The sequence below is a fragment of the Motacilla alba genome, chromosome 1A, assembly GCF_015832195.1.
Source record: "Motacilla alba alba isolate MOTALB_02 chromosome 1A, Motacilla_alba_V1.0_pri, whole genome shotgun sequence".
In the NCBI taxonomy this organism is placed as follows: Eukaryota; Metazoa; Chordata; class Aves; order Passeriformes; family Motacillidae; genus Motacilla; species Motacilla alba.
The window spans coordinates 30,493,239-30,565,327 of NC_052031.1; the positions used below are offsets into that span (position 1 = coordinate 30,493,239).

General features: G+C 38.3%; 2 protein-coding genes across 4 annotated transcripts; one reads left to right on the forward strand and one right to left on the reverse strand.

The window, feature by feature from the left end:
* Positions 1-18,116: 18,116 nt before the first annotated feature.
* RPAP3 (RNA polymerase II associated protein 3) lies at positions 18,117-36,807 on the reverse strand. 2 transcript variants are annotated; one of them, XM_038154357.1, is made up of 18 exons: positions 36,675-36,738; positions 35,741-35,826; positions 34,645-34,803; positions 33,917-34,057; positions 33,377-33,499; positions 32,082-32,209; positions 31,409-31,530; positions 31,001-31,071; positions 29,891-30,022; positions 28,773-28,900; positions 27,050-27,171; positions 25,542-25,612; positions 25,263-25,379; positions 23,248-23,456; positions 21,909-22,104; positions 21,199-21,296; positions 19,693-19,793; positions 18,117-18,606 (listed from the first exon to the last, which is right to left on the reverse strand). In XM_038154357.1, exons 3-18 carry the CDS (start codon positions 34,798-34,800, stop codon positions 18,515-18,517), a joined length of 2,007 nt encoding a protein of 668 aa, XP_038010285.1. In that variant the 5' UTR covers positions 34,801-34,803; positions 35,741-35,826; positions 36,675-36,738; the 3' UTR covers positions 18,117-18,514. The 2 variants fall into 2 exon arrangements, with proteins under 2 accessions (XP_038010285.1, XP_038010286.1); XM_038154358.1 differs by lacking the exon at positions 35,741-35,826 and having other exon boundaries at positions 36,675-36,807.
* A 19-nt stretch (positions 36,808-36,826) lies between these two features.
* ATP23 (ATP23 metallopeptidase and ATP synthase assembly factor homolog) lies at positions 36,827-44,452 on the forward strand. Of its 2 annotated transcripts, none has more exons than XM_038154359.1 (6): positions 36,827-37,032; positions 38,349-38,394; positions 38,498-38,579; positions 38,860-38,997; positions 41,355-41,438; positions 42,368-44,452. In XM_038154359.1, the coding sequence occupies exons 1-6, from the start codon at positions 36,849-36,851 to the stop codon at positions 42,569-42,571; spliced, it is 738 nt and encodes a 245-aa protein (XP_038010287.1). In that variant the 5' UTR covers positions 36,827-36,848; the 3' UTR covers positions 42,572-44,452. The 2 variants fall into 2 exon arrangements, with proteins under 2 accessions (XP_038010287.1, XP_038010288.1); XM_038154360.1 differs by having other exon boundaries at positions 36,850-37,032; positions 38,296-38,394.
* Positions 44,453-72,089: the final 27,637 nt, after the last annotated feature.

The window sequence follows — 72,089 nt, forward strand, 5'->3', positions numbered from 1 at the left end:
TTTAAAAGTTTGTCAGGTCTGGTGATCTGACTGGAAGAAGTTTGGTAGCACATATAAGTTTTCTGACATCATTGCTCACATTTTACAAAATTGACATACAAATATATTTTGTGTTGGCACAGCAATACATTACTTGAGAGCAAACCTGCTCCCACTGAGACCACTAAAAATTGTGAGTTGTGGGGAATAACTCAGGAATGACATTTACTCCTTCAATAGTATGCTAAAGAAATTGCAATATGAGGACTGAAAATAACTTTCAAAAAGTCAAGGAAATGGCTGTGGAGTTGCTTAGGGTTTTTGGTCAATGTTGCAGATTCTCTATCTAGAAAAAATACTAATCTTGCAGATAGTTTAAAGGAATAAGGTTTCAGTTTTAACAGCATAATATTTAAGAATAATTTCTGTAAGGCTCCCTTCACAATTTATTTTTGCAAGAATTTTGACATTAAAATAATATACAGAGAAGGTGTCTTGATATGTTTTGGGAGCTGTTTATTTTACTCTGTTATGTGAAAATTGCTCATGAAGTGATCTGATAGCATCATATATAGCAGAAATGCAAAAACACTTCAAATGGGTAAACTATGTGTTGGTGAAGGGTAAGAGGTAAAAATCAGATCTGGTGACAAATATGAGCCTACTCTCTTGTTTTGTGCTCTGGTTTATTTTTATATCTTTTATCTGTGTCTGTCCTTCCAAATTATGTTACTTTAATTAAGCAGAACTGTTCTGTCAGAAAGCAGAGGGTTCTTAGCCTGTCTCAAAGTCCTCAGACCCAAAATAATTGAGGATACCATGAGGACAGCAGGATGCTCGTCTATAAATACTCTTATGAATGACTTTTCTTTAGTGAGATTTTTCAATAATTACTATATTACAGCACTAAGCATATGGAGATGTCTTAGTGAGAAATTTACTCTTGTGAAGAAGACTTGAACAAATATATTCAGTTTCAGGTCTGGTCGACAGGTAATGAATCATCTGACTGGAGAAAAGCTCCGGCCAGGGTGGGAAGTATGCAAAGATGACCTTATCTTCTTCTTTTTTTTTTTAAATATGAAATCTCTAGACTACTCCCTGTTGCCTCTGAGGAAATTCAGTTTCCATATCTCATGTGATCACTGAGCTATGAACCACCCTGACGAACAGGGCAGACAAGGAGGTTCCTCATCTCTTCTCTTAACTGCATCTCATTTCAAACAGAGTAATTGAAGTTTTAATAAATGAAAGGAGGAGATAACAGGTAGACAACAGTACAATATTGAGCTGGAAATTATGAGCAATTATTTTCAATCCCTACCTTCTAGGCCAGAGGAAAGAGTCTAACTTCTTCTCTACACTATCCGTAGAAGACTGTGTGCTTGTCTTTGGCATGTGGGAAAACTGCTGTAGGCATCCAAGTCTGAATGAGGAAACCAAACCTTCAACTGGGAGGAGGAGTGAGGACAAAAAAGTTTTCTTGGTCTTTGCTGTGGTTCCTGAGGATCTCTACCAACCCTTTGCAAGGCACTGAACAACAAACCCTGACTGGAAAAAAACTCTAGTTTTTCTGATGCTAGCAGAGAACCCCAGTAAAGTACTGTCTTTTTCTGGTTGATTGTCATTCAATTGAAAAAAAAAATGTGTGTGTCTTTCTAGTACTATTTTTCAAAAAGAGAGACTGAAAACAAAACTTTTTGTTATATTGCTTTTTTATGGATAGGCAGAGTTAGGGTTACTAGACCTTTGCCTGCAGTGTGTCATTTTTGTGCCACACTTAGTTTCCAAAAGATTAAGGAGACTGCCAAGGAGGAACACAGCTATGTAAACACAACTTTGGCTTTTGCAGTGCCCCTAAGAAAGATACAGAAAGGAGCCAAACAAGTCAAGGGTGATAATGGATTTCTTGTAACTTCTGCTTGCCAAGAGCACTCCAAACTGAGCTCTTGCCTGAGCTTAGCTGCTGCTATGGACCATCTCCTGAATCCAGGAGCAGCTGTTCAGAAACAGCCCAGCCAGCCCCAGCCCAGCTCAACACAAACACACCCACATCCACACTCACATCTACACCAACACCCGCACCTGTGTGGCACTGTGCAGTCAGATAGATTTGAGTCAGAGGACTGTGCCCATGCCAGCTGGCTGTTCTTGCCAGTGAAGATGATGGTCTGGGATGCAGAGCCAGTGCTACACATTTTTGGTGTTTGCCTGGTCTCTGCTAACACCCAGTCTGCTGTCCTGCCCTACATCTTGGTGTGGGCAAGGACACCAGGAGGTGGTGCTGGGAGCTAACTCCACCTGAAGAGACACAGCGATGGCTCTTTATGTGGAGACAAGTTCAACACAATTTAGATTAAAGGCATACTGTCCCATGATATATGGCAGCTGTGCATGTTGGGAACTAAGAGAGGTGTTTAAAAGATAGGTATCATACTAATCCTGAGGCTTTTAAGATTGAATGCAATCAAATATGCTTTAAACTTTATACCTTACTTAATTTCTCATCTTATATTCTTGTACAATAAACTCAATTATCTCAATGGTCTTTTTCAACATAAATGATTCTATGCTCCCTGACAAGTAAATCCATATGTTAAATATCAAAATATTTGGTGAAAAAAGCGTTGAATGGAAACACTGTAGAGTGCTGTGAAGCCCTCCAAACTTGCCAAGATAGTTTAAAAATCACCAACAAACACTTTGGGAAGATGAAAATAACAGGCACTTTGGAGTTCATGAATGTACCCTAATAAAAACTAGTATCTGGAAGTTAAGCTGTACTCCAGCTAGAGCTTAAGTACTGCTAGAACTTAGGAAATCATTTTAGTAATAAGCTGGAATTTAGAAACCACAACCAAAGAGCAGGCAGTTCTCCCTCTCCTGCCATCTCCAGATCACATCCAGATGCTGTCATCTGCTCTGTCTGAATGTAATTATTGCTCTTGATACAGAGACAGGAAAGATAAATCAAGTTTCCTGTATATGGGATGTCTCATGGGGTGATAGGAAAAACAAGAGCAGTTCTGAGGCACACAGCTGCAGCCTCAGTGGCTGAGATTTACTGGAATGAGGTGGAACTGTGGGAGGAAACTGAGAAGCAACTGCAGCCAGGTGTGATGATGGGCATGGTTATGTAATGGTGCACAACACAGAGATAGACACTCAAGCCTACAGTCAGACTTGCTGAGAGAAATTTGGCAGCTGCCTCTGACTCCCTGGGTCAGAGTGCTGTACTTACACAGCTTCAGGAGTCAAGGCAGCACTTTTGGAAAGTACTCATGTGCCTGTTGACTGGCTTCTTTAAAAAGGTCTTGAAATTCCCCTTATAGTGCAAAAAATTAGATAAAAGTAATCTTGAATTTATATTGTTTATCACATGTAAATAGAGATTAGAAAACCTCATTTGTGTAGCAGTAAGTGAAAGCCCTCTGCTTCTTTTTCATACTCAGCTGAAGACTAAATTTCACCCACAATCCCATATGAATTTTTAGAGGTGTGACAAGTAATGGTGGGCAAGGGGAGAAAGAGGCTGAGTGTTTTTGCTATCAGTGCTGTTTAGAACCATTCTCCTCTCTTCACAATGGATAAACATGGAGCAGAGCATGCATTTTAACTGGGATGGATGTATTCTTGCCTCAATACATTTGTATGTGATTTTTTTTTTTCCAATGCAAACTCAAGTGTATGCCTAGGAGATTAACCAAAAAGATGAAGCAATTTTAGCATCCATTCAGGAAATGCTATATTGATCAATATTTTTATTTTCATTAGAAAAAAAATTGTCTGAGACCTGACTTCAGGCAGTCAGAATTTCATATATTTGTTGCCAACAGTCTAATAAAAAGATCAAAATTGGTTCTTTTTTTTTTGCTGTTGTTCCACACCAGTTTATTTCCTCAAGGCAGTACCTGGTTCATATACTTAATACTTTGTATTTAAATCAATATTTTTGTTCCACTTACATTTGAAATCAAATATTTAAAGACTTGACCTATTCTTCTGCAAAATGACTGCTTCAGATGTCTCTATTAAAATATTAATGAAAATACATTTTCTTATAACTATGACTTTTGTCTGCACTTTTGATTCTAATTAAAAACAGTAAATCTGCTAGAAAAATCTTATTGTATAACTCTAGAATTGTCATAAATGGGAACATTTCATACCTCAATATTGTTTTCCAGAAATTCATCTTTAAAATAAGAAATAAAATAGTTTTAAAAGACATCATCATAAAGAGTTCATGTTAGTCCTGTTCTTAAGAGTTCATTAATAGTAGTTTTGTATACTAAATCACCCATGGGTTTTATTTGAAACTTTTTCCGTTAAGTTTGTCTATCCAAGAGTCCAATGAATTGAGGCAAAGTGAAAAAGCCCAATGTGTCCACAGTAGCCATACTCAGTGAGATTTTAGATAATATTTTCAATGAAACTTGTAGTAAAGCATTCACTGTGAGCAACTTCTCCTATGTATTTTGAGGGGAAAGGTGCTCGGAGGGATAGTTGATTCCCCTGCTACCTTGTTTTGTTGCTGCTATGTATTTATCAGAGAATTTTTCAAAGCCAGAGGGGTAGATGTAGAGCAATACTTTCCAGAAATTTGACATAGAATCATACAATCACAGAATTATTATGGTTGGAAAAGAACTCCAAGATGATCAAGTCCAACCTTAGACAGAACACCACCATGTAAATTAAACCATAGCACTAAGTGCCACCTCCAGTAATTTCTTGAATACTTCCAGGATGGTCACTTCACCACTTCCTTGGGCAGCCTTTTCCAATGCTTAATCACCCTTTCAGTGCAAAAAAATTGTCCTGATGAGTTCAAGTGAGTTGTATCTACTTTTGAGGCACATCCCACTTTAAAGGCACATCCACTTATTGTGGCCTTACCATTCAGACTACACCTCCTGAGTCTGGCTACAAGGAATTTTGCTTTCACCACATAAAGAAGTCTGGCTTCAAGAGGAAAAATTGAAATTAATTAATTTCAATTGATTAATTCAATTCCAATTTCCATTAATTTCTCCTGTTTCTTTTTGTCTTCAGTGCAGATCTCTTACTGTAGGTGAGTGTTGTAGCCTTGTAGCCTGATATAAAAGGTGACTGGCAACATAGGTTTTTGCTATAATTTTTGAATGAATGAGACTCTGTTTCTCTGCTGTTGCTGTAAATGCAGGGAGGTCTAAGTACACTTATGGTAGTAAAGACATCTGCTCAATGTGCTATATTTGAGCTATATTGAGGCTCTCCCACGCATTGAACATGTCTTTGATGCTGAGGTATTTTCTCTCTCTGATAGTTTATGTCTATGCATGGATTCCTACTGTGCCTACAAACATATTGGGCAGCCCATACTCTTTCTCTCCAGCATCTTTCAGTTTTTCATCAATCCTCTTCCTTCACGTTCTTCAGAGATAGATGGGGGAATCTACCCTGAGAATGTGGACTTCATGCTACAACACAAATGGTGATTTCTGTAAGAAAATTATTTAACAGGTTTTCCAGCAGAGGACCACCACACCTAGTAATTTGGGATTTGACCATCCAGATTGGAGGTCTGCCTGGAACCTATTGCATGTTCCTTTTCCCTTGAATCTGTGTTTTATTTTAACAGTAGAAAGGAGTGAGATGAAAGGGAAAGATTGTGATACACGCTTAAGTCAAAAGGCCAATAGGCACACCAAGACTGACTGCTATAAGTACAACTAATATTAAGGCAAGGGAATGTTCTGCAAATAATACCATGTTTTGTTGTCCTCAGTGTTAGCATGGAATTTTACACAAGATATGTGGCCCATCTGCTGGATATTGCTCCTGTAGCAATCAATCCAGTATTTAAGCAGTTATAAACTAGTTATAAAACTTCTTCCCAGTAGCTGAAGAGAGATCAAGTTTTGTATGTTTGTATTCTGCATTATTCTTCCATATTTTTTTCAAAGCAGACATTTATCCAGGTCATTCAAAAAGCTGAATTTTTAGAATATCCTGCCCAGGATATTCTAGGGAACCGGCTTGTGCTGCAAGGATGAGAAAGGCATTTGAACTAGGATTTTTCCATCTGATGTTTATCCACTGTGATCTCAGGGAATGTGTAGGGGCACCAAGTTTTCACTTGAGGTACGGTTAAACTAAAGGATTAAGCCCTATTGGTAGGGAAGATATACCCCAAACTGGTTTCATTGTCTGCTAGGGGTTGTGCAGCTCTATCCTCTCTGGGTTTTGGTGGCCAGCATGTACCCAACTGAGAGGAACTTCAGCTGACTGTGACTATTCGCAGTGAAATTGATGTGCTGAAGACATTTTACCTGATAGGTTAGAAGAGAAGATCTGAACTTGGGTTCCAAATCAATCCTCTTTGTGTTGTTGAACCTCCAAAAAGCCTCTCCTCCCATCATTATTTTATGTGGAAAACCCAACAAGACTGAAAACTGTTTGTATTTCTTCTGCTGCTGAGAATACACATATATCGTATCCTTCAAATCTCCAACATGCTGCTGGACTTGCTGGATGTAAATTGCAATCATTTCAATAATTAAACCACAGAATTATTAAGCAACTTGAGAGACTCCAGCAGGAATTTAATGCCTCAGGATAAAAAGCCCTCTTAAATAAGAATGTGAAATAGCAAGAGTTGTACTCATGAATGCAAGTTGTACAAGTCAAGAGTGTAGAACAGTTTGAAAAGGAAAATGCCAGACTTTATTTTTACCTTAATTTGCATTCAAAGTCTGGGCTTTTGGGCACACTGTACTGTGCTCAGCCTGTTTTATTGGTTTTATTGCTGTTTTCATTATGACAGTTTTTCTGCTGGTACTTTTTTCTCTTTTTCTTTTCAAGATCAGTTTTTGTTTGAAATTTTAATTTATTCTATTTATCTTTTTATCTATTTCTTGAAGAAGATTTTTAAAAAAAAGTTGCAAGCTACAAATGTAATTAGGAGGCTGGCAGTCAGGTTGTTCTGACTGGACATTCCTCTCTGTATGTTTATTTTCTACATCAGGTTTAATGTTGTTTTTTCCAGCACAGCATAACAACCAAATAGAAAGTCACAGAGCACTTGGGATGATTACACACACTTAATCTCATCTTCCTCTTTTAATTTGCCTTTGGTGGAAGCTTTTCTATAAAGCTATTCATTGCTTTGCTTTTCTTCCTTTAATGTTCACACATAAAAGAGCATTATGAGAAAAAATCAGTGTTGCTCTAACCTTGTTTTTCTTTGTGTCATGAATAAGACTGTAGTGTGAAGTCCAAGGAAGCACCAAAGAATCATGAAATATTCATATTTGTCATGTTTTCACATGGTGTCTTTAACTGAGAAAAAGTGATGTTGAAGCCAGAAGGAAAATATGTGTGTTGCATATGCTATTGGAAACTCTCAGCTGGTGAGGGGAATGGGTGACACAGCTCTATGCCTGAAAGCAAGGTTTTCATTCAGTGTTTCACAAACTCGCCTTTGCACAGGAAGAACTGCTATGATTTCAACAAGTTGTGTGGTGTAGAAAAGTTTGGACACTGCTCTGACTGCCAAAGAGAGGGTCCTGATCCTTTCTTTGTCCCCCACCATCCCTTGCCTTCTGTTCTCACTGCTGCATGAGACGTTCTCCATGCAGAAGAGCAAGCACAGCCTGAGAAATGCTGTTTAAGGCTTTCTTCCCAGGTCTGTTCCATGGACAATGTGCAAAGAGTGCAGAAATTTAGGAAGGGCATTTTTCAGCCCCATGCAGCTTCATTCTTGCAGCTTTCCAACAGCCTTTGCCTATTTTACATAACATTCATTCTTGTGGCACGTCTGGTCTAAATGAAGTGCATAATAGCTGAAGCCAGTTGAAGAAAACTCCTTCGTGCAATAGAACTGCATTTGTTTTATTTGCCTTGAATGAAAACAGGGACTTCTGCAAATCAAGTAGGGACTTCTGCAAATCAAACATCCTTTTCTTTTTTGTCTCTACTACACAATGACTCACAACAATAATTTCATTTGTTATTATATTCAAAGATTTTAATTTCTCCAAATGGAGGTCCACTTCTATTCCTTTTTTTTCCCATTTCTTTTATGTTAACACTGTAAAGAGTTCAACGTGGGATCTTTCACTGAAAATGCATAAAAAATAAGGAAATGGTGTGAATTAGATTATTTTTTTTCACAGTGCTTTCTTTTGCCCATTATGGTGCAGAACATAAAAGCACTGAAGAGCTATTTTGTTTTTGTATCTCCCTGAAAAAGAAGGGATGGATATACAGATGCATCTCATTTTCTGTTATTTTAGAAGCATCAGATCAATCCATTTCTCCCATTTTGCCTTTTTCCAGAAAGGACTGATCCTTCCTCTCCATTTTCAGTACCTTTCCTGGGAAGCTGCATGAACCTTCCATGCACCTCCAATTACACTAGCTCCACATCTTCCTGCTGAGCTGGCTCTTCGCTGGAGCATTTTATTTAAGAAAAACCAAAATTATCTGTTTTTTTAAATGTGGTGAATTTTTAGGGGACTTTGGAGGGCCATGTCACAAATCAGAGTAGGCACAGCCTCAGGAGGCCCCCAGGAAGCCCCTCTCCTCCTGGCACAGTCTCCCCTGTGCTTCTCCTAGCAGTACTCACACGTGGCTGCAGTGTCTGAGCACTGCTGCTCTGGCTGCTTCCAGGCTTGATTTTAATTGCACAGCTCCAGCAACTCTCCAAAGGGCTACTCAATAGAGCTGCTCTCAACCTGACTGACACAAGGAGATGTGCTGCATTTGGCCCAGCTGGAAGTGGCTTTTTTTTCCATGTCTTTTAGGGTGTTTTCACAAAGCTCATGGCTTGTTCATTAGAAAAGCGTTATGGCTCATAGGCACAGTTAATTAGTACTTATGAATAAAAGAAAAGTAAGAAGGAAAATTAGACCAGTAAGAACAACAAAAATTAAATTAAAAACCCAAAAAACAATGAAGATCTATTGGAGCAAGGCACCCAAAAATTAATTTAAAAAATATATTGATGTTGTAGATTTTACAATGATTTTTCATTTCCAGTCTAACATAAAGCAAATACACATTGGCATGTGGTTCAGCTGAGCTGGCACACACACATAACTATGTACATGTCTGTCTGTCAGACAGGTGATTCCCTGGCGCCAAACAGCCAGGAAACTGAGGAGTACTTAAATAGGGAGAACAAGGCAACTGTGCATGGCTGTCACTGACGTTATCAAGAAACTTGTAAAACCCAGCTGAGGAAGGACAACTCGTTTCATTTTACTTTGCTCCCTGTGGCTGCAACTCAGCTAGATGTTTTTGAACAACTGTACTATGAAACGCTTAAAAGCATGAACTGTGCTGCAGAGAGGCTGACCTCTTGATGGTTAAATTCAGGCACCAAAAAATCTTCCTGGAAAAAAGCCTGTGTTTCAAACAAACCATCCATGTTTGTAAGATAAATACATTCTAAGTGTGGCTGCTAGAAGGTAAGAAATTTGGTGAAGCATGTAATTAAAGATTATACCATCATACGAAAAACACACAAATGTTATAAAGCTAAGTATCACTTTGGGCAATTTGAGCCTTTTGAGTGCTTGACTTTGCCATTTTACTTCTATTCTTTTAAGAAGAAGCATTGTTTCCATGACTGTGTTCAAACATGATCAGTAGGCTCAGTACAGCCAACACATTCTATTTATCCAGAAATCAACACACTTTACATTGGGAGAACGAATTGGTGACCAGAAGAAATCTGCATCAGCTAGTGTGGCATCTTAAGGATTCTGGGATAAATCAGGGCAGAAAGAACAAGGAGCTGTGGCAAACTTTGTTCTTTCTGTCAGAGCAGAAAGCTGTGGCTCTCTTCTGATTTTTTTATTGCCTTTGAATAAAGCCAGTGAGTCATTTCAGGGAAGAAAAATCTTCCCTTGAGCCAACAGTTGGACACTCCTGTCTCTTTCTATCTGTTTATCCTGGCATTCACACCCTCCCTACATGCCTAACCCTCTTGTGCTGCTCTTTAATACCAACAGCCATGTTCCAAGACATGTTATCCCTGGAAAAACAATTTCCAGTTTGTACCCTAGCTGTCTGGTATCAGTTTCCCTGATACTGGGTTTTAAGCAATTCTGTGAAGATTCAAAATTTACTGTCACAGTATGTCTTGCTGGTAGGCTGTTAAATAAGGAAGGGACTCAAGAGTCTCATTTTTAGCATTAGATAGAAGAGGAAAAAGGAATCATGATCCTGTATGACAAGTCAGATGATCCAGGACTGGGTAATAGGAAACAAATGCCAGGATGGGACTAAAATAATTGAAGAGCTGAAGGTTTTCTTTGCTGCCAGAAATAATTCAGTGAAGATAAAGGCCTTGCGCTCTCTTTCCCTCATAGCATTTCCTTTCTCCCAAGCTGGGTCAGATTCAGAGCTTATCAAATAAATTAAACAAATCAAATATAGTTCATAGCTTTCCCTTCGCAAAATTCACCTCACAATTAATCCACAGATTTTCTTGAATCATTATGCCAGCTGTATAATTAGGAAGGAAAAAGGGTATTTCATATAACTTTCATCAAATACAATCTTCAGTGAGTAGCCCTCTCAGCTGTAACATGAGCCCAAAAGTTGCTCTAAGGTTTTTCCTTCTAATTCTCAGAGGGCAGAACTCTCCCCCACTGAGACGTTCAGTGTACCTCCCTTTGCCCCGAGTCTCCTGCAGACCCAGAGCTGCCTTCCCCATCAGAAGAAAACATTTTTACCTTCTCCTGCCAGTGAGGAGAATTTCGTCTCTACACTTGGGGAACTGTCTCCTAATTACCTCTGAAAGCCTCCGATATTCCACCTGAGCTGGTCAGAGCTTGATGCTAATAACACCAGAGTCTTGGGTTCAATCCCCATATTGGCCATTTGCTTAAGAGCTGACTTCATCATCCTTCTGGGTCCCTTCCAACTCAGACTTCGATTCTATGATAAATTTCACAGGTGACAATCTGCTTCTAATGCAGCAGTGATTGCACACAAGCACACCTATAGTGACAAAACAAAACCACCCAGGTCTTGAACTCACAGGACAAATGATTTCCAGGAAGGAACTTGCATGAGACATGAGGCTATGCACAAAAGTGGGACAATTCTTCTCAAAATGAGGCAATTCCCTAAAATCACGGAATATAATGTTGGGTGGCTTGGTCTCATCACTCACTTCATTGCTCAGTTTCCCTTCTTTTTCCAAGGACTTATTAGTCCAAGTGTGCTGTGGCCTGTAATAAAACTGTAAAACTGGACACAGCACTGCTCCCATAGGCTCCATAATGCAGCTGTTTTTTCCTGAGTTTTAGAGGCACATGGACATTTATTTGTCACATGTCTTTGGTAATGTCCCAACAGATGCTCATCAGTTTGGAAATATCTATCTTGTTAAGGTTTGAAATTTGTCAGTGTGCATTACTGTTCACACTGGGGAATCTTGTACATAAGGATATTGAATACATTGAGGTGCCTGAAAATACTCTTTGGTCTATTATTCTGATTTAATTCCATCCATTCAAAACATCCTCCTTGCTCTAACAAACATGTATTGTATTCAGTCAGGAACTGGCAGTGACAAGAGAGCACAGGCAGGCTGAAGGATGGCAAATTATCAGCACAGGGAATTAGCAGGGGAAAGTAATGAAGACCAGAACAAACTCTGTTTTATGCATTAGGCAATTTGGAATGATAAACAAACATCCTTTATCAACCTTTTTAAGCTTGAGGTCTGAAGATGAAAAGCCATATATTGTAACCCTAGGTAGCTGAACAGGAACAAACAATCCTCCTCATCAGCCTCTGAGCACAGCAGCTGATCGCTGTGATATTCTGCATTGGCATTACTGCAGTTGGAGGAAGGAGCCTTATGAAAGGAGCTCTGGCTGTGTGGTGCCATGGCTTCCTGTCTCCACCAGCACAAACCAGGTAGGAGTACAGTCAAAGCCTGGCTGTTTTATATGCACCATGTGGGCATTCTTATTGAGCCAAATTTCTTTGCATCTGAAGCAGCAGAGCTGTCCTGATAAAGTCCAGTAATGGTGGCACCGACTGCAGGAATCTGTCCTCAGTACAGCTGGCTTCACATAAACCCAGTATGAGGAAGGCACAAGCACAAAAGGACAAAGAGTAGGACAAAATGTAATTCTGAGAGGAAAGCTAGTGGAAATTACTCAAAAAGGGTTAGTGGAATTTGTTCTCCTGTTCATAGCTTCTGCAAATCCTATGTTAAAAACATTCACCAATTTTTAGATTTTAGATTTCTCTCTACTGAAGTAGAGAGAAATGTTGAGACTGAAATTCTGAAAGCTTGAAAAAATATGCTGATCTTGAGTCTTGTGAAAGAGAAATCCACTTCTTCAGCTGCCAGTCACTGAGCTCTTGGATTACATGGGGGACTCTACATCTGCATCCCAGAGTCAGATGATGGACCTGTCTCCATGAGAGCTCAGAGAGATGTCCATCATCTTGCCCCTCCCAGCTCAGGAGGTGTCCTGTATAATGTTTTTACCCATATTTTTATAAAAAAACCACTTTCACTTAAATACTGCATTAAGTATGATGTAACCTCTAATAGCCTGGCTAATTTTTACAGCCACCAGAATCCAATCACAAAAAGCAAAGAAATCTGAACATTAAGGACAGAATTGGACTCCTCAAGCCTCACATGCTACATGGTGTTACACACAGGCTCCAGGATACAGCAGTAGCTCATTACATTTTATTTTAAACATCTGAACTTCGGGCTATTTTAGAAAGTGTTAGCAGCTTTTTCACTTTCTAGCGAAGGCTCTGGAGTACATTTTTCTCAAGTCAGCAAGGTGTTTAGTGATTCTTCCAAAAGTGATAGCAATTCATTATAAACCACTCTGTTTCAACACTGTAGATCTCTGGTAGAAGGCCCCAGAAACGTGTCTGGGGGCACTTTAAGTCTTTGATGGCTTTATGACACTTTATAAGACATGACAGCTGCCTCTCACATCACTGTTTCTCATCAGTCTTTCTCCTTATCTGGCTCAAAATCCAGCTTGTTGCTAAACAGAAGGTGGTTTGTCCTGGTCACCATTCTCTGGTGATGGACAGCACCCTCTCAGTCTGACGTAGGTCAGAGGTTTCCCCATCACACACAAAACCCTCTCCTCCTCCCCTTCGCTTGGGGGATGCAAACCTGGCCTCAGCAAAGCACCCTTGCAACTGGCCAATTGTTTGAGCCATTAACCAGTAACATTTCAGTCTCAGGGGTTTCTGTGGATCTCCTCACTTAGACTGATCTGATGCTCAGCTCATTGTGGAAGACCTGTCTAAATAAGGGGCCACAAAACAGGACTTAAATAGTTTATACAGAGCATTAATCTATCTTATTAGGCATCAGGACAAGGAAGACTTTTGTATATTCAATTGTTGGTTAATATAACACCATTCATGCTTCACGGTACATTTCTTGCTTTAAAAACCAGGCAGACTTACTTGGGACATGGAATCAAGTCTATTTTATGCCGTCATCTTAAACTTCATTAATGCAACAACTGCCAGAAGAGAGACTGGAAGGTCTGAAGTTTGAAGAAAGTACTACTTTCTGCTATTATTAAGAAAGCAAGAGACTTCGAAGTATTCAATCACAACTGAACTCAGCAATCACTTGAATAGAAAACAAAAGAAAAAAGGAATTTGTTTGGGTTTTATGATGTATTTGCTTCAGTTTATAAAGTCAGACTTTAGAGTAGAATACTTCTACAAAATGGAGTCTGTAGAAACAAGGTTATTAAAAGGAGCCTTCAGAAAAACAGAGCTTTGAGCAGAAATATTTAAAAACTAGAAGGGGCCTTCTAACGACACTTTCAGAAGCTGAGTAGCTTGCAACTAATGACAGGAAAGGGGAGGCAGTGAAGAATACAATGAACAGAAAGGGCACAGTGAAAATGAAGACATTCAGAGAGGGAATCAGCACATAGTGACAGAAGTAACAAGAAAGATCTGATACAAATGGTTTATGTGAATTGGTGCAAAGAAAAAGTGACAGATGCATGAACCCATAAAGCTTTACTATTTCAATCAGTCTGAACTGCATGCTTAAGACACAACAGTGAAAAAATACACTTCCACCTTTTATCGTAAAAGCTGTACCTTCCCTCAGCCTAACCAGCAAAGAAAATAAAGTCAGATCAATCACTAAGGCAATTCCAGGTCATTTCACAGACTTGCATGAAGACTAGATTCCAATTTAGAATGCATTCCTTAGAGGTCAGTCTAGTTTCCTGCTCTCTCAAGGATAATCACTAACAAAGGATTTTGCAGGGCAATAGTGTCCTCTGTACAACACAACCCTTAGAAATACACCTTAAGGAAGTCAAAAAAGCATCATGCAAAAATAGCAAAGATAGAATGCAATTCAAAACACCAACTGCTCTCCAAGGCATGAGAAAGAGTGGCTTGACAGCAGCTCCAAAAGACAAGCTACAGGGTGAATCTTACCTGGGCAGAAGAGACAGTAAGTGTGCAGCCCTATGCTACTATTAAGGTCCTTTTTGCTACTCCTAGAAAAGCATGGATTTACTGAAAACAAACAATCAAACCCTAGTGATAGAAGAGACTGGCACAGACTCCTTGCCTCACAGTTGCCCCTACATGGGACACTGGTGAAAGAGAGAAAAAAGGATGTATATTTAACACTCCATACTCCTGGATTCTAACACTGACAGTAGAGCAATCACAAGCTGCCTAGACACCACAGCACCTAAACACAACTTAAAAAACTTCATTTCTTTCATCTTCTCTCTACTTCCTCCGTTGCAACATTGCTCATTAAGGTTTCACAGGAGGAAAATAAAAGGGCTGAAAAGGGTACACCAGAGTTGGCAGCTACCAAATAATATCAAGATAACAAGCTCAAATTATGGCAATGGAAAGAAAGGATAGCAAGTGTGAAACGGGACCAACATGAACAACAAAGAGCTCTTCAAAGATCTCAAAAGAGAAAAGCAAGTAAGTAATAGAAATGAGGACAGATTCTTTAATAATTATTAAGTAGCAGTAACAAGAAAACACAACCACAGGAGGAAAACAAAATAAGCAGTAGTTGACTGGAGTAAGAAGAGACTGCACTGTCAAGTGCACCAGCATTAAAACAAAAGAAAACCACCCTGAACAATGGAAATGTTAGTGATGGAAGAAGGAAGAAAACAACTGACAGCTGATGACACTGGTAATGAGCTGCTCAGTATCTGTTTCCATTTCAGTATTCCCTAGTGATGGCACCTACAAGCAATTGCATTCACATCTCTGACAAAGAAAGATCTCTGCCTAGCAAAGGAGAAGAATGAGCTAGAACCTAAGTTTCCTGAAACTGATGTTCACAGGTTCTCTGGACCCTGAAGACTTATACTCTTAAATATGAAAAACTGGTATGTTAACCTTATACTAATGTTAAAGTTATTAAAAAGATATATAATTTATATAAATAAAATTATTTAAAAAGTAGCTTCAAAAGCAACAGTAGTTGACGTGAGAATTGGCAAGCTGAAATGTCTATTTTTAAATAAAATGAAAAGGAAGAAGAAAAGCAGCAAGAACTTCTTGAGCAGTGTCACAATCATTAATTTTCAATCCTAGAAAAAAATCCAAAAACATCTTTTGGAACAAGTACTCAAACTATGTTCATTTATGCTTTCCACAGTAACTGACACATGTATTGCCAAGTACAAGTTATGTTAAAACCTTTTTTTTGACAGCAGTGTAGCAGGAAGTCAAGTGTCTTTAGCTTGATGTGTGATTGTCACCGGACATCCTTATAAGCAAGACAAACACAGATCAGATGAAACAATTACTTTATGAATGCAGAGCTACCCAGAGTTGCTGGAAAGCAAAAAAAGAAAATAAAGTCACAGTTTACTGCCAAAAGGGAAATCTGTAAGGATGTTCTACAAAGTAAGTCCTAGGGTAAGTTCCCTAAATATTCTAGCAACTTGGGTTATGGAATTAAAAGACAATATGGAGTTTGACTGTCTTGGAGATTTACTGGAGGGCAATATTCAAATTAAAAAAATTATCTTGATGAATTAATAAGTTACCTAGAAAAACGTAATTTAATACCGGTAAGTAAAAGAATCATTCAAAACTCAAGCCTGAATCCATCACTGCAGCAAACACGATCTGATATTTTTGACATCTTGAATGCTGTAACACAGCAAAGGGCTAGGAAGTATTTCACAGTATTTATGTAACCTTCTTTTCCCCAGCACAATAGAGTTATAACCACTGTAGAGTGTGTTGGATTAAAAAAAAAAGAAAAGAAAAGAAAAAAATCCACTTCTCTCCCCAAAAAGGATTTTTTACTGGCTTCACATCTGTGAATCCTCTCCATGTTTTACCAAATCCTACCATTCAGAAACTTGGCAGTCTTTAACAATTTAAAAGGGAAAAACACTGCCATCTCCTGGAGCAGGTGGAGCTGACAGTTCCCTGATTACCTGCATTGTGCTCTCCATCTTGCACTGTTTTCTATGCACTGAAAAGTAACTTCAGATGTTGCATTTAAAAATGAAAGCAAAAGTCTACAGTAGCATATCATCTGCAAGATTAATCTTAGCAGCCTAAGTTCAGTAGCAACATAAAATGAGATCTACTCATCCACCTCACCAAGTTCTACATGACTGGAAAACTTCATCAGCCCTCCTCAACACGCACAAATCCGGAACAGAAATCTGTAAAAGTAGCAATTTGGACAAAGCCCAACAATGACAGCTTATTTTCATTAACAGCACAGCACAGTAGGGTTATAGGTGACTCTTGGCTTACAGTTTCCCATCCTACTGCCATGATCTTGCTTTTACTTTTGAAGGTCCCTATGCCAATCACCTGTTTTCATACAACAGCTTTCAAAACCCAGCCTTTGAGAATGTACCAAATGGCTTATTAGTGCAACACAGTCAAGCAAACACCTCTGCTGTACACTGCACAACCTGTAACAGGAAGGTACACTGTATCTACAAAATCTGTACCTATAAAATTATCAGGTAACTACTCCATCCCCTACCATTTACTAATTACAGCAGTATCACCAGTACCTTATCCAAAGTGCTTTACAATAAGAGGAATAAAGAGCCTGTTATCAGTGACCTGGGACACACCCAGCAGTAACAATTCTTACTGTAGGTAGCCTGTAAGCAGTGCTACATAAAGGCTCTTCCATTCCCCCAGTAGCACTGCCTGCTCTCGTGCTCAGGTCCATGGCTAATTTGAAGCCACCTTAGGAGTCCAGTGTTAATGTCATTCCTGTCAATTGCTGCCAGGCCTGAGGATGCAGCTCAGTTTGTTTGTTTTTAACTGGATTCTATCTTAACTAGGACATAACATAGCTGCAAATGTTTCAAAATTATTTTTCTAATACTGTGTTCTATGCGGGCAACATTTACACCTTTTCCTACTAATCCATGTTGGGAGTTTGAACTCTTTTTGAATGCTACAGCTATTTAATAATTTCTCTGAAAAAATCACAACTACCAAACCAAAACTTCCAGAAAAGCATCAGCACAGCACGAGGGCTGAATCAGGATGAAAGCAAACTGGCAGGATATTAGCATGTGCAGGATGGAAGAGGCAGCAGATAAGCTTACTCCACCACTTGGATAATACAGATAATACTAGACAAGTACTGTCTTTTCCTCCTGGTCATGTGAGCAGTACAAGTAATTTATCATGTCTCATGCTCAATCTTATTTAAGAATTTCAGTTAATTTCATGCTTTTGCCTTCTTCTACTGTTGAGGTACTTTGTTTAGCCTCCTGAGTCATCTTAAGGGGTTTACACAGTCAGGAACAACTGACCCACAAGGATTAAGTTTCACCAGATTGTTTTAAAAGTACTCTTGAAAGAAGACAAAGTGTTTTTCTTTAAACTTTTTGTTTAATTCTACAGTATTTGTCTTCCTTCTATTCTGCAATTACAGTTGAGGTTCACAGGAATAGCTTCAGAGGTTCTCAGCTATCAATGCTAAAACTTCACTTTTAGATAAACTTAAGTAAAAATTCTGGAATTTTCTTGTCATCATACTTCAGATTCACTTTGCACAGCAGAAGTTTGGATGTGATGGATCTCTACAGAAGAGTGATTTAGGCATCTTAATTTTAAAAAATCCTTAAAACTATATCTTCAATTCAACATTCAGTTTATTTTCTAAAATAAAAAACCCATGCATAATTCTAATATACAGCATTTGATAAACAAAGACATGTTTATAAATATTTTTTTCCTTTTAATAAAGATCTCTATCTACAATCCAGATCCTGAATGCCAATCTGCCCAACTGTTTTTCAGGCAAACAGATTCCACTGAAGAAAATGTAGATCCATATTGTTTCAGGTACTGGAAAACAAGTGTACTTCAGAACTAAATAATGATCTTTTCAGGCACTTGCCATTTGGCTAACCCAAACTTAAGAGTTTCATTATTTATAAAAAGCAACACAATTGCAGTCTTTACAGCCTTCTTAGCTAACTTCCACATGAAAAAGGTGCAAATCTAGACATTTACATCAGTCATCTTGCTAAGAGAAAATGCCGTATTTCTTCTCCAATTCTTCAACAGAAGCATCTTTTAATCCCATGTGGTTCACATGATTGAATAATACCTGTGTAACTGAAAAGAAAATCCCGACATGAATTCTTATTTTTGTAACTCACATTTTAAGTAAATTAGTCCAATTCTTTCCTTGGTGAGAGTAAGGGGCATACAGATTATACAGTTGAAATACAAATACATTTTTGAACTACTGGGAGGATGAACACAAGTGGCAAAGCAAAACTTGCACTTTGTTCCAATGCGCAGGAGCTGCCTAACAACACTTCCTTGAACAGGTGTATAATCCAGGCAACAGAGAGCTTTTAGTTTCTTTACTATCTTGACACTGTGCCACTACATGCAGAAGACAAATGTTAATGCCAGTAGCAGATAAAACTTGCATCAGGAAAAGGCATGAATGCCATTCATAAGAGGCGCTGCACTTCAGTAAGTCCAGTTATTTTATTTTAAGGAGATTCACATTTCAAAAATTTTTAAGTGTAATGGTAATTAGGGAAACTCAGCTGTATATAGTGAATTTAAATGTACATGAGCCCAGAGAAATGTTTTTAAGAGTCTCACTACCACATGGTCTGTCTGGTGCACTAAATATAGAAAAAGTCTGAGACAAAACCCACTTTTATAAACCATGAATTCAAGCCAACGTGAGCACAAATTGCAAACTAACATGACTGATGCCTCCAGAACAGGACAGACAACTAGGCTGAGTGCTTTAGAGATTCTGTTTTCATTCTTTTGCCAACAGAAAAGTCAAGATTTGTCAAGAAATAGTTGTAAATTGTGGAAACTGTATAATCTGGATACCTTGGATCTCAGATGTAAGATTTCATACAAATTCATAAATTTGTAACATTACCAGCTACAAACTGACAAGCTGGTAAAGCTTATTTTATCAGAATAAAATGCAGTGGTATTACTGATTAAAATAAAATGATTTAGCTGTAGTTTTCTAGTCTAAACAATAGTCAAAGGATTAAGAAAAGTTACATGACATTCATATTAACTTCTAAAACAATAAAAAGCAAGACAACTAAAATGATTATTACATAGAATAAACAAGAATAATGCTAAGTTTTTCATATTTTTTGCCATATTCTACAGTATCAAAAAGTATGCTTACGAAGACACTACCAAATTACTTACTTTTTTTTTCTGACCCTGACATGAACATTACTGCCATATCAAATCTTTTTAATTCAGAGAGCCTCTGGAGGATTTCAAGGATGAGTGATGGCTCCTCTTTCCTGAAGAAGATTATTACAAATATAAAAATAACCACTGTTGATTAGAAATACTCAGTAGCTACAAGCAATATTGAAGATTTCAGGAACAAGAAATTAAAAGACCAATAAAATTGCCCTCTCTTTCATATTCTTTATCTTTGTCTTTCTATTTGTCCATTCACAAAGCAGTAAGTCAATATCCAGAAACCTTTATGTAGGTATTATTGTTCTACTGAGCAAGAATGAAGAAATACAAAAACCTAGAGTGATGCAAACTGACTGCTGGTCATGTACAGAATACCATATACATGATTGAAAGCTTACACCTGGCAGTAACATCACTATTTTTATATGTATCAGGTACTCTGAAAGGAAGCAGCACCTCTGGCCATTAAAAATTGCCTCATTGAAAAGCTGAGCCAATTACAGCTGCCTTAATTTTCATCCATACAGAAAATTCCTAGATTGTGTTCATTTTACATTTTTCTGGTCAACAGTAAACAGGCACTGCCTTTTTTACAAACACTAACAAAAATTATTTTTCTTTCATAATTTCACATTTCTTTTGGAGTGAGACAGGACTCTTCACAGCAAACAATTTCAGATTCCTAGTCTTTTTATATTCTATCACCAAATACAGGACTTTATCTCTAAGACAGTATTTTTCACCCATTTGATGGATATTTTACCTTTTAAGGAAACCAAGGGAAAGGCAAACATTGATTTATACTTGCTTATCTCCATAAAACAACACTGAAAAACAGCAAGTGTGTGCTCCTCGGACAGTGTAATTCAGTAAAGCAGTACAGTGCCTCTGACAGACAAAATGAACTTTAGGACTCAAATGGTAGCATGGATAGAAATTTCAAAAATAACTTGTCAGGTCCTGTCTTATCAGAACCTCAGTCTCCAATACATATTTGCTACAGGCAACTGTAAAATGCCAGCAGATAATTAAGTCTGAATGCATCACAGTAAGCGTGGCATAAAACCGAAACCCTCTGAATTTCTCAGCTTTAGAAAGTTAAAATCGAGGACAATGCACAATTCTATGTGCTCTCAGAATGCACACACAATAATATGAACAAAAGTTATTTCATACAAATCATTGCAAGTTTCTGGTGCTCTTTAGCACAGCACAATTCAACAACACTCAGTACAAGTATTTTTTTCACTTCTTTTCTACCTGTTTTTTCATTATGAGTTTCACTTCTTAAGAAGCAACTATTAAGTAATTCCAATTATTCCATTATGCTCATGTAATGCTGTGTGCTGGAAACAATTCTGTAAGCCCGAGGCTGGGACTAGAGAGAACACGAAAAACCCCCAAACACAAAACAAAAAAACAACCTCCCCCCACCACAAAAACATCAAACCTTTCAAAACAACAATAAGCAATGTAAAACAAAGGAGGAATTAAACTTACTCAACATAGAAGTCATGAAGAATTTTCAGGATCTGGTTAAACAAGTCTGGATCTAAGGACTTCTGAAACAGCTTTGCATAAAGCGAAGGCTCTATTTGCTATAGAAAAAATTTAGAAGTTAATTTTAGACAAAAAAACCCAACAACTGAGTCATGAGAATTACATGTGCATTTTTAGAAGGTCATGAACAATGTTGAAGCACATGAAAGCAAAAAAAAACAAATCACACAATTTAACACCAAAAAACTATTTTTTGCTTGTTCACTTGGGTTTTTTACTAATGGTAATTTCTAACTTCTCTTAAAAAAACTTCAAGTGATTTTTTTTTTTCAATATATGTGAGTAAAAGTAGACATTAAGTAGATTGCTGTGTTTCCAGCATTTGCAGTTTAAAAATGTCCAATTACCCTAGAAGCACTCATTTGAAAAATCAGAATTTAATAGAGTTACTAATGTAAAGTTTTAAAGAAGGGCCTATATTTGAAAAAAAAAATTCAGAGACTGTACTTAAAACAAATAAAAAGGTGCAAAAGAAGAAAAACTCAAATGTGCGCCAGACTATATCTTGTTATGTGAAGACAATTAAGTAAAGGGATTATAGTACACTTGAGACACTCCAAACATACCTATCCCTTCCACCTAAGGATACTGTTTCTACAACTGATGTTGAAGAAACTGTTCAAACGTTGTTGATACACTATGTTTCATACCTTCAGGTACAAGTACATATTTTCAGGGCAGTCTTTCAACTTTCTGAAGTCAGATTCAAGCTGAAAAGAATTTGCAGGAATGGGAGGAACTGGAGAAGCAGACATAAATGACCTTCTGATTTCTTTTTCTCTCTGTTCGCTTGCAGGAAAAGACGGATGCAATGTTGATGAAATTCCTTTCACATTTACAGGCAGCCTGCAAAGGTATTTTGCAACACATAATCAAATCAACTTTTAAGGAAATTCTACAGTGAGACCTAATTGGAGATCCCTCTACTCATTAAAACCTACAATACTGAAAACTTTTTAGAAAAGAATATGCTTTAGTTTAAGTATATATTTTAAAATTCCTTCAAATTATACAAGCTTTATATTTGATTCACCTTCTCTAAAAAAAACCACATTTGCAAATACTTAAATTTACTCAGCCTCTCTCTACTTTGTTTCTGGAAATAACTGCATTTTATAGTAGGTTTCTCCAATATATACCTGCCAAAACCAAAAAAAAAAAAAAATCGGATTTTCTGCAATTTCATAATGCAAAGCAGTAACAATGTCAAAGGGATAAACTTGTTTCAACACTGATAGCAGCAGATCTATTTTTTGTCCTGTAATTTGTCATTTAAGTCCATTGATTTTTTAGAAATTAAGAAATGGCTAAGAATATACTTTTTTTCTTCAACACTTCACAGTAAATCCATCTAACTGAGCTAGAAAAGGGGCCAGTGTTTCTCACAGAAGTTCTTTGATAAGGATTCTTTATATCAACAGAACAAGGCAGTGCTGATGCAGCAGACAACGAGTTCTAAGACTGAGCAAGGATAAAGCTTCTGTACCTCAGCCTAGTTTCAGCAAGACAGACTTCAGTTTGCCTAACTAACACAGTGTGACTTAAACTGAGCACATCTGAAGCTACCACCTGCCTCAGCACAGGAAAGGGTGGTGACACTCATCTGCTCCTCTTCTCTCACACAACTGGGGTACAAAGAATGCTTGAACTCTGTTTAAAATATCTTCTAAAACACAACAAATCTAAGTTGTAAAAACAGCTAGGAAAGGTGGTGTGCCCAAGCAAGAAAGAGTACAGCATGCAGTAAAACACAAATGTCTTTAAATCTGCAATGTAATTCTGAATCTTCCACCTGACACTGAATAGAACATATTTGTCTCAACCAATGAATGGTCAAAAAGGCAGATGTGCAAGAACTGCAGTTTCTTTCAACATTTCTTTTTCAATTCAGTACCTTCAATACCTCACCACATGTAGACATCTGGAAATTAAGATTATGTTTCAACTACATTTACCTTTTAAAAAGAGTATCAGAATTATTATACTTACTGTAATAGTGATGTATCACTGATTTCTTCTATTTTCAAGTGCTTTGCTTTTGGAATATCAACCGTAGTTAACAGATCATCCTGATCTAGAGCTTCTGTTGCTTCAGCACTCACTGAATTCCTCAAGTTATTGACTAAAGTAGTGCTGGGCAAGTCATCATCTGACGTATCATCATCAACTTCTTCAATATCTATTCTTCGCAATGGTTTCTAAACAGAGCACAGACCACAGACCACATGTCACATGTGGACTCAACATAAGTGTTTAAAAAGACTCCAGACATAGCTGTGAGTAACTTAAAACAATTGTATGATAACCAGTTACCTCTGCAGTGGGGCACAGAGAAGATACTTTGCATAAAGGTAAGTGGCAAAACCAGGAAACCATAAAAACCTATATGAAGCCTGATATGATAATTTTATTGCTTTACCAGAAATTAAATAATTTAGGTAATTTTATTGCTTTATCAGAAACCAGTATATCCTTACCCTACAGGATCTCGATATGCAGTCTGTGTTCTCAGTAATAATTAAAAATGTATACTTTTTTCACACTAAGGTTGAAGAGGCAAGATCTATCATATACTTTGTCCCATTATGTGGTAAAGCTTTGTAATTTAGGAAAATAAAAAAATAACCAATAACACCGGCCTTGGCCCACAACTTAAAATTTTGATATAATAAATATCAAAAAACTAAAATATATCAAAAATAAATAAAAAATAATAAAAAACCCTGCTGACTTACCAAATGACATACATCCTAAGGTAATTAATTCCACCATATGCTAAAATGCTTCAGCTTATTTAATCTTTGCATGATCCCTCATTATTATTGACCATCATCTAGTACCACCATCACAGGTCTTAGAAAAAAAGCTCTCATCATTTCTTACTTTAGAACTTCATTTCCTGAACATGAACATAATATATATTGCTCTAGAAATACTGATGCAAATGCACATGCTTAAACACACTCCACAATTTAGACTTCTAGGAAATGGCAGTACTAAAAGCACAGATGTTTTATCTATACTTATTCTACCTTAAAAAAATAACAGGAGAAATACAACCAACTTAGCATCTTCACTTAATTTAGCAGCCAAAGTGAACACTTAATAAATATTACTGCCTATAGTATTCCAGCTACTTCACAATAAATTCATTTAGGTTTAAAGAAATGTTTCTAGTTATAGAGAAAACATAATACTCCTCTCTCCCAAAGGATCAAAATAATCCCACATTTTCTATTAAAACTATCCATCTGAATTACATTACTTATGAGGGTAAGCAAAGGTTTTCAAATACCATGGGTGCATACACATACAAAGTATGAGCACTCTTTGTATTTACACAACTCATTTCCGCATGTATTAAGATTAAATGTACTAAAAGAGGAAGCCTAATACATAAAGAAACCTGTTATTACATTTTTTCATCTACAATTCATTCATCTGACTATAATCACTGATAATTCATAGTCCAAATACATTGCTTATTGAAAACCAATATCCAGCTGTCCCGCAGTTTACATGGATGAAAATGCATGCTCAAAGCTCTTTGGAAAGCAGCCCTATGTGACAGCAGCATCTGGCACAAGTAGGCAACTTGTCTCATAACCACTATGGCTGCTGTAAAAACTGTAAACAGCAGTAGAAATGAAGGAAAGTTTACCCAGAAGTTCTCAACTCTCATTTACTCTCAACTGCAATGGGCACAAGCCAGGGTTTTGGGGCTGCCTGCCTATTCCATGTTACAAATGTATGCATACACCATGTCTGCTGAGGGTGGTACTGCAGGCTGAATGCTTACCCCACCACTGCTGTGAACATCAGCATTTCCATGCATGTATATGTTCTTGATCAAAAGAGTATATCAAAAGAGTAAATTTATATATTTTTGCCTTTCCACAGGCAAGGCTATCTATCAGGGGTTACTCTACAATATAGAAAGCAGATTTTAACTCCAAACTCTACTTTTCCCATCATTATAGAAAGCAATTCATGTAACAACTTACTGTTGATTTAATCTGTAATGGATCATCAATCATTTTCACTATATTTTTGATTTCTGCTTCTTTTATCAATACTGCAGGATAGTCTTGGTGAGTCTGCTGCTCTTTCTCAGCTAATTCCTGAAAAATATGCCAAGTTGTCCAAAAGATCAGGCATTTCATGAATAAATACAAGGTATGTTAAAAATAATGTAGTAAAGAATAAAAACCTTCTAGTACTATAGCCTTACAAAAAAACCCTAAACAAACAAAACCCCACTATACCCAAATAAGCATACATACATTTCTTATTTTCGTGAGTTCATTTATTGCTTGCTTATTTCCAGGTTCCAGCTTCAGAACAGCTTCAAAATCTGAGTAAAAAACAACACAGAAACTGTAGATATTTCAAGTTACAATGTACATGTGGCAGATTTTTAACCTTCTATTTTCCTTTCATAGCTCTAAAAATAATAGAGGCAGGTAAGTGACAAAATGGCCAAGGTTGGAAGGGACCACGCACCAGTGGGTTGTATGGTCCAACCTCCCTACTCAAGCAGGGTCATCCTGGAGTGCAATGCACAGGATGGTATCCAGACAGTTCTTGAATATCTCCACTGAGGGAGACTCCACAACCTTCCTGGGCAATCTGCTCCACTGCTTGTTCACTGCACAGTAAGAAGTTTTTCCTCATATTCAGGTAGAACTCCCTGTGCATCAGTTTCCACATGCTGCCTCTTGTCCTATTCCTTAGAACCACCGAGAAGAGCCTGGAAACATCCTTTTGACACCCTCCCTTCAGATACTGATCAACACTGATGAGAACCACTCTCAATCATCTCTTCTGCAGACTGAACAGGCACAGTCCCTCAGCCTTTCCTCATAAGAGAGATGTTCCCTTCATCTCCCTGATCATCTTTGTCACCCTCTGTGGGACCCACTCCAGGAGCTCCACATCTCTCTTGAACTGAGGAGCCCAGATCTGGACACAACACTCCAGATGTGCCTCAGAAGGGCTAAATAAAAGAGCAGGATCACCTCCTTTGACCTGCTGGCAGTGCTTTTCCCTATGCAGCCCAGGATTCCATTGGCCTTCCTGGCCACAAGGGCACTGCTGGCTCATGGGCAGCTTGTTGTCCACCACATCCTTCTCCCAGCAGGTCAGCCTGAGTCTGTGCTGGTACAGGGATTGTTCTTCCCCAGGTGCAGGACCCTACATTTGCCTTTTGGATTTCTGAAGGTACCTCTCTGCCCATCTCTCCAATCTGTCAAGGTCCTTCTGGAAGGCTCACAGCACTCTGGGGTATCAGCCACTCCTCCAAGCTTTGTATCCTCACTTAACTTGCCGAGGAGGCATCTGCCCCTTCATCAAGTCACTGATGAACAAGTTAAACCACAATGGGCTCAGTATTGAACCTTGAGAGACACCACTAGTGACAGGCCTCCAACCAGACCCTGTGTCACTGATTAAGACCCTCAAAGATCTGCTGCTCAAGTCAGTTCTCAATCTACCTCACTGTCCCCTTATAAGTCCTCCTAATGCCTATATAATGACCTACTTTTAAATGAACTTTCCAAACTACTTCTTACCACTTATCATAAACAGCAACAGCTGTAATTTCACACAAAACTGTCTTCCCATATGTGGGCACCAACACAAGAATTTTTATACATATTCAGTGAAATCCAACAGAAACTGTTTAATTCTTAACTTCTGCACTGATAATCTCAGTAAACCAGAACAAAAAAAGATCAGGATGTCCTTATACTGATCTCTTACCTACCACATTTAAGCTAATTCAAAATCATACCTTGAATAGCTTCCTTTAGCTTCCCAAGAGCAACTCTGGCAGCTCCTCTTCTGGCAAAAGCTTTAGAATAGGAAGCATCTAAGAGCAGAGCTTGTGTGCAGTCATCTTCTGCCTCTTTGTACCTCAGCAAAAGCGTAGTACAAAATTAATAATCAGTTTCAAGAAGCAGTTTCAACGACAGAGCTGCCCAAACCAATTAAAATATAAAGGTAGATCTTCATTACCTACATACATAAACATACCACTGAGCTAAAATGTGAATTAAAAAACTCCCATAAAATATGGTTTCTCAGCACCTTGAAATTTAAGCTGTATTTTTGTGTATCAGAGTGCTCACTCTTTTTAACATTACAAAAATTCACATCCTCTGTAAAGAAAAAAAACCACATTAAAGCTTGTCAGAGCAGACTCCACTTTAAAAACCCAACAACAGCCTTAAAATCAAAGTTAGTACCATGGCTTTGTACTTGTGAAAACCAGAAATACCATTACAAGCAAAGAAAACGTACCAGAGAGGAGAAGCAAGTATGCATAAGAATAAATTTCTCTACATTTGGAATTCTGTGACTTGCCCTGAACTATTTCAGAATAAGATATCAGAATATCCTTGCATTAATATAATTTGTTTCATTTTAAGATAAATTTCCTCATCCCATTTATATTGTTACATTAGATCACGATTCCACTATGTGCTTAATAAAATATTTTCATTCCTCTTCTCCATGTTCAAACTATCATTAAGTTGATGCAAATCAATTTTTATTTGCTGTTCTCATCAGCACTAGCAGTTTGTAAGAATACCAATGGGCTTTTGCTGCATTTTATGTTTGGTCCTCTTTCAAATGTAAAGACTCATGATACAAGAGTCATCATAGGAATCAATTTTCTTGCTTGGTCATTCAATAAAGTATTGCTTCCTCTGAACCTCACGGAAGATTATTTGCATTCTGACGTCCTTTCAATTACAAGTGTTGTGTCACAAATACTATCCATGCAACCCATCTTATCCTAATTTGAGATCAATCTACTGTCTCTAGAGATATCCTGCCATGTCATGTTAAAACAGATGACCAACATAACCCCTGCTCTTCACGGTACCAGCTTACAAGTTTTAAATTACCACACCATCACAGAGTCAAACGAAGTTCACACCTAAAAACTGGCCATATGGAACTTATTTAATTTGCTGGAAAGTATGAATTTCTGTACAGTTTCTGGGTTATTTGGATAAAAATTAATTAAAAATAAACACACAACACATACATGTCTCTATCAGTGAAGTTAAAAAAACATTTTAAAATGTAAAAATTTCCAGAAAAAGCTTTTATTAATTCCCTCCAAATTCAAAAGTTATAAGTGACTTCTTTTTACAGAGCAATGTTTAGTAGTGGACGGGATTTCACAGTCAAAGACAAAGCTTTGGGCAGTTCCTTTCAGAAGGGTGAACATCTGGATTTTGAACACATAAAGAATGAAAATCCAACTTTGAAAACCATTATTTCATACTGGTGCTATTTTATTCTCTCAAAACTCACTTCCTACAAATTGCATTTTGAGATCACGCATACAGATTTTTTCCTTCTCCTTCACTGCTTTCAGTGTGATTTATTCTATACTGAATTATAACAAAAATGAGGAGTGACAACGACTCGAGTGAAAATCTGCTGGATCATTATTCTTCCTGATTTACAACAAACAATACAGCATGTGTAATTCCACTTACTTCTCAATCTTTAGGTAGGCCATGGCTCTATTAGCTGGCAGTAGTGCATTGGTGCCATCTGCTGCAATACCGCGGGTATAACATTCTATGGCAGCCTCATACTTTCCTTCTTTGAAATAACCATTACCCTGGAATATTTAGGTCCAAACAAAAAACAAACAAACAAACCTGAGAAAATCCAGTGCAATTTACTTTTTGTTATCCTTTTTTGCAGAGAGGGTGACAACATTATGAAGATGAATTGCCAAGAACACCCAAATCAGGGCAGACAGTTACAGCGTATTTCTTCCTATCTAAGTTTGGAGGCAGAACACAAAAACTATCTTAATACTTTCTAATACTTCAAGGATAAAAAAAAATTGCTACATGCATTGTTCAAATGCAGACTTGTAAGTCTACAACTTATTTAGCTTTATATCTGATGTGCAGGATAACCTATCCTGTGCCTCATGAATTTCACAAGCTGAACATATCTGACTAATTACTTCTTACAACCAGTATAGCAAACCTGAATAATGATAACAAGTTAGATTACATAGGTAGGTAACTGAGCAGAAATGATGGTGTAGTTGCTAATGCTATTTATTTATTGATAGTGGTGAGAGGGAGAAATCAATAAGCCAACTGTGAGTCAAGACTATGCATCCAGAAATACATTTTTATTGTCATTGTTGCCTGCACCCCTAAAGCCCTTTTTGTAACTACTATTCATCATGTAATCAGAGGTTTGAAAACAAGAAATAGTCCACAACTCCCCTTGGACAAGCAAGCATCAAGACGCTTATAATAATGGAAAAATGGAATCTTTGTAAAGTGCAGTTTAACTTCTACTTGTCTCACCATGCATTTGAAATTTAGCATATACAATTTGGGCTGTAAAAGCTACCTTTTATAAGTATTCCTCCAGACAAATCCAAACAGAACTCACTGTCCCACTCACCTTCCTAGAGGCAAAATGGGAAACACTTATGGTAACATCAAGGACATTCCATGTACAAAGCTCAAGGTGGTATCAGGTTTAATTTATACATTTGCATAACTAAAAGCAGCATAACAAACAGCACAACCACCTTTTTCTTTGCTAGGTTTCTCCTGCTCCACCCGAACCTGTGACCTACCAGATCTTTTTCTGCAATCGCCTTCTGCTTGAGCTGCTGGTCTTCAATGCGCTGCTTCTCTTCATCTGTTAATCCTGTTCTGAGTGCATCTTCAAACTCTTTCTGTTGTAAATTTTCTTTTAATGACAGAGCCTGTAAAAACATAATTTTTTCCTTCAGTAAGTATTTCCCCACTTCAACATTTTCAGAACATAAATTACAATAATTTCTAAACTTTTCTGATAAGAAAATCTGCCAAGCTTTTTAACAGAAGTGCCTGTGTTGTAAATTAAATACAAATTGAAGGGACAATTTAAAAACAATTTGTTTCTTGAAATGTATTTCTTTGAGGGACTGCAAGTCAGAATAATACTTGGTAAATAAAAAGCATGAAATTTCTGAAGCACAGTGTGAAATGACTCATGGAACCTTTCTATACAGTCCAATTCACCTATCATTTATTTCTTCAGTTACTGGAGACTTTGCATCTTTGTTCTGAAAATAAATTTTTCAAGCGCTGTCAAAAACAGTTGAAGAGGTCTAAGAAAATTCATACAGGAGTGACAGGTGAGCTTCTATTTACAAAGGTGATCATACTTAACATTCTCCCTGTCATGAAAAGGATCTAACTTGCACTAGCAGTATTTTGTTCTGTACTTGGAACAATTTTCTGGTTTGGTTGACCACAGCAATCAGTGGGACTACAAGCAGGCTAGCAATGCAGTTTTATGGCCAAGAGAACACAGAAGCTCTCTCATGTGCTGTGCTTCTTTATACCAAAATACTAAGCATGATTGAAAAAAGCATTAACATAGGAGGCAGAAAATTGGGGAAAATTAAAAAATAAACCAACCAACCCACCAGAACCCAACCAAACAACAACAAGAAGTCCAAAAGACACCAGACGGTGCACACATGCAGTCTCAGTCTGGGATCCAATATTACACTGATATTTGCATATGTGTGAGTTTCTCCAAAAGAAACTCCATTAAAGATTTTGACCTCGGAGAACGTCAGATGCCAGAAAAAGCATGTGAGAATTTATTGAATCAGTTCTTGTTACAAAAATTGACACAGATATAAACTGAACAGGGTGCATTAATTTATGTTAGGGTCTCTTAATCTTTTTACCTGATCAATTTTCTTCAGTTCATTTTTTGCTTCGAAATTGTTTGCATCCAGCTCCAAAACTTTTTCATAATCTATCAGAAGACCAGAAAAGTATATTTCAGGTAGGAAGCACAGACCAGTAAGCAGAGCATTTCTGAGATAAAACTTTCTTGTAACTACCCAAGAAGCCTGAGATATTTCAAGGAATATATCATTCTAGAACAGTTAAAGCTGAATTATTCAAGAACTACTACTAACATCTACCGCTATAATTTGGACCTGCTACCTGAATTTTACCTTGCCAGAAGAATATGCAACATGGTATGTCACTGCTTTGTTTATAGGAAACAAAAATTAAATTCCTACACCAAAGAAGCAGAAGACACAAGTTTGTATGTATTTTAAGAGAAGAATTTTAAGAAGACCCACCTTCTTTAGCACCTTGAAGATTTTTCAAAGCAAAGCGAGCAGCCCCTCTTCTCGCATAAGCCTTTATGTAATTTTTATCTAAAGCAAGTGCTAAATTGCAGTCGGATTCCGCAACAGAAAACCTACCAAAAAAATGAATGAGTAGTTTGGATACATCTAGGTTACAAACTCCAAATTTTCAGCAGTTCATCTTACTCTGAGCCTCACCAGGTTCTTGTTAACATGGGAATCTTACATGCTTCAGAATGGGCACAAACCAAGTACTTACATGTTTCTTGATTCTGAATACATTAACACAAGAAAGGAAAACAGCAGAAAAGAATCTCTACTGCCACAGGAAGAATAACCAACTACCCTTTCTTCACTCAAAACAAATCAAAGCCTTAGAAATAGAGCTCACTGAATGTGAAAGGCAATTTAACTTTCTCTTTTTTCTTCAAGTCTTACACTGATAACACAGAAGATGGTGAACTGCTAGTGTGCAAGCCAAGGAAAAATTGATGAGGGAGACTACCAGATTGCTTCTCCTGGTGGTTCCTATTTTACTTTGAAACTGGAAGGCAGGCTGCAACAACACAGCAGGATACATAAATCAAGAATTAAAACTAGACCAAAAATCTAAAGGTAGTGTTTCAAGTACAAAAATATTACAGATTTAAAATGCAAGTCTTACTTTTTCATTCTGTAAAAAGCTGATGCTCTGTTTGTGGGCAATACTGGATTGTACGGATCAGAATGCATCCCTCTAGTATAGCATTTTATAGCTTCATCAAAGTTTCCTTGTTTAAAGTAGTTATTGCCCTGTGAATAGAAAAAAGCATTTTCAGCAAGTTACTGTACATTGGCAGCTACACTGCTAACTAAAAACCCTAAAAATTCAAAGTATTCTAGAAATGCTTAAATATTTTTGTTCAACATTCCTCATGAATTAGTGCTTTACTATGAAATATGCTATTATATTCTAAGTGCACCATATTAAATAATTTTCATTATATATTCTACAACAGAGGTCTATAAAGTATGCATTTTCAGTATCTCTAGGTCATTTCCAGAAACATGTAACAAGCACATACATAGCTATTTCAACTACCAAACAAGGTTTTTTGTTTTTAGTAACTAGGTCTGTCATCTTTGCTTTCCAAGTCAACGTTTTCATTTCTGCCTTCTCTGGGACACAACTTTTACCTCAAGCACCCTCAATGACCTCACCGCAGCCAAGACAATAATGGCCACAGATACCTCAGCTTCTCAGCGTAGACTGCAGATTACACATGAAGAATTCCCACAGCAGCAGGAATACAACACAAATATCACCCGCGTAGACAATTTAAAACAGACAACTCACCCCACAAAAACCCAAACCAAAGCTAGAACTACTGAAATCAATGTTGACTGGCAGATGGGTTAGGTGATTGTTTACAAACAGAGAAGTTTATCAAAAACACAGAAGCTGCTACACAACTTAGCCTTTTTCTCACGGCAACGAAACCTGAGACAGATCTCTTTCTATATCTTTCCTTATTACACTTGCCATTATTAAAGCAGCGAAGTTCACCCATCATTCCCAGATGTATTGGCCTCACAAAGGGAGTATTTTGAAGTTCTTGCAGATTTAGTTTGGGGCATTCAGAAGTTGTGTTCAGGTAAAAACCATTTTGCTCTATATAGCAGCTCTATACAGCCATTCAACTTCTCAAAGCAAAACATCACCAATACATTTGCCATCACATGCATACATTAATTAGAATCTCCCAAGCTTGCTGCTACTGACAATAAGAAGGAATAGAAGTGCAGTGAGAATTTTCTATTTTGAAATAATGGGCAGGGAAATAGACAGAAAGACTTCCAAATAGACAATTCTTCTACCAGATGTGCAGCCTCAGTAGATGATCTTTTAAAAGAAAATTGCAAATACTCCTACACCTAAATTTCTTCTTTACCAACAATAAACATCTATAATTCTATAACCTTTTCCTTCTCTGCAAGAGCCTTTTCAGCATCTACATGAATTCCATCTTCTTCAGAGTCTGATTCTGGAGATACGGAATCATGAGCACTATCTTCTTTATCAAGTTCTTCAAGTATTTTATCCTGGAATCAGAAACAAAAAACCAAACTGTTGTCTCCTTTTAATTTAACAGTGCAAACTAATACAAGTAAGATTTTATTAATGTGTCCTCCAATACTGACAGTTGTGTTTAGTCTTATATTCTATTATAATTATGACCTTTTAATAGGCCTATTGTTAAAACAGGTTTTTTTCCCCTTAAACTAAAATTCAATCTGCTGGATGAAAGCACAGTCAATAGAAAACCAAGTATTTATCAATATTTCAAGTATTAAACTAATAATCTTTTTGGGAGAAAGCTACCCTATGTTCATACAGTACCCAGCACAGTAAGATACTGACTAATGGACTGAATTCTCAGCACTGCAACAAAATTTTATTTAACACAGAATAGCAACTGGGGACAAGACTCTGGCAACAAAGCAAATCTTAAGACTCACCACATCAAGTTTTCCCCATGCTTCATAATCATAAGACTTGATCTTGTTTTTCTTGTTTTCCTCAGAAGTTAACTTGGAAGGGACTTTGTTTTTGCTTTTCTTCTTTTTCTTAAAAGCCTTGTTTCGAATTGGTGGCAAATTCTAAATAGAATTAAATAGCTTTTTATGAAACAGATGTGTGAAAATCACTTGCACTGAAGAATCTACAGCACCTGTACCTGGACAGAATATCTATCTAGTGGCTAGTTTTATTTTGGAAATCCATCCAGCAAGCCGTTCTCATGAGCTCTACAAAACCACTAAGAGCTACAAGCATAAATCTTTCAACACCTAATAGTAAATACTACATGTATGATATAAAACTGAGTTTTAGAAGACAACTCTCTTCAGAGTATCACTGAAGAATCACTTCAATATGCTAAATGTCAGCAGTAAATTACCAATACTGATGCTGCACACAGAAATATTCTCATAGATCTACCCAGAACAAATAAAAAATTTACTGGCCTCATCACCTTCAGGGGCTACTGGCCCACAGCTCAGTTGGTGGTGCAGTTTACAGAGGAATGTCATTTACTTCAGGTGAAGAACACATCATGGATTAGTTTATGCCTTCTATTCAGATATTTTAATTTAAAAAATGTAATTTTGCTAATGTAAAACATAATTATTATAAACACTACCACAGTATGAATAGCTGAGTCGACACCGGTCTTGTGTTTTCTTACCTCTTCTGGGACCCCACTCTGTTTCCTGAGTTCAGAATCCACTTCTTTAATATCTTTTTCCCAGCTCTCCAATTCTCTCATAAAATCCTGCAGCTCTTCAGCATTTTGCTTCACTTGCAGCTGCAGTTCTATTGCTTTACTTGGTGCACTCATCATAATCTGCCAAAATTCAAGGAAAAAAGTCTTCTAAAAAGAAGTTGAAAGTATGTAGTGAAGGAAGCTAGCTACTTCAAAATTAACAAGCCTGACTTACATGCCAGTCAGACTTCCCAACAGCACAGTAGGAACATTAAACAGTAAGAGACTAAGAAGAAACACAGTTTACACGTCTTTGAAAAAATGAAGGGAAGCCATATTATTCGGATAAAACAAAGTATATAAAAAAATAAAGCAATTCACATTTTTCTAACTAAATATAAGGTAAAGCACCCAACAATTTCAAGGTAATCCTGAAATTGCAAGCAAGTCCCTAAAACATTGTTTAATAATTATTAACACTTGATTGTCTTTATAGATTTTGTTGTCTCAAGTGAAAGAAGTTTTATTATCACAAAAATATCAAGTCACAATTAAAAAGTAACCTTAAAAATTGTTGGTTACAATTCAGAAAAAGAAACCCCACATGTGTACAGTTTGCAGCATAAAATTCAGAAAGGATGAAGCAAACATGTTTTGAAAACAAGTCATGATTAAGTAAGTCATGATCAGCTAAATACAAACTTTAGACAAAGAGAGTTATGAATGGTTGCTAACTATAACCTCTTGATGGCAAGCTTCAGGATCGATTACAAGCCTCATGGAAATACAAATAAGCTATAAATAAGCTATTTGTAGAGATACTACACATAAAGCTTTTAAGGAAGAGAAAGGTCTAGGCTATTTGACATGCTTTATTTCATGTTATTTTTCAAACCTGTGCAATAAGCTAGTAGCATAACAATATAAAAACTTGTAAGTCAAACAAAGCTAATGATTTCTGTGGTACAATGTGCCATTTTTAATTACAGACAAGGGTCTCAAAGAGTTGGAAAAACACACTGCACGATTACTACCAAACTAATGCTACCAATGTTTTTACATGCTCAGGAATAAGCACCTGAGTAGATGCGCTGCTGCAGCAGTTTGTTTCTCCCTAGTTCATGCACAGGTGGTGACATAATTCTCCTGAGCCCCCTATTAGGTCTATTTGGAAACAAAACAGAAAGAAACTTTCGGTCAAGCCAACAATACATAGCTTTCATCACGTTTCCAGTTAAGGAGCTTACTATGTTTTTTTCTGCCTTTAACTGTTGTCCCATGCCGAGGTACCACTGTAATATTCAGTCTGTAATTTCGTGCAACTCGGGCACGGACATACAGCCTAGCATTTCTAGGTAGGTAGAATAAGATACTTAAAAATATGAAAAAAAAAATCCCTTGTAATCTGCTGAACTTTTCTTTTTCCTGTGTCTGACTAGAACAATATTTTCACGCAGGGGAAAACCTAGCATGAAATCTGGCTGTTCGTTCTCTGCCATTCTAAAGCATTCTGCTAAAGTGTATAAAGTCAAATCGCTCCGTTACTCACTAGCCGCACACAACTTAGCAACGACTTTAACCCACGCACTGTCGGCAGCCTCTGCGGCGCAGCCCTTACACCCTCCGGAGCACTTCTATTCGACTCTCAGCGCTGAGCCCTCCCGAGACCCGAAGGCTGCTGTCCCCAGCGACTCCCTGGGAGCGGCCGCACCACGCCGGCGGCCCGGCCGGCAGCACCGGCCCGCCCTGGAGCGGGTCGCAGGAAGCCCAGAGGCAGAGCAGCCCCTCCGAGCCGCAACACCCGCCTCTGCACCGCCCTCAAGTCGCAAGCGAGGCCTTGACTCCATCAGGGTGTGCACCCCCACGCCACGCCTCGCCTCGCCTCGCCACCCCGCGCGACCTAGCCGCCCGTGGACCACAGAGGTGGGGATGCGGCTGCGGGACCGCGCCACCAGAGCATCGCTCGCTCTCTCGCTCGCTCGCCCGCCGCGCCCGGCCCGGCCCGGCCTCACCTGCGCCGCGGCTCCTCCCGCGCCGCCCGGCCCGCTCCCAGGCTGCTGCGCGGCCCCCGCCGCCAGGAGCCCACAGCGCCTGCGCGCGCGTCCCCCCTGCCACGTGCCGGGAGCGCGGCCGGCGATTGGCGCGGCCCCGCGGCCCCCGGCAGGCGCGGCACCGCACGGCCGGACATGGGGCAGGGGGAGGCTGATTCTCCGCCAGCGGTAGAGAAGAAAGGGGCGGAGGAGGAGGAGGAGGATTTCGGCTACCGGCTCTTCCCGGACCGGAATAAGAAGCCGCAGAGCTTCTTGGTCCGCAGCCTCTTCACCTTCCACAACAAGTGTCAGCTGATGCTAAGGCTGACCCTGGAAACGAGTAAGCGCTCCCCTGTCCTCCCGCGGGCCCGGCCGCGGCGCAGGAGAGGTGCCAGGCGGAGCCCGGGCCGGCCGCGGCCGCTTGCGGCGGTGACCTTGTGCCGCGGGTCCCGGTGCGGGCCCTGCCCTCCTGCCGCAGCACCCCCGCGGCGGCCGGACTGGGCCCGAGCCGGTGGCGGGGCGGGGCCGCTGATTTAGCAACACGCTGATTTTGGTTAAGAAAAAATACTATTTAGAAAGTTGCTGAGAGAGGCTTTTTTCTTATAAGAAGATTTTCTTGTACTTCTTTTTTTTTTTTTTTCCTGAGAAACTGAGATGATTTGTCAATGTCTGTGCGTTCGTGGCCCTTGCACTGCTTGATGGACTGTGAGTGTTGACAGCAAACGATGGTCACTATAGACCGCTCTATTTATGTCTGTTGGTAATAAAATAATGTCAGGAATTACTTGATTCCTGAACAGCTTTTACGCTGTATTCTGGGCTACATCAAAAAGACTGAATCGCAGAATAATGAGGTTGGAAAAGACCTCTAAGATCATCAACCTAAAGACCATGGCCAGCAGGTCAAGGGAGGTCATTCTCCCCCTCTGTTCTGATCTCCTGGGACCCCGCCTGTAGTACTGCAGCCAGGTCTAGTGCCCCCAACATAAGAAGAAGATGGAACTGTTGGAGTGAGTCCAGAGCAGGGCTGTCAAGTTGGTAAAGGGGCTGGAGCACCTCCTCCCCTACAAAGACAGGCTGAGAAAGTTGGGGCTGTTCAGCCTGCAGAAGAGAAGGCTGCATGGAAACCTCAGAGCAACCTTCCAGTGTCTGAAGGGGCGTACATGGAAGCCAGACAGAGACTCCTCATCCAGAATTGCAGTGATAGGACAAGGAATTATGAGTTCAAACTGCAACAGGGCAAATTTAGGCTAGATATACAGAAGAAATTTTTTACTGTGAGGGTGGTGAGGCACTGGGACAGTTGCCCAGAGAAGCTGTGGTTGCACCATCTGGGTGTGTTCCAAGGCCTAGTTAGATGGGACCCTGAGGAGCCTGGTCGAGTGGAAGGTGTCCTTGCCCAAGGCAGGGGGATTGGGACTAGTTTATCTCTAAGGTGCCTTCTAACTCAAACTGTTCTATGATTCTATTATCACATAGTCTGATTTGTAACAGATGCCAGTTGCATTGCAATAGGATTAAATACTACAAAGTATAAATTTGTGTGTATAGAGCTTTTATTATTTGATTTTTTTCCTTGATTGTCTTTATATTTTGTTTATAGATGATTTTCAAAACTTTTGTCTAGAGAAATTGATTGCAGCAATGTTTTTCTAGATCCATATGCTCGACTTCTCCTTGAGGCTCTGAAGCAATCTGGTTGGTATGTAAACTAATTTGTCTTGTTCTGTGTAGTAACGTCACTGGGATAAGTAGTGACTGAAGTTTTTCAAGTCCTTTTCTGTGACTTTGTTTGGGCCTTTCAGCACTGTCTTCAATGACCGGCATTTTTCTTGTGAAAACTGTGATGGCTGTGTCAGTGGAGGTTTTGATGCTGCCACATCTCAGGTAGGTGCTGGACACAGTACCTTTTCAAAGGACTGCAATTTTTTTAATGTTTTGTTGCTAGGATTAAAGCTACCAATACTGACACGTGAGTTAATCACGGAAGCAAGATAAATGAAAGATGTTCCATGGCATTGGAGCTAGTACGCTTCAGTATGATAAGGCTGTTAATGTTGAAAAGCATCAATCCAAGGACCCTAAATGCTCTCAGTGGTGTGTCTCTGAGAAGTAAGGGAGGTGTTGAAACTTAATGAAAAGACTACCTATGTCTCTTCTTCTGCAGATTGTTCTGTGTCAGAACAACATTCGCCAACAATCCCATATGAACCGGGTGGTCGCACATGAATTGATTCATGCATTTGATCACTGCCGTGCACATGTTGACTGGTTTAAAAATGTCAAACACTTAGCATGTTCAGAGGTAAGTTAAAATGCTTCTAATGTTGTCATTTTATTAATTATTGCTGGTTATTAGGGTTACTTTGTGTTATATGGTCTGTTACACACAATTAATTTGTTTTAATCCTGTTAATACATTTTGTCCTTTCTGTCAGGTCAACCTACATAGTTTTGTTCACAAAACAAATACTTAGTTTTCCCAAATACTAGTAAGTTAATGTCGTACTAGGTAAAATGTGATCACTGTGAAGAACCACTGTAAGAAGTGGTTATTGACAAATAAGAGAGTTGTTAGAAGTGAAAACACATTCACACATTAATCAATTGCTTATAGAGTTCTTTTTATTCCATGCAAGTCATGGTATGTTGGGTAGTTATCACAGTAACCTTGGTTTTGTTTAGGTTTTTTTGATTAACAGCAAACTTGTCTTTTCCTGTAGCATTCATTTTTTGAGCAATTGTGGTATTGCTGCTAGTACACTGTAGTTATGAATCTATCACCTTTGGATGAGGTTCTGAGCAACCTGGTCTAGTGGAAGGTGTCCCTGCTCATGGCAGGGAGATAAGAACTTGATGATCTTTAAGGCCCCTTACAACCCAAACCATTCTATGATTCTGTAGTTTCAGAGGACATTTGAGTATTAAAGGCCTTAACACTTGACACTTTAGGAAATTAAATGGAGCACAGGCTGGGAGGAATTCCTCTTGTGTATGTGACACAGGTGTTGTGTGTATGAATCTGCATGCTTTTATTTGATTTCTGATGCAGTCCATATAATTTTGTCACAGAAAAGTTTATCCCAGGCTCAGCTTCACTTTTTCATTTCTGATTCTTCTATCTTCCCTGCCAAGTGGCACAGGGAACCAGGGAATATGAGCTGTGGTCAGTTCATAACACTTTGTCTCTGCTGCTCCTTCATCCTTGCACTCTTTCCCTGGTTCAGCTTGAGGGCCTTCCCACAAAATACAGTCCTTCAAGAGCTGCTTCAACATGAGTCTTTCCCTTGGGCTGCTGTTCTTCAAGACCTGCTCCAACTTGAGTTCTTTCCACAGCATACAGTCTTTCAAGAATACTCCAGCATTGGTCCCCCAAGGCCCACAGTTCCTGACAGAAAATATACTCCTGCATGGGCTCTCTATGGAGTGCTGCTTTTATCGGGGCATATTTATCTCTCGTGTCATGATGTCTTCCTTGGACTGCAGCGTGGATATCTGCTCTACTTTGTTCCTTCACAGACTGCAGGGAGACAACCTCTGTCTCCATGGTCTCCTCTGATGCCTGCAGCAGCTCCTCCCCATCTTTCCTCAATGACTGTGCGGCCGTTTCCCTCACATTTTCATCACTCCTCTGTCTCACAGCTGCCCTGTAGGTTTTTTTATCCTTTCTTGAATGTGTCATCACAGAGATATAACCAGCACCACTAATGGTGGGTCTGTTGTAAAACCACTTAAAACAGTCTCTGTCTTACATAGGCTCAGCCACTTCTCCAGTCTCACAGAAGGCACCCTGGGAAGCCCCTCACTGCCAACATTTTGCCATGTAAACTCAATACAATAATTCTTAATTATTAACTATCATATACTTTATTTTTTTTTTGTCCAAGCATTTCCACAGTGCGGAATAAAGCATGCAAACCTCAAACATAAATTTTATATAAATCAAGATTGTGCATGTTCTTGCTCTTGTCAGGATTATTTGTTCACTTCAGGTCTTTTGATTACTTAATTATATGGTATTTACATTTTTTGTTGACAACTTTTTTAATTCTTACTTTTTCATATTTTCCATGCATTTATTTTCACTCTGGCTTAATTACAGGAAATCAGGATTTATTTACATTTCCTAACAGACTGTGTAGGGTATAAAATATTTAGCAGACAAAAGAAATTCTAGTGTACAGGTCAAGAAAGTTAAGCTAAAACATACGTGCTCATTTAAATGTAGCTTTTTGCAAAACAGATGGGTTATTGCACTTCTGGTATTGCATCTGTAGTCTTTGAAAGGTATCTGCCTTTCTTCCTGACTGCTGTAACAGATTGTGATATAGATTGGGGAGAATATTACTTTCCATGTTATTCTAGGAGTTCATCTATATACATACACATACATATAATCTCTACTGCTCATTTATTTAAATTTTAGGGATGTGTGAGAGCTAGTTCCTGGGGAAACTTGAAGGTTGTTGTAGTTCACTGAGGCTGAGATGGATGTAAAAGGTATGGTAGTAACAGGTACTTAAGAAGTTTAAGTGGCCTCGGGAATATCCTCTACCAACAGTCCTCAGAAATATACTGAAGAAAAGTGTTTGTTACAATTTCTTTGACTTTGTATTTTCATGTGTTTCTCTGATCTTGTGATTTTTTTATTTTTCTCAATAGATTCGAGCTGCTAATCTCAGTGGAGACTGTACTTTGATGAATGAAATAGCCAGGTTTAAATTTGGATTGAAAGGGCACCATCAGGTAAAAACTGTGGCTATTAAAATCTGATTATTTGTTATGTTACCTACTTGGTCTTGGCCTTCTGAGCTTTCATAGCTGAAAACTTTAGAAAAAGAAATAGATGCCATGGAGTTGCTGTTTCCTCTTAATTAACCCTTAATTATCGATGTTAGGTTTTTTTTTCCCACCTTATTATTATTATTGGAGTGAAATCCCTGAACATTTACTCATGTTTTAAACCATTACCACTGACAATGGATGGCTAACAAAACCAAACAAAAAGGAGGGCTTGCAGGAAATGTAGTGAAAATACCTTATCCAATTTAAGTAGGTGACACTCCTAAACAGTCATAGAAAACTGAAGGAAGCAAAATGAGAAGATTTCTAAATAATCATGTGTATTAAGTCTTACAGGAATTATTTTTGTGAATAGTAACGAAGTCTACAGATTGAGACGCAAGTAGTTGCTCATGTTAGAGTGGCAGTTAGTTTATAGATGATGTTTACATATTTTTTGGTCTTTTGGTAAACAAACTGTAAGAAAAAGTTACCATTAAGAGAAGTATCAAAATGAAGGTCAGTAGAGAAGTCATTCCTTTGTTTTACAGCATTTCAGTTTGTAAAGAAACTTAACTGGTATTTGTGTCTGTTTCTTTCTGACTTTCTTTTGTGTCCAGGTCAAGTTTTACAAATACTTAATACCTACAAAAATGCCAAATTGTATTTTAATTCCTATTCTGAGGAATTTCTTTTAATTTTTTAATTGTTTATGTGTACATGGAAAACTAAATCACATAGTTTACACGTGATGGAACTAAATGTACTTTATTGCTTACTACAGGCACTGTTTGACTCTTCTTTCATACAAAATTGTTGCCTAAATAATAGGAGTTAATACTTGACAAAATCTGGAAAAAGTTACACTAATAATGACTTTTTTTTCACTTTAGACTTGTGTACGAGACAGAGCAATTCGTTCCATTCTGGCTGTTAGAAAAGTTAGCAAGGAAACGGCAGAAAAAGCTGTGGATGAAGTTTTTGATGCCTGCTTCAATGATTTGGAACCTTTTGGAAGAATCCCACACTGCAAGGCAGATGCAAAACGTGCTTACAGAGACTTTCAGAACAGAGATCGCTATACTGCTAATTTGTAAGGGTGTGCGGAAAGCCACATGAGAAATTACATTAATACCTGATTGTTCAGTAACATCTGGAGTTATAGTCTATGCCCACAGTGCTTGTGGAAAGGGCAAATCTATCAAACGTATCAATTAATTTATTAGACATTTTTCATGAGCCAACTTCCGTGGAAGTAAGTGGTGTAAATGAACAAGACTAAAAATGGTGCTTCCTCACCTGTTATTCCAGAAAGATAATTTAGTATGCCAAATGACTTGTCAAATACAATTCAATGTGCTTTTAATTTTTTCACTCTGACTGGGACTTGGTTTCTGAAAATTTTGTTGTCAATGAATAAATATTTCCATAAAATCTTCACTTTTTCCCTGTCTTCGATACACAGTAATGAACTTGATGATCTTCATCAATTTATTTTAAAAGATTGGCACCTGAACTACAGCTCTATGCCCTAGATTTAATAACTATGGCTAAACCCAAAATTTAGTAACTGCCACATTTGCTTTTGAGCACCTCCTGAAATTCTTGGGTGGTTCTCATTTCCAGTGGTGGGAAAGCTTTTGTGACTTGAATCCTTTATGCCCTAAACATGCTGCTCATGTCCTCATTGTCTTTGGTATTGGAGGACTGGGTATGATGATCAGTGTTGCCTTCTCCAGTTCTGTGTTCCAAAATGTTTTGTGACCACAGGACTGTCAATGTATGAATCTTTTTCAGGCAATGCATAATTTGACTGTGGGGGCAGCAGACTCTGGTGAGACTTGAGCTGCAGTGAGGCACTGAACTGCTCAGGAAGGGAAATGTCAGCACATGCACCAATTTCAAGTGCCTGACATGCTGAAAGGAGGAGGTAATCTCAAGTACCTCCAGAATTTGGCAGCCTTTGGCAGGGCCCTTGTTGGACTGTAGACTTGGGTTCCAGCAATCCATCTGTTTATTTCACATGCCTACACCGTTTTGGGTATGACCATCATTCTGTAATTTCCTCCTGGGAAGTATTCAGTCATGTGATAAGTCTCCAGCCCACTGGTCCTGTTTCTAAAGTGTCACTCAGGAACAAGGTGCCTGAAGATGACAACTGTGTGTTGCCTTTTCCTGATCAGCAGCAAACACTTTGAGAAGATTAAAACCTAAGTACAATCCTCACAAAGGACAAAGCAGAACACACAAAAAGTGCCTGAGAGAGCTGATCAAGCCTGAATTGCCTGAGTTCTGTTTGTGTTGGACTATGTGTGAGTTGCATTTATTTCCAGGTGTAGCATAATTCTTGCCTACAGGAACCATTGCTTCGGGGGCCAAGCATTGATGTAGATCCCTCAGAAAGTCATCTCGGTTGTACTGGAGGAAATTTGGTCTTGACTAATCTTCTTTCAGAAATTCTTTACAGAATTTCAAATGGAGATTTCATAATCTTATTTTCCTGGAGTAATTCATCAGTGACTGATGATCTCATGGCTGAATATCTGAACAGAAAATAATGGGTATAATAACCTATGGAGAAAATTACACATTGAATTCTAGGCTTCCCATTATCCATGTAGTCTCTATAGAAATTTGCAGTTTCCAAAATCTTCTGAGGATCTGAGATGCCTTGAAATCAGCACAATAGTATGTGTTAATATTCCCTTAACCTTTACTGTTCTTAAAGTCACTGTTTTAGTCAGTATGATGTATGATGCTGGGTTTTTTGTAGTTCTGACATACATTCTGGCAGATAATGCCTTCCCTTCATTACACCTTATTAACCAAAGTTCTGCTTTAATGAATGTATGTGTGTTTGCATTTATATTTTATTTTGACCAATACATAGTTTGACCATATACATTTGTCTTTTATCTGGGATAAGCTTTATGAAGTCTACTTAGAAATGAAAAATATAGCAATAAAAACTAGAAAATTCAAGCCTAAAAGCTGCTCTTTTTTTAACATTTTTGATAAGCGAACATAATGAAAATCTTGGAAAGTATTCCAGAGATATCTGCAAGAAATATTGCTAATAAAGAGGATATTGAGCTATAGAAAGACACAATTCTTAACATATATATGGGTGTCACTATGAAACAGTTGGGAGACCATCTTGGGCACTGTAATCACAAAATGTTTGATTTTGCATTTCTTGGAGAAGTAAGGAGGGGACTCAGCAGAACTGCTACCTTGGACTTCCAGAGGGCAGACTTCATCCTGTTTAGGAGCTTGGTTGGCAGGGTACCTTGGGAGGCAGGCCTGAAGGGCAAAGGCGTCCAAGAAGGCTGGACATTCTTCAAGAAGGAAAATTGTCAAGGGTCTGGAGCAGGCCAGACTGACTGAACAGAGAATTTTGGCTGGAAATCAGGGAAAACAGGAGAGTTAGAAGGGCCAGGCCTCTCAGGAGGACTACAAGGATGTCATGAGGTTTTGCAGTGAGCAAATTAGAAGGGCCAAAGCCCAGCTAGAACTTCATCTGGCTATTGCATAAAATAGCCAATAAAAGTGTTTCAATCAATACCTTTGTGACAAAAGGAGGGCTAAGGAGACTCTTGATGCTTTATCAGATGGGAGGGGAAACACAGTAACAATGAGGAAAAGACCAAGGTACTCAATGCCTTTTTTGCTTTAGTCTTTAGTAGTAAGACCAGCTGTTCTCTGAGAACCCAGCCCCTGACCTGGGAGACAGGGGCAGGGAGCAGAATGAAGCCCTCATAATCTGAGGGGAAATGGTCAATGACCTGCTACACCACTTAGACAGACACAAGTCCCTGGGATTGGATGGGATCCAACCAGGGATACTGAGGGAGCAAGCAGAAGGGCTCACATCTTCCATCCTTAATCAGTAGTCATGGCCTAATGGGAAGGTCACAATTGACTGGAGATTGGCAGATGTGATGCCCAGTTACAAGTAGGGTCGAAAGGATCCAGGAAACTAGAGGCCTGTGGGCCTTGCCTTTGGGGTGGGGAAGGACATGGAGCAGATCATCTTGAGTGCCGTAACGTGGCACATACAGGACAACCAGTGGTCAGGCCCAGCCTGATGGTTTATGAAGGGCAGGTCCCTCTTGACCAACCTGATCTCTTCCTGTGACAAAGTGACCTAGTGGATGCAGTCTACCTGGTCCTTGGTAAAGCCTTTGACTGTCTCACAATATTCTCCTGGAGAAACTGGTTGCTCTTGGCTTGGATGGGTGCACTGTTCAGTTGGTTAAAAACTGGCTGGGTGGCTGGACCCAGAGAGTTGTATGAATGGTGCTACATCCAGTTGGCTGTGGGTCATTCGTGATGTTCCCCAAGGTTCAGTATTGGGGCCAGTCCAGTGTAATATCTTTCTTTGATGATCTGGATGAGGGGATCAAGTGCACCCTCAGCAAGTTTGCAGATGACACCAAGCTGGGCGGCAGTGTTGATTCACTGGAGGGTAGGAAGGCTCTGTGGAGGGATCTAGTCAGGCTGGATTGATGAGTCGAGGTCAACGGTATGAGGTTAATCAAGGCAAAGAGCCAGGTCCTGCTCGTGGGTCACAACAACCCTGTGCAGCGCTACAGGCAGGGGGGAGAGTGTCTGGAAAGGTGCACCTGGGGCTGTTGGTTGACAGTTGTCTGAACATGACCCAGTGTGTGCCCAGGTGGCCAAGAGGGTTAATGGCATCCTGGCATGTATCAGAAATAGTGAGGCCAGCAGGACCAGGGCAATGGTCATCCCATTATACTCAGCACTGGTGAGGCCACACCTTGAATCCTGTGCTCAGTTTTGAGACCCTCACTTCAAGTGCTGGAGCATAGTCAGGAAAGGGAAATAGGGCTGATCAAGTATCTACAGCACAAGTCATATAAAAAGCAGTGGAAGAAATTTGGGTTCTTTATCATGAAGAAAAGGGGGCCTGGGGGAAACTTTGTCTTTCTCTATGTCTACCTGAAAGCAGATTGTAGCCAGGTGGGGCTTGGTCTCTTTTCCCAAACAAGTGACAAGACAAGAGTAAACAACCTCAAGTTGTGCCAGGAGAGGTTTGGATTGGATATTAGGAGATACTTCTTAATGGAAATGGTTGTCAAGCATTGGAACAGGCTGTCCAGGGCAATGGTTGAGTCACCATCCCTGAAAGTATTTAGAAGACATGTTTCGTGGTGGACTTGGCATTGTTACAATGTCACTAGAAAGCAATCAGGACAGTCTAATGGGCTTCTTCTCATTCCCTGAGGAAAGGGGGTACAATAATTACATGGAACTTTGCCCACAGTGTTTATCAATTTGAGCAATCATTTCATTGCTTCAGGTGCAATTTTAACCTGCATTCTTTTTTCTCATCGAAACTGAGGTTAAAAAAAAAAACGAGTAAAAACTCCATGCAAATATTAAAAATTTGTGAATCAAATAAGCAGCAGAGGGAGCTGAAGGACTGTGAAACAGCATGCTGCTTATGGAACATCAGCTGCAGACTATACACAGCTGTTCTTCAGTGAGCTATTCACTCTTGGTTAAAATTTCTGTTTTAATCAAACTTGCATAACTTTAATATTAAAAGAGGTTCAAATTAAAACTATATTTCAATTCCTTTTTTTTTTTCCTGTTTCTGAAGAATATTTGCTTCCTTTAGAAGAACACTTCAGAATATGTATGGAAATACTTCTGCCATCTGTGCTGTTTTGGAGTGTGATTGTGTTCACAGGGACACTTAGATAAATGCTGGGATGCATGTGTCAGACCAAAAGGTTAAGCTGTAAAGACCCATCATTGGTAATCACAATTATGAAATTACATTAGCTTAATTCCTTATTCCTCATGCCTGAATTTTCAGAATATTATAATTTTTTCTCTTAAATCGGAAAGATTTTCAAGTTTTGAACAAAAGACAAGAGCATCGTTGTACAAATAGTAAAGATACATAATTTTACACAGAAGAATAGTTTAATAAAGAGCCTTCAGTTATTTTATTTCTGCTAGAGAGGAAGTGCTAGCTGTGACATACATCACTCAATAGCTGCTTGGTAGAATTCTTTTAAAGTTTGTAGCACCTAGCTCTCAATTGCTTGGATGTATGTCAGTTACCCCAGGAGCCTTCATATATTGATTGTAGTTTTTTAAAACTGTTTTAGACACTGTAGCAATTATAAGTGAAAACAACAAAAATCATCAGTAAACCGAAAAATCCAACTCTGAAATACAGAAAAGTTCAGAAATTCTCAGGGCATGGCCAAGGAGTCTTATTGCTTGCTAGATTTGAAGAATTCAGCACCGAGAGGTTATTATCCTATGGAAATCCACCCAAATTACCTAATAAACATTCATCCTTTAGCCTGCCTGTATGCCTGATTAAAAGGAAAACTAGAAAACAAAGATTTACTCGGGTTTTTTTCATTTGTTTGGTTAGTTTGGGTGGTTTATTTTGTTGGTTTGATTTTGGTTTTTTGGGGTTTTTTTGTTGGTTTTTGAGGGATTTTTGATGTTGTAGTTGTAGCTCTTTAATAGGTCATGAGAAAATAATTCAGAGCTTAGGAGAGAATTAAACCATTACTTTCACTTTTCTCAAGAAAAAGATGAAAGGAGGAAAAAGGAGGAGGAGATGAAAGTCAGGAAAAGAAGAAGGGCACACACAAAGCACTCTGTGCTGCTGAGTAAGGAACCAATTTATGAAGAGAGATCTTGGTTTGAGCCCCCATTCTAAGCAAAAAGTTCTGAAGTGCTCGCTGGTTTTACACCCATGTTCTCCACTCTCAGAGATCTGCTGGGCAAAGGGCTGTAAACAAGGCAGGCTGTGTAGCAGCTGGGCAGCATGCTGGCTGCAGGGCCAACAGGAAGCCTCCAGTATCCAGGCACATGGGTCAATTCCCCTCTCTCCTTCCAAGTGCAAAGGGAAGCCCTTAGGGACACCTTTCCTATTCCCAGAATGTTTCACAGTTCAATGATTCTTTCATCTCCATTTCTTGTCCTGCTGTTTTCTCCTTGTTTGAGGGAATTACTTCTCCATGAACACATTACACCCGTTCCTCTTTCCTACTCAAATTCTTTCTATGCATCTCTAGCATGAAAGAGTGTTTAAAGGTTGATTAAAGAATTGCCAGCAAAGGCATCAGTAAGAACAGGTTTAATATAAAAGTGGCAGCATGACAAAATTTGTTGGCAAGGTTTAATCTACTACTTACTAGATGGTTAAGGCACACAGAGGAAAAGCAACAAAAAAAAAAATCCAGAGCCAATCAATCCAAACCCTAAGGGCCCAATAGCACTTAACAGCATTTAAATTTGATAGTACTTAAACTTAACAACATTTCACCTAATTTACTTCATAATTTAAACAATTTGGCAAAGAATTCATATAGGATTTACTATATCACAACAGTAATTTACTTACAGGCCTAACTTCCTTACAAATCTAAAGTACTTAAGAATCCAAGAGAGCAGCATTTCTCCCACATTTGATATGCATGCTTGCATGCACACAGACATAAAGAGTCTGTACCAGGTAACTATGAAAAATTACCCTTGAAGGTAGTGGAATACTTGCTTCAGATGCCTTTTTGTCCTGTCAGTGGGTGAAGGGTTGTCACCCTTTACCCACTGACAGTGGGTCACCTGTCAGTGGGTGAATAGATCTGACACCCCCACTCGGGGAGTGGGGGTGTCAGATCTATTGTCATTTGGCAATCCTTGAGTACAGCAAACCTGAGAGTTTGCTGGCTCTGAGAGGTGTTCTGCTCAGAGAGAGGTTGCTGGTCACAGCCTGCTGTGACAGGACAGCTCAAAGGGTCTCATTTTAAACTACTGTTTATAGGGCCATAAGACAGTCAGCTTTAGTCATACCAATGTTTCTTCTTGGCTGCACTTCAGATTAGGAACTTTCTTTGAAAGTATGAGAACAAAAATATCATTCCACTTGGGTTGTTATTCAGGCAAAAAAAGCTTCCAAGGTTGTTAAAAAATGAGGGGAGGAGCTCATTAGGCAGCACAAGTGCCTGGGAGCAGATGGTATTTCTGATAAGCTCAACAGTTGCCCAGCCCAGGTGCTGTTGGTCAGGGCCAAGGCTTGACAAGCATTTCTCAGAACATATTGAGGCCTGGAGATGGGGGGATGCACCATCACACTTTGCATGTGCAAGTAAAGGATGGCCTTTCTTCTTTTCCTTTCATTAGTTACCTCCTCCTTCTCCGGCTGTGCATCTCCAACGTACACAAGGGAGAGGATAAATGACATTTTATCTGGGGAACGAATCTGCTGTTACACGTGTGAGAACAAGGGGCATTTCTTCCAAGTGTCCTCTTTTAATTTCTACCTCCTAATGCCACAGCACTGGATTCTACTCTGATAGCTTCAGCCTGGTCTGGTGGGAGCCAGCTGGGAGCTCCCAGGATCAGACTGTGAGTGAGTAGTTGAATCCCCTTCCCCAGGTCCTATTTTACAGAGCTTCCTTCTCACCTCTGGTTGTATGCCCATGATATACCAAATAAACCTGGGTACCTGTAGGCATCTTGACTGTGTCTCTGCCACTCCTCCTGTGCCCCAGCTCCTGCTGCTGTCCTCCTCTGCTCCTCAGCTGCCCTCACACTTCCTGCATCCATGCCAAACTGCTGTTGGTGCCAGCTGGTGTCTCACCACATTTTAGTCTCTTGATTTGACACTTTACTGGAATGCACTTGGGAAATCATTGGGGAATATGTTTCTTTACCATAGGAACCATGGCAGGGGATGGGGATTACCTGTCAGACCTCATGCTGATACTGAATTGAATTTCTGTCAGGGCTGAATATTCATTCATGGGAACTGGAGCATTCCTTAGTATCACAGAATATATATTACCCTCAGGTTTCACGCCTTCTGCCTTAGACCTTCTGGTACGAGGAATAGGAGACTAATTACCTGTAGGACTGGGAATACAAGAAAAGAAGGTCGCAGGTACCTATTTCCATCTTGAAGCATTTTCTGACTGCTGAGTAAGAGCAGACTTAAAAGGACAACTTTAATATAACAATCCTTTCTTGTTCTTTGGATTCCTCCAGTAGACTGAATTTTTCTGCCAGCCACTAACTGAAGTGGACTGGATATTATGTCAACTCTGGTTCCTGCATATTTCTACTTACTCCATGCAAAGAAAAGACACCAAAGGTGTCCCTTTCCTTCTCTTTACAATACCCATATTCTGACATAATATTCCCCAAGAGGTGACAAATCTAGGTTCAAACCTTTAAGACTTCTGCTCAGAAATAAAGAGATGCTCTGTGTTTCAGACACATGGGCTCAGGAAACCTTCCTGAGTTCAGTCAATGAACCTTGGATAGCTGCGTCTTTGATGCAGTTAAGCTTTTAGAAATCTTACTGTTCACAGGCCTTTTCAAATGCCTGTCTCATAGAAAATGCACTTTTCTGAAGATATTTTCAAGAAATTTGCTAACTCCATTCAGTGAAGGCTGAGCATGTAACTTCTACACTGCATATATCACCATGAAGTAAGGCATCTACTGTTATGTGCAGTGCTACAGTCTTAACATAAGGAAAAAATTAAATTTTAACACTTTCTTTACATTTCTCTTAGATTTCATCTTAGAAAGTATTATGTTTAGGAAGGGTTAGTATTAGTTTAGTTACTTACTGTCTTGGCACATTGGCCTTTGTAGATATTTTTTTGAGACACGTAACTGTCACCATTCATGACAGGCTTAATGTAAGCAATCTAACTCCAATCCAAATGCTGGCATAAAAGGCAACAGATCTGGTCCCAGAGGTTGGGTGTTGGAAAATAGATGGTTCCATGTTGTCCAAGGGTGACTGAGGAACCTGTGGATTAACTTTAAGAAAACACTAGGATAATAGGTTTTCCTATTCAAAAGCACCCTTCTCTTTGATGACCCTCTTTCTTGCTTCTTCAAGAGTCTTGGACATGCTCCTTATCTCCTGAGAGTCTCATCAAACTGCTGTCCACTCTCTCCATTCCCTTCAGCAGCAGTGGCTGTGGCAGCTATCCATCTTCAGGCATATTTCCTGAGAAATTCTTAAAGTAGTGCTTAGAGTAATCTCCCTCTTGTGCAATCTTTGTTGCAACACTGGAGATTTCTGTGGAAACCAGCATCTCTATAGTTATGTTAACAGCTGTGTAGAAGTCTTTTAGAGATCTAGGTTTTGTCAAAATTTCTTCTGATATGTTTTAAGTGGGGATTTTGGTGCTGTTTTTCTTTGTTTGTTTGTTCTGTTTTTGTTTTTGTTTTGTTTATTTGTTTGTTCAGGGGATTGTTTGTTTTTGTGGGTGTTTGGTTTTTTTTAACCGAACCCTTGTCCTCTTCATCTGTAGCCTCATAAAGAAAACTCTACAGGAATGGGTGAGAGAAGGGACTAAATTACTTATTTCTGGCCTTGTAAACTGTGCCAGTGAAAAAACCCAAACCTTTTCACTGCCTCTATTTCTCCTCTTCAGGAATCCTACTTTCAAGATGTGAATGTCAGACTCTCAGGGACACAGACTCTTTTACGCAGCTCTGGAAGTTCTAATCAGTAAAGCACTTAAGAACTTACTTACATTTAATCCTGTCATTTTTACAGACTTATCATTTGTTGCCTTGTGAACCACAGCACTCAGCACCTTGGAGAACAGTGCATCAAGTGCATCAAGTGCACTTGAACTTGCTCAGTGAGCTATTGCATGTATGGTCCTCTCAAAACACAAAAGGAAGGTCATTAAATCGATGTGACACACTTCCTAAGTAGTATGTTAACTTCAGTGGTGTCTTTGCATTTCCATTTAAAATGTTATTGTCTGCCTGCTGAGACTCCTTCTGCTTTATAGCAGCCATATCTTGTACTAAAGTGAACTTTACAGTGTATTGTTAAAAACCTTTCACACCACAGGCTGCTGGTATTCAATGGTGAATGGTAAGATTCATGTGTGTAATTAGTCAAGTTTTGAAGCATTTGTGCCTTCTTTGGCATGAAAACTACTCTACAAATGTAAGATCATTATGACTGTGGCTTGTCTCCTTGGAGAGAGAGAAAAACATGATTAGTCTAAAAAATTCTAGCAACATCCTATTAAGGCCCTAGGTTTTGTTCATTCAAGTCACAAATTTCTCAACAGAAGTGGAAATAATAGGATACTGATGGCAAATTGGTTTTTTTCACATCATGACTATAAATAAGTTACCTAAGCCAACTTTTCTAACCCAACTTCTGTATAAAAGTTTGCACCTAAGTTCAATAGAAGAATGATGCAGAGTGACTATTGTCCCTTATAACTGTTCTTTGATTAATACTTAGATCCCATAACTTATAGTAACAAACATTTCACACAGATTCAGAGCTACAAAGAAGGCAGATACATAACTTTAAATTGTAAAACCTACATCCAGGGCAGAAGGGAGATCACTAGTAGGGCAAGAGCCATGCTTATAATAAGGCAACGTATGTGCAGAAATGCTTTTGTCTTCTAACCAAAGTTTTGCTTCTGATATATTCATACTCCTCCTTGTATCCTCCTTTCTTGTTTTCTTCCTCCCCATAAATTTAATATTTACAATGCTATATTTGTGAAGGTAGAATTTTATGAAGCAAGAGAGATTTTAGATGAGACAGTTGAGTAAAATTAGGTGAGCTACCCAGAGAACTGAAGCAATAAAAGGTGCTTTAGGTGACTAGACACATTGCATCCCAGAAGCCAAAATTCATTTTCACTAACCATTTATTGAAAAATATCAAACAGAAAACTATCTGCATACCAAAGTACATATTTTATCACTTGTGAGTATATAAAACACTTAGATGCAAGTATTGGTGGGGTGCTGAATTCTCTGATCTTGCAATGAAATAATCAGAGTCACACCCTGCTTACTGCCATAGACCAAGGACAGGGTGGGACTTCAGGAGGTACTCACCACATTTGTTGTCAGTGCTGTCCTTTCCCTGTAATTTCACATTCCTTCCATAAAGGGGAGAATGGGCCACAGAGATTTGGTTCTTCACCTGAATATTTTCCTATTTTTAACTGTTTTTTGAGATTGAGGTATATAGGTTAGCTGGGGATTTGGCCTACAATATGATAAAGCATGTGTAGCTACTGTCAGAATTCCCTCCTAAAAAGCACATTACAGATTTGTTGTTGTGTAGTAATATAATAATATAATAAACATTTATTATATAATAAACAGAGCTGTTTGTAATAAACAGATCTGGAAATCTGTTTTCCTTCTCTTTAAGACAATTGCATGTTTGCTTAATTTTTCCTTTTTCTTTACTGATCCTGCATCTGAATGGTTAACAACTCAGAGCTTTTAAATTTCTCCCAACATCTACACATTAGTAAGATCAAAGCAATAGCATGATGAAAAACAAATTGAGAACCAAAAGAACTCCATGTACTAATGAAAAATATACCTTATGTTTGTCTATTTTCTAAAATCAAAATTATACATCAGTGATATGTCTAATTGAATGTCACAATACTAGTAATTGTGCTGTCTATGAAAGAAATTTGTTCCAAAGTCAAAGTGTCACCTTGCTGTCAAGTAATCCCATAGATTACCATAAACAGGGCTAGCAAAATTGTCTTGTGACTGAAAAGATATGTGATGTGAATCCCAGTCATTACCAAAGACATGACTTCCATTGTAATTATCTGCCTAACACAACAGCTTCCTTCTGCCAGCTCTTGCTTACCTGCTGCCACACAAACTCATTAACATTTCCGTTGATGCAATACCATTTGTACAGTTAACCTTTGTGCAAAGTGGGGGCATTTCTTCATTATGATGGATTCTGCAATATCACAACAACTTGCATTGAGGATTATATTTTTCTTTTCTTCATTTATGGTTAAATTAGAAATTAGTCTAACACCTGGGTTCCATTACACTGAGCTGCCTTGTCATCTGTGGAAAATGCAATTTGGTTTACAGGTAGCTTCTGTGTTCTCCATCCAAGAAGGGATTACTGCTGTTGCTCAAAGTGACTTTTAAAGGCAGATAAATTCTTGCATGTTTCAACCGGTTTTTGATGGAAAATAAAAAAGTATTTTTCAAAGTAAATTAAATAATTATTGTTCCATTTTTAGATATCAGACTTCAGAAACTACAAATCTTTTCCTATACCTGGACTTTTAACAAAAATGTTACAATTACTTTTCTACATGATTTTAGGTTAAAGATTGGCTTTATTTCAATATTTCAAATTCATAGTAACAATCTTAAGCTTTGGGCTTCTTTTTCATGGTCTGCAAGCATGGCCTCTTTTTTGCATTTGTTGGACTGTTGTAAACCGTAAATGCTTTTTACAACACCTATAGAACAATTTCCACAAGTAATTACTTGATCTGTGTAAATTTAGATTAGAATTTTAATTGCCTGTTTTAAGATTGAAAGTAAATACATTTTTTTAATTAACCAGTGCTGAGAAATATAGAGTGGTTTAGTGCTAGACAGAAGAACACATTTCAGGTGTTGGGTGGATCTGTAGAGCTTTTTGCATTTAGTTTAGGTGATATATTTTATATTTCATCTAGCAATTTAATGAAGATTACTCATCTGATATTTGAATGATCTCTATACTTCTCACAGTGACACAGTTTGTGAAGCGGAAGGTGAACATGCTGCTAATTTTACATTTGTAAGTTCTCTGCCTCACATGGAATAGATGCTGAGCTTTCTTGCTGATCATGTCTCTTCCTCTCCTGAGAACTCAGACTCTTTAACTCCTCCTATTCTTCCCACCATCCCATTCCTAAAACCTGCTTAATTCCATTTTCTGTCCTATTTCTGCCTCACATCAGTTTCTTTTTAATTCTTTCCCAAGGTTGCCTGGCTTATGTGTATTCCCTTTACTGTGCAAATTTCTAGTCCCAGTTGATGCAGCAGCAGGGAGGCAGGTCTCTCACAGACTCATAATCAGAGATAGAGGAGGACTCCAGGCAGCAACTGGGTGTGTTAGGTCAGGATGTGTTCTGCACACTGATCAGAAGAGCTCTGCAAAAATCCAGACTCTGAAAATTCACCAGACAATAATTCAGTAGGGGAATTTGATACAATGTAGAGTGCTCAGAAGCAACCACCACCTCACAAAATGAAATAAGTTCTGGGGGTTTCTCATGAAGTATGGTGTAGTTGCAAAACATATACTTTGGGACTTTGTAGACCTGCAATACAGTGTTGGCATTGTTTGTGTCTGGCTACAGACTTTGAAATGAGTTTGCAAGGCCCAGAACAGAGGTGCATTAGACTTGCCCTCTCTGAACAGAGGTGCATTAGACTTGCCCTCTCTGAACTGTTGTTGTTTTACTTGCGTTGGCTTTAACACTTTTGAATTTTTCTATATCACCACATGGTTGCCACTAATTCATTCTACTTTCCTTTAACCTTGTAAAGTATTAAATCACAGTTTTATTAATATAGCAATAATAAGCAGTTGTTCCATGTAGAATGATACATTTATAGCTACCATGAATATGTAGTATACAGAAATACCAGCCTGGTGAGATAGCAAAGGCATCAAGAATTGGAAATGCAGAACGCAGAACAGAGGAGGGCAGATGTGATTATAAATGGGCACAGGCTGACACTGGGGCTGCTTATGACACAGGGCTGTAAACAACTCACCAGTGGTCAAGTAAAGGAAGCAACACCTGGAACTGCTTTTAGGGGTATCCCCATTTTTTAGGGATAACAAAGAGAACAGATAATTTAGTACATTACACAGGTAAAAGGTGCTGTATATACTTAATTTGGTCATAATGTGAAGCTTCAGATCATTGGAGAAAAAAGAAAGGGTAAAAACATATTATCAAATATATAAAAATGTTCTCAGGTCTATCACTTATTGAGAAAGAAGATACCACCAATATGAACATCATATTCCTACTAGTGAAATACTCCAGATACTGACACTAATCATTGCCCATCACTGCTGCCAGGCTGAAGCCACTGACTGCAGGATCTGCATTAGTGAGGAGAGGGCATGTGTAACACTAGGAACAGGGGTAGAAACCAAGCATATGACAAGATTACTATTCTTTATTAATCTTGTTACTATTATTACAACAGAGACTTTTCCCCATTAAAAAAGTAATAATCAGATCTAAACTGGAAAAATTTTTCTTGGATTGCACTGTTGTCATTTTGAGCAAATTCATGACTTTCATGCAAGATGTATTTTCCCTTTGCTTGTTGAAAAAATCTGGAACATAGCAAGAATAATCACCGGAAATGGAAAAAAGACCACAGGCAGAATCCAAGGAAGTAAAGAGGGTTTGTTTCCTTATTTCTGTAGCATTCTAAACTGTCAGAAGCCAGTCCACAGACCAGCTTCAAGTGGAATGAGAGGGTTTTTTTCTGTGGGCTGGTCACTGGAACAGATTGCCTGAAGATGTCATGTACCTTCCCTGGAAGTGTTGAATGGATAGGACTTTGGATAGGACTTTGAGCAACCTGGTTTAATGCAAGGTGTCCCTGCTTATGCCAGAGGGCTGGAACTGGGTGATCTCTAAGGTCTCTTTCAACCGAACCATTCCATGATTCTATGATTTGCTGTGGAACACAACACTGTCATTAACCTATTCTCTATCAATCAACCATAACTTCACTGGGACCATGTATCTTCCTTCAAAACCATACTCATGTCAACATCTGAAATCAAAGGAAATTACCTGACTTTAAGTTTCTCAAAATCAGGCCTATTATATGATCTCAGGTTATTCATACTCCCAGGAAAGGAGCATTTTGTCTTTTGTGTAACAGAGTAAATGTCTCAAGTGTGTGGTTGCTCTCAGCTAGAAAATGACTACAGACTAACACAACTGCTAGAAATTCTTCAATATGAGCTTTAGGATATCTTTGAAACATTGTAAAAGGGACATATTCACTTTAACATTTTCAAATAAATGAGACAGAAACAGAAGAAGGAATGTTTTGTGTGCTATATTTATACGAAAACAAGAAATGTATCTTATTTCCTGTGTAATAAGATTCCTAATGTGGAAAGCTTTCAAGACCTTCCTGAGCTTTTGCAGCTAGAGAGGGAATTAGATATATTCAGTGCCTGAAAAATTCGCCTTTAGGAGTACAGTAATATCATTTCCCAGTGAAAATAAACAAAAAAGACTCATAGGTGAAAAGGAATCCTAATTGATTCTGATTATGCAAAAAAGTAAAGTAGATTAATAAAGAGAAAGACATAGAAACATTTTATTGCACAAAGAGTTTGAAACATTTTATGATTATGGGTGCAAGGGTTGAACCAGATGGCATACATTTTAAATAGGCACTACAGCAACATGTCAAATATGTCCATATTTGCATATACTTTATGTTAAAAACATGCCAGCACTGTCTTATATATTCAGAGCCTAGCAAGTGGAAGTCAAAGAGGTCACCTGTGCAGCTGGTGCAGGTAATGGAATTCCCATCAGGCAGATTTAGAAACTCTAAAGAAATGTGCTAAACACAATGCTCCATCTGTTTCTAAACTATTGAGACAAGCATGCAATTTGCATGCTTTAAAAAATAGATATTATAATTTTAGTATGTTATTTTATGTGTGCTCTAATACATTTCAATATGCATCACCTGTTTGGAGAACAAACATGCACATAAATACCTATGCCATGTATACCATTGTTTTGGAGTTTGCCACACTGGTTTTGCTCCTGATTTAAAAAAAAAATTATAATCATAATGCTTAACTTAACAAAGCAAATACTGAGAAATATTTTATGGCCATATTGTGCCAGGTGGCTGTTACTATGATCTGTCTAAGAGTGAACACTAAGTAAACTGATAAAATCAATCTGAGAAGGAGGGATAATGAGGATGAATATTGTAAGACAAATACTCGTGAAAAACATACTAGGTCAGATTCCTTTCTTAGACAGGCATGAAGATCTTTAGCTGGATGCTATGCAGTAATTTTGCCACAGAACAGAATTGATAGCAATGATTCTAGTATCTACTTTTTCTCTAAAGCAAGAGCCCTGCACACAGGACTTTGTACTGTACAGTAATTACTGCAATGCAATTTTAAAGTGTCCTGCCTGTAACTTTACAATGATCCTACCCAGGTTACCTCAGAAGCAGATGAGGGAATACACACCTGCTAATGTTGCTGATTTTGGCAGTAGCTGACTGCTTTTATGTCTCACCTCCTAGTCTCCTATCAGCGTTAGCCCTTTCCTTGGGGATTTCTGAGTGCCCTCAAACAGAAACAGGACAAATGACAGCTGTCTGTGTCCAGGTCATCTAAATTTTGCATGCTTGATTAGTCCAATTGACTACCCTTGGGTAGGCATTTGCTTTCTGAACATGTTGACCTCTGTGTAGGTGTTGCAGAGACTGTCTGCTCACACATTGTGGATCTGCTAAAACTGTTCTTAACTAGATTTTTTAGACATACCCTGAATAGCTGCGCAGAGCACCCACACAGCTCTCAGGATGTCCCTGCTTATTCAAGCTTTGAGTTCTGTAACAAATTGGAGAGAAAGTGGAAAAATTCATGCCATAATGATATGATGCAATTTCATCCCATTTTCTACTCCAGTCTTTTCCCTCGTTAATATGTTAAATAACAGGGTATTGCAGTTAACACCAGATTTTAGTGTGATATGCTTATTTGAAAGATATTTGTGGGTCTACATAGATAATAAAAGGCTTGCACCATCAGGTCTGCAAGATGCACACACCAAACTCTGAACCCTCAGTTTTCAGGAGTAGCTCAGCTTGGAGCCTGGAGATGTTAAGGATGCTGATGGAGGAACAGGATCTGAGAGAACTCTGAGGTACAGCTATTAACATCTGTTCTGTGGTAGGGGATTTCTGTAAAATATTGAGTGGGAAGCACCATCCAAGCTGGCTCACTAAGGAAATATGACTTACGGGTACATGCTGCCAGTGTGACTGTCCATGGATCCATCCTATCCATTTCCCATGCTCCCCAAATGTGCAGGGAGGAAGAACTGAGAGTACCAGAAGTGTCTACGTTTGGATGGGTGACAGGTATTGCACTGAAGGTATTGCACTGAGGGTGCTGTAGTGGGGCTGATGGAAGAAGATGAAGAAGCTGAGCATTGTGATGGAGAGGAGAGATTCATGGAAAATGTGGAGAGATATGTTTTTGTATATTCTAAATGACATGACAAAATCTTAGCAATCAAATCTTCATCCACTGTCTGCTTTACATTAATTATCTTCTTTACAGACCTTTAAGCTTCCCTGTTTATGCATACAGTGTTTTAATTAAATAAAAGCTTAATAAACTGGCAAGGACTTAGTCCCTTGTGATAGTAGGGATCTACTATCAGAAGATAGTACAGTAGTATCTTTTGATCATATTTTTTTGATTTAGTAACTGGATGAGTAAATTTCCTGTCCCCGATGGTTATATACTCACACCAATTTTTATTTCTTCAAAGCATCAAGAAAGTTATAAATAAAAAAAACAAACTCTTAGGGCCAAATGTGTATTTGTTCAGACATATTAAAATCTCTTCCTTCAAAAATATCTTTTAAAGATTATCTGAAAGATTTGCCAGTAATTTATTATTAAGATAACTAGCATAAATGGTGAATAATTTTAGTAATTATAAATGATGAATAATTTTAGTAATTATCTGCCTTGTACAGGGGTTTAGACACGTTAAGGCGGAGTATGAATAATTTAGTTTGAGCTGTGTTACTTGATCCCAAACCCCGTAGCTCAACACATATAAAAACACAGTTAGTGTTGTTTCTAGTCTGTGGTTAACCTGTTTCTGACACAATATTTGCATCCATTTTTATACTCTTAATAAAAGTGCATTATAAGTATTCATTGAGTTTACTGGATAAATTCAGAACTGTTTCTGAGATCTTCCTTAGATCTTACTTTAGGATGCCTGGCCATTCCCTCATTCTAATTGTTTCTTCTTCTTTTTTTCTTTATTTTTTTTAAGGAAAATTATGTAGTAAAAAAAAAGTCAATAAAAGCTGTCTTCTTATATACCAGTATATATTTCATCCTCTAAAAGATGGTTCTTGGGAGGCAGAATGCTTTAGTGGTGAAGGAGTAAGGATGTGAGCTCAGGCTGTACAGCTTGCATGGCCCTGCCATGTGGATGGGTTGTAGATGAAACTGTTGATGAAAAAGGCTGTGGAAGTGTTCATTATTAGTAAAAGAAAGTCGTACCTCTAAAAGTGGGTCTTCTTTACCAAACCTGAAGTTTAATTAATGAAATAAGTAAACATGATTTTTACCTTTGTCAATGATTTCTTGGAGAGTGGCTTTGGCAATGTTACTTTATTTGGAAAAAAATGTAATGAACTAAGGTTTTATATAATTGGTGTAATATGGCAAAATATTCCTAATATTCAGTTAAAGAACCTGTGGATTCCAGTTTATATAAACAGGATAGGAAGAAAGGGTACTACTCGTAATAACTCTGTAGATCAGATGTATCTTATAAAAGTAAAAGATGAAGAGATGACCTTATTCAAGTTAGAAATAAAAATTCTCAAGGGCTTTGGCAAAATCCAATTATTACATTTAAATAACAATAACAGTGTACCAATTTCACATCAGAAAATAATCACAGCTCTCATATATTAGAGTAATACACAAAAAAAAAAGTAATTTAAGACACATATCCAACAGCCACACTTACTGATTTTTATATCCTCTATAAATCCATATCTTATTCTGAGGATAATAAATGTCTTTAATGTCTTTCACCCTCACTGTACAAAACTGTTCTGAAAAAGCATTTTCAAATTGTGTTTCTACTACTACCTTCAAATATTTTCCTTTGTTACAAAAAAAGAAGGATAACTTCCTTGGGGGAGAAAGGGAATATAATTAATATTGAAATTAAACATCTTGCTACTGTTATTGTCCTGTGTGTATTTTTGGTCCAGAATAAAAAAAATTTTTGCACTCATCTGGTATCAAACAGATATTTATACACCAGACTTTATTTCAGGCTGTCAAATAAGTAGCACAATGTCACCAGTTTTTAAACTGTCCTGTACTATATCATATGTACCAGTTATTTGTATGTGCATGCACATTCTACCATCCACAGATACATAAATATACATGTCCACATAAATAAGATCTTTAAAACATTGAATTGGGAGTTGGTCTGAAGTTATAACTTGTGATACTAATGATGCAAAATTTTGAGCAAGTGCTTTTGAATTTTCAAATTTTGTGTTGAAACAGAAGTTTTTGATGATGGTTTTAATAGCATGGAAAAAAGGATACTGTTTCTGTGTCTCTACATAGGACTGTGGACTGAGTAAATTGTTAATATAAGCATCTGACTAAATACTCAGGGAAACTGACACCACCTCCTTGAAATCTGAATGTATGCAGGCAACATGCCTAGAGCATTTGCCTTGGCTCCATTCCAGTTGTTGTCATATACTATATCTAACTTCTTAATTTTAATTTTACTTTTACAGGGGAGTAATACAGGGAAATCAGCCAAACGCCCCTGAAAACTCTGCAGCTCCTCTTGGGTTTGACCTGCTTCTGTGGGAGGTGGGCTGAGAGAGGCATCGGGGATGCCTTGGGAGGAGGCGTGTGTATGAGGCAGTCCCCACCTGTCAATCAGTGTGCCACTCACCCGCTCCCCACTCCTTCGTTCTAGAAGGTTCTGTTGTCCTCTGTTCCCCATTAGTCCCCTGCCCTGAACCACTCCCTACCCTCCTTCCCGTTGGTCCGTGCCCTGTCAACCCACCTTAACTCCTCCTCAATCTCCGCCTTTACTCCCCTCGAATATATACCCGGACCCCTCCCAAGGTCGGGGCTTTTTTGCCTCTGCTGCCCTTCGGGGAGGGTTGTACCCCTGCTCCCTTCTATTCCTTTCCTGAAATAAACTCCTCCGGACTTGGCAAGCAAAGAAGCCCCCCTGCGCGTCATTTACTGGTGAGGCGTTGATACTATCCGGGCTTGGGCGGAAGGTCGGCTGTGGGCACCCATCCAAGGGACCTGTCGGGACCTGCCCAAGGACAAGACACCCCCGCATGCTTCTTCATGGAGAGAAAAAAGAAATCATCAACCATCAACACCTATCATCCACGATAGTAAAATGAATTGTTACTTGAAAAATATCTCCATATTTTTATTTCATTTACTCCTTTATTATCAGAGTGGTTAACACTGTTGACCTAATTCTTAGTCACCTGATTTAATTACCCTGGAATAGGTAGCAGAATAGTTGTGTCAGGGGGTTTTTGGGGGGGTTTCCTTTTTTGGTTTTTTTTGTTTGTTTGTTGGCTTTTGGCTTTGTGTGTGTGTCTGTGTGTCTGTGTGTGTGTTTTGAGGTTTTTTCTGGAAGAAAACATGCCTTACACTACATAATAGTCTGATCTGCCACTGACACAAGAAAGCAAACAAAGTTTACATTCCAGGTAGTGGTGACTTTTCTTTTGCTTTTTGATCTTAAAACCTCCATTATATGCAGAGGTGATACATAACTTGCACACCTAATTTATAATCCTTTAATCCTCAAATATTTTTCTCATTCTAGGAAATTGAATGTTAGATCAATGTCTAGTCTATATTTGCTCAAATATTGTTTAGTTGACCTTTATTTCACACTTTACTTATCTGAATATTATGCTTGATGTATGCTCTTGACAAGGAATAGCAACAGGTACACTTATAATGGCCAAATATCCCAGACATCTTGTCATTTTCTACATAAAATGCAAAAAAAAAAAAAAACAGAACTACTCCTTTGTCTTCAGTGTGATATTTCAAGGTCAAAAAAGATGCGTTAATGGGGCAATTTAGCATGTAATAAATAATGCATTTACCATTGCATGGGTTATATTTCTACTACTATCTAGGGTTCTGTTTGCTGCATTTTCAATCCCACCTTTCCATGAATGGCAATGTTCAAAGTTCTTTAAAGTAAAGATGAATGTATAACTATATTTTCATTTCAAAACTACCAATCATGTAAAATATAACGTTATACTTCTCATACTGTTTTTTCATTTTTTGCTACATCTGAAAACAGAATACATCAAGGCAGCTTTTCACACATTTGAAAAACCCATATATATTGACAATATTTGTAGTTGTACAAATTTTGTGAGGCAGCTTTCCAGCTGGGTAGCCCACAGCATATATTAGTACTTGGTGTAGTTCTTTCCCAGGTGAAGGACTTTGCACTTCACTGTGTTGAACTTCAGGAGGTTCCTGTCAGCCCACTTCTCCAGCCTGCTGAAGTCCCTCTGGATGTCAGGATGATCTTGCATATCAGCTTCTCCTCTTACTTTGTTGTCTTCAAATTTGCTGAGGGTACACTCTGCCCCACCATGTTAAATAGAAGTGGACGCAGTATCGACCCCTGGAATATATGAGTACTGACTGCCCTCCGACTAGTTTTTGTTCTGCTGATCACCACTTTCTGGACCAGGCCATTCAGCCAGTTTTCAGTCCATCTCACTATCTGCTCATGCAGAATGTACATCCATGGTTTCCCTGAGGACCATAAAGTACCTGGAAATGGTTTCCAGGATTAGATGCTTTGTCAAGCCCTAGAATTATGTCCTAATAACAAAACCTACTGGATCCAAACCAAAAAAAAATTCAATTTGCTTCTTGAATCTAAACTTCTGAATAGACACAAGTGAAAAAAATCACATGCCTTCAAATATGTGAAAGAGGGCATATTTCTATGGAAGTCATCTACAAACTCAGTACAGGTGGAGCAGAACTGCAGTACTGTTCCCTCTGTCTGGAACTGGGTTTATTTTTTTTCTATGATCTATTGTAAAAATCACTTTTAGGTGCTGAATTGCTCCATACAGGTGATTAGCTCTAGATACTAATCATAAGAAACAACTGGGATGCTCATTTCCTGAGCTGGTTCCTATAAGTTATATACCTGAGATAAATGGGATGACTCTGGGTACAGGAATTTTGTTTGCTGTTTTGAAGCTTCAGCCAACTGCTTCTGATGTGACAACTTTCCCTGTTTTGAGCAAGTAATTCTTAACAGCATACTTTAAATCCTTTTTGATATATCACATCAGCTATTTGTTGTTCTTTGTTCAGTTTTAAGAAGCTAGCCTGTTCCCACTGACTTCAGAAAACGTGGAAACAATCCTTGCAGACCCCAGCAGTGCTGACCTGAGTCGAGGTAACAGCAGTGGAAGGGTGTGACACACTTTCCACAGCAGGTGCATGGGAGATGGGCAGACTACAATGTGCTCTTTGCAAGCTCAGATGTCTTGGGAATTCTGAGACTTTAACAGATCTTAGACCACACTTTGGACTGGACCAAATAATCCCCACTTCTTCTCAGCTATCTTTCACTCTTTGTTTAGTAGCTCTTGTCTCAGGACAAGACTGTCTTTTCTATCAATCTGTGGAGTACCTCATAATTCCCAGAGGGTCTCCCAGTCAATATAAGGATGCACACCCTTCTTTTTCCTTTAATAAATGCAGTGTGAGTAGTTTATAGTGTTTGGGCATTTTTATTTCCTGACACAGCTTGTAATTTTATACCTGGCTGTCACTCTGTCACGTTCCAGAATAATACTGAAGCTTATCTATGTAAGGAAATGTCTGGTCCAAAATCTGAACTGCCAAACGAAAAGTTGCTCTTAACCACACTTAAACATTACTGCTTGTCTTGCCTGAGATTTGTTGCATTTACTGTTGCAAAGACTTTTCAAAACACATTAGTTAAATGGAGCTGAAAATCATTCATGCATATTTTATGGAATAAATTACAGATATATCTCCAGTTGTAAGTTATAAAACATGTCTTTGCTTAGGCTATTAAACTATTCTGCCCCATTTAAAATAAGCTACATAATGAAACTGATGCGCAGTAATAATTTTACAATTCTTATTAACATAAAGTATTTTAGCACAAAATGCATTTTGAAAATTTTTACGCATAAATTCTAGCACTTCTGTTCAATTCTTCTCAGCAAATACTGAAATAAAGTTATAAACAGTTACCTAAAACTGTGAAGAAAATGAGAGGTCTGAGAATTATTTTTAACAACCATGGAGACTTTTGCCATATTTGCAAAAATTAAAGAGGATAGGATAAGCGAAACACAGCAGGGCTGCCTGGAACAGAAAGAAGCAAGAAAAAGTCATACAATGAAAAATACCATGTTCAAAATCTATATAACAGAGGTTTTTCAAATTTATGTTACAGACAGAAGGAAGATTTTGTAGTGCTTAACTGCCAGCTTATGTGATGCAGAAAACAGGTTGCTGATACTGAAGAGGAGCTCTTGATCATCAGGAAGAACTTGTATCAGTTCTGTTCTTTAACTTGCAAAATCACAAGGAGATTTGTGTGCCTTATCATCATCATGTGTAAGGCTCTAAAAAACTTCCTTAATGAGACTTTTAAAAGGGCTTATAGTTGTTCATGTATTCTGAATCAGATGTACAGGAGAAACACCGACAAGATGTTCTCAAGAGGTCAAAACAACAAAAAAACTTTACTAGCAACTTTAGAAAATCAAAGTACTTTGGCAAAAGGTTTAGAACAGCATTCACTCAACAATAAACCACTTCCCAAAGCATTAGCTTAGTCCATTCAACTTAGCAAACTCTAAGCCTGGTTGATTTTAAGTCACTCAAAAATTCCAAGGGAATTAAAAGAAGAGAAACAGAAAAGGCATGCAAAAGAACAAACATACCCACCATTCCTGGTTCCAGCAGCAACCAGCTGACAGAACTTCCAAGAGGAGGATCAGGTCATGTGTTTGCTTTGGGTCTTGCATTAAATACTCCTTGTCCTTTCTGGGCCCTTCCCCCAGGTGGGACTTGTGGTCATTTGGCCTCTCAGGAGCTGGGCTGGGGCTCCAGAGGAGGGTGTGGAGCTTTGCCTCCAGTGTGCCAGGGGCTGGTGGCCACTGCAGGGCTGGGACAGAGGCACAGGAGGATGGGGTGTGCAGGGCAGGGCATCACCTCATCACGGCAAAGCCTGGCCTGCTCCTTCCCCCACACATACACCCAAAATGTTTCAAGCCAGCAATCTCATCATTAAATATGTATCATAAAGCATGCTTTTTAATACACAAAGAATTTAAATTCTTTGAGTACTGAAAATGTCACAGAGTAAGTTGACTTGTCCTGCTCCAAATCTAGACTAGTTGGTTCCTTTGGGTTATTTAAAATGAATATTATTGGCTGACATAAAGTTCCTCCTCTCAATACATCAGGTTTCTCTTTTACAGGAGAAATAGCCTCTCTGAGTGTTGTCTTTGAATGGGTTGAGGGAAAAATTTGTTATCTGTACATTGTGAAGGAACACTTGAGGAGCTGTCAACTATAAACAGAAGTTCAGTCCTGGGTTTTTAAGATTTCCCTAAAAATAAGTGTTTTTCATGTAAGTAATAATATTTTTTAAAAATTGGGGTTTTGGATTTTGGATTTTTAAAATTTATTTGAGGGAAACTGAAATGCAATAAGAAGATTAAAAGCAATAAGCATTCATAAAATAGATGTGAGCAGTAAATCTAAGGGAGCTCTAGCTGAGAAAGGTTCTCTGACACACCCTGAAAGGCCTGAATAAAATGCAACAAATCTTGGGTTTGTTGATATCTGCTGAATCCTGTCAATTCAAAGCTGCCTTCCCTAAACCTCTGGTTAGGGAGCCTTGCTCTGCAGAATCCCTCATGTTGCTGCATTGAAGATGGAGCCTTTTACACCTACTCGTACTGTGTCCATAGAGCATCTGGTTTGTGAAAGAACTGGTCTAGACACTAATTTCCCTTTCACTTGAATCTTGTGCTGACTAGACTTCACAGTTTTAATACTGAAATATCTGCAGAGCAAATTGTCTACTAAAACAGGAGTTGAGTAGAGTTTGGAAAATGAGATTTTTTTAAATCGTAAGAAGTTAAACTGTGTCTTTGGATTCTTTCCCAGCCTTGCTGGTTAATATAGCATGGAATTTTATAGCCTGAATTAAAAATAATTACTGGAATCCTGGAAATCATATGGCTTCAAGTCATATGTATTGCAAATCAAAGCCTAATTAATTATGCCATTAAACAGTTGTTATTGTCTAGCGACCAGCAAATGTATATTTTGAAAACCAAAACAAAATGTGCTGTAAAATGAGCTTAAATTCTTTTAGTTGCATTAAACAATGACTTATAAACGAAAAACTGATGTTTTGGCTGGTAGCTGTGAAAAGTACTTCAAAACTAGATTTATAAGGCAGCAAGCTTGCTGGCTAGGGATGGTTGCCAGCAATAATTTTGAAACAAGAATTTGAAATAAATGTAAATAAAGTCCAAATACTACAGACTACCCATTAAGGTGTGACAGAAAAAGCTACAACATGAAGCATAAAGTCCTTATCTACTGGTTTAGTATTTATTTTGTATAAACACACACACATTTTGCACACATTGAGGAGATTTTTATCAACATTACATGTTTCTCAGCACTCACTCTTCTAAAAACAGGCTATAGCAGTCCATCCTGACCACATAAAGAGACCATCATGAGGCCTTACCTAAACCTGCATGTCTTTTAGCAGGCAGAAGTTTGTATGACTAGTTTTCTACAAATTATAAAAGACCTGTGATTTGTGAACCTGAACCTTTATTTCCAAAGGACTCGGCTATGCATATACATGCAGACAAAGGTAGCCTGGCATATTACGACTAAGTTCTTCTGTACAAAAATATAACATTTGGAAAAACCCTGGATCAGAGTTACCAGTATGAAGAAACAATTGAGAAAGACAGATCACCAACATGACAATTTAATACAATTATTATTTTTTAAATTAGATTTTCTTCTGACCTTCTATGTGACTTTCTTCCTCTGCCCATTTGTCTGGGCAGTAAAGATAAGTCTGTGATAAATAGATAAGAAATACTTGTTATCCCCTTTCAATGTCGTCTTCAGAAATTCCATCTTCTATTCTTCTGTATTTTTCCTTATTATTTATTAGAGTCATTTTTTAAAAAGCCAGGACTGTAACTTAAGTTCTGATTGGAAATTCCCTTCCTTCTGCTCCAGGTATTATTAAGAAATTTTTAAATGTTTGCTTTGGATAGAGAAAATGAGGGTATGGGAGCTTTGATGTAGCCTGGAAATGAAACAGTTTGGTGAGCAGTGTCCCATGTTGTTCTGTAATTAGATGGGAGGAAATTAGTAAGGAGAATGGTCATAAGGAGCAGGAATACTACAGAAATGTTGTGGTACCCCATAGGAAAAAAACATGTTTTCTGTGGGAAGGTATATTGTACCTGTGGATAAACTGCCCTTTACTGATCTCACCTTAAGTTTCTCCTGCCTAAATAAATGTTTGTGTTTTCCAGAATTCCTTCTGAAACAGAGAAGCACAGCATCATTCCTGGTTCTAGCCCCTGCTGTAAAAACACAGTCCCTGAATATTTAACAATAAAATACAATATACATCTGCTGTGTGATGTTGAAGCCTGAGAAGGAGAAAGAGCAAAATGTGTTCTTTGTTGATTGAAATTCCACTGGTATCATCCATGTCCTCAGGAAGTAACCTATCAGTCTGCAGACGAATGCCCTTGTCAGATATCAACCAGAAGTGCAGAAGTTTAGTGGAATTGGACATAGAAGTAGTATTTTGAGGCTGTGGCCATCATGTGGGACAGTTTAGCATTTCAGAGGCAATTTGATTTCCATCTGTGTCCTCAATGTGACTTGTCAGGTCACAGTCCTTCCCATTTTTGTATAACATTTGCCCATTAGGCCAAAACTTGTTCTTTAAATGCAGAGTTGCTTCCTGCTCCATGGGTGTTGTGCTGATGGGATGAGGAGAGTATCTCACTTCCTGCCCTCCTGCTGCAGGAGCCTTTGTCCTAGAATCATTCCCTTCTGTTAACCCTATAGGATCCAGATTAATTGGAATGAGGAATTAAAAATATCCCAAACTATTTGCTGGTTTTAGCCAGGTGGAACATGGCATCTAGGTAATTAATATAGTAAAATGCTTCCTCACAATGTCTGTCTGCAGCCCCAGTAGGTCCAGATTAGTGCCATGCATGGACCAAGAAAGGAAATACAAGTGCAGATGCAGCCTTTCCTTCTCTGTCTGCCAGAGGTTTATCTTGAACTGTTAAGCTGAAGTTTCATACTCCTTTTTCACATTTTCCAAACCAACATGTTAAAGAACCTCTCTACAGCTGTGTGTTAAGCCAGTAACTTCATCATTGGGGAATAACCTGGTTGCTGAGTTGAATCATTTACTGGGAGACTCCACAGAGAGGTCACTGTTCAGCTGTTCCTCTAGCAGTGTCCTCTGATTTCCTTCTTTGCCTCTGGCAAGATAATATCTCACAGGCAGAAAATATTTTATTCTTCACATCAGGATAATATGCACATAAATATGTATAAATATGCCATCCTTGGTGCTCAAACCATCTGTACAAGTGTCACCACAAGAGCTACTAGTAGCTTTTTTGCGTGACTCTTTACTTATTTACAGTCTGAATAAAGCATTAAATTCCAGCTTCTAATTAGCAGAGCAGTGGTTAATCACTATTGCTTTGCTCTGGCCTGTTATCAGCTTAGTCCTGAGACAGCAAAGCCATCTGTGGGTGTCCCGACTTAGCAGTCATTGCAGCTTGACGAGGTGTTGCAAGGTATTGAAACTCATCTTGAGGAGTCTGCTCAAACTTAGCCCATCTTTGCTGGTTGTCAATTCACAAACAATATTGATAGTGGGCAGTTTATAAAGGGGCACCTTAATGAGAAGCAGAAGGATATCACACACAGTTCCCAGAGGCATTTATAAACCTTGATCTGGAGTGATTTATGTTAAGTGTTCATTGTATTAAGTCTGTTGCATTTGGTTTTAGGTCATCTACTGAAACTATCCCTCACATAGAAAATGTACTTCTGTCACGAACTGGGCTTTTCTTAATCACATTTTAAAATTTACCCATTTGCTGCCTCTTTTTTGTCATCTGATGTATTTACAGACTTTTTCTCTTTTTTTTTTTCACTTTATATTTTCCCCCTGAAAATGCTTATTTGAAGAGCAGAACATCAGCAATGATGGAGTAACAGGCTGATTGACAAAGATCTCCAGACTGACTCATCAGTAAGTGTGTGGCTAAATAAAATAAAGAATTGCAAAAGAAATAGGGAATATATAGCAGTTTAATTGACAGGAGAAAGACCACATCTATTTGAAGTTCTGCGATGTGGGATGCTTGTAGGCTTCCAAATGACTTCTGCAATTTGTCATCTTTAGAAATTACTTCAATGGACTGTAAACAAGCCAGATTGACTAGGAAGGCAATAATGAGAAGAGGAATGACTGCACTTCAAGTGTCAAGAAAGTTTCAGTGTTGTCTTTTTATTATGGCTGATACCTATAAATATAAATATAAATATATAATATTTAATATAATAATATTAATAATATATACTTATTATATAATTATATTAATATGTTAATATTTAAATATAAAATTGGAAATATAAATTATTCTACATAAACATTCAGCTCTAATAAAAAGAAAAAAATTACAAGAAGGAGCTAAAAATAACAGAATAAAACTGACTAGGGAAATAAGGAGTTCAAAAGAGGATCTGGTAGAAAGAAATGATGATTTTCTTTTAAGTAGCACTTTGATTATCTGGAAAGATAATTCCTTGATATGTCAACATACTGTATCTTCCATTAGATAAGCATCATGCTTTCACATTATTCCTATTTCACTTAAAAACCACATCTAAGCTTTCTTTCCCCAAAGCTGCATATTTTAATATGTCTGAAAATGAAAATAATTAAAAACATGGATAAACCCCTGTACTGTTTTGAAAATAGTGCCTCTTTTATTCAGCAGAACCATTCCCCAGTACTCCTGCTGGTAAAACCAGTGTTTGCACATCAACCTTTGCAGCTATTTCCAACATACAAAACTTAATTCTTGGCAGCTCTTTTATTTGGGAAAAAATAGGGCAGCTCAAGCAAATGATGTAAAGTTACCTGGCCAAATACCCAATACCTATAAACTAAAAATTATTTATGTAGTATGTTTTTAAATTAAAAAAGTTTTAAATTGTAGACTTTCCTGCAGAAATTTCAAATAGGAAAGAAAAAACCTCACTCTGATATATAAAAGGAGACAAGAGCAAAAAAAAAAAAAAAAAGGCATGGAGTCAATTGTGTTATTTCCCTTTGTCAAAAGAGGTGAACTTTGCTGTGTTCCTCTTTGTCAATAGCAGAACTCCAACTAGCCCATAAAGGACCAGGATTTCATCCCTAGACTGTTCTTATGGAAGGAAGAAGCAGAAGTATAAGTGAAAAATAAACAAATATATTTTCATGCTAAAATTGATCTAGCTTTCTACTAAGAAAAAGCAATGATTATGTCAATGAACACACAGATATTACCTCATCCTGTCTTTGCACATCATATTTTACATGTTCAGGCATGAAAACCAGCTTAGATATGTACTTGTTTGATTTCCCTTATTTCTGATATTTTACGGGAAAAATATAATAGCTTTAGATTTATGAAAACAGATATTTCAATTTCATGCTGATGGAATTAAAAAACCCCATCTTTTCTATTGGCAAGTAGATGTCAAACATCTCATAGGAGAGTTACAGAACATGAGGACACATGAAAACTAGAGAA

Excerpts from the sequence above, each read along its gene's own strand:
- RPAP3 (XM_038154358.1), bottom strand. The coding sequence starts at position 34,800 with ATGATGAGTGCACCAAGTAAAGCAATAGAACTGCAGCTGCAAGTGAAG. Across the intron at positions 32,210-33,376 it reads CTCTTGCAGAGAAGGAAAAG|GGCAATAACTACTTTAAACA; the intron begins GTTATAGAATTA and ends TTCTATTCACAG. Across the intron at positions 19,794-21,198 it reads CTTCATGACTTCTATGTTGA|GAAAGAGGAGCCATCACTCA; the intron begins GTAAGTTTAATT and ends AATCTTCTTCAG.
- ATP23 (XM_038154359.1), top strand. The coding sequence starts at position 36,849 with ATGGGGCAGGGGGAGGCTGATTCTCCGCCAGCGGTAGAGAAGAAAGGG. Across the intron at positions 37,033-38,348 it reads AAGGCTGACCCTGGAAACGA|ATCCATATGCTCGACTTCTC; the intron begins GTAAGCGCTCCC and ends ATGTTTTTCTAG. Across the intron at positions 38,998-41,354 it reads AACACTTAGCATGTTCAGAG|ATTCGAGCTGCTAATCTCAG; the intron begins GTAAGTTAAAAT and ends TTTTCTCAATAG.